This window comes from Cupressus sempervirens, chromosome 10 (genome assembly GCF_028749045.1).
Source record: "Cupressus sempervirens isolate cs-2001-9-10 chromosome 10, ASM2874904v1, whole genome shotgun sequence".
Taxonomy (NCBI): Eukaryota; Viridiplantae; Streptophyta; class Pinopsida; order Cupressales; family Cupressaceae; genus Cupressus; species Cupressus sempervirens.
The window spans coordinates 460,199,812-460,271,900 of record NC_143127.1 but is presented as its reverse complement, the minus strand read 5'-3'; positions in this window follow the sequence as shown (position 1 = coordinate 460,271,900).

The following is a 72,089-nucleotide window of genomic DNA, read 5'->3' as shown; positions in this document are numbered from 1 at the left end:
ACAAGGGAACAATCCCTCCCAGCACATCCACCATCATGGATCAAAATACACCAAGTGCTCCATCCTGGTACCCGCAAAAAAAATCAAAGTATCTAGCATCTCAAACATAAATGATCTCACCTCCTATTATGCCACTCCCACTGGACATACATAGAAGCCATCCAAAAAGAAAGCCACCTAACCTGTCGCATTAGAAGATCATAAAATCCTGTACCAACTGAAAATTCCAAGCACAAAAAACCTGATCCAAAGGTAATCATATGTATCCATAGTTGTCAAAATATCCATAGCTGAAATAGCACCCACAGAAAAGTGCCAAACCCATCCAACTATCCATACCTCAAAGGTATAACAAGTGAATCTCATATCACTGACATATCCAATCTGCAACCTGCAATCACAAGCCTCAAGAGCAATACCTGCCACATATATACCAAGAAGCTCCCACTGCAAAAGATAATGTCAAAACTATAACCAATCCACTCAACACATCTCAAAGAAGTGAATCCATGTAGTATCAAGGACATCCACAATACATAATCCAATATCCTGCAAGAACAATTCTCATAACAAGTCTCCAATAGTCTCCCAAATTCTCCACAACCAACAAAAGAAAGAGATAAAGAAATAACCATGTCATCTCTCACATGACATACATGAGCACAAACCAGTGATCACAATCTCCAACCAATCTCAAATCCAATGTAGGAAAAATTGAACATCTAGGAAGATAACCAAGACCAAGAGAAACCATGCAAATCATAACCTGTATCATGTCCTTCTACACACACCTCTAGATGTAAACTGTGCAAGTATGATCTCCTCCATAAAACCCCAACAAGAAGCGTCAACAACACCCAAACCATACCATATAACTAATCATGGATGTAAGCCTCTCATAAGAAGATCAAACTCAATAAAATCATTCCTAAACAAAGGAATAACCATTCCTAATCCAAGGAAAATGCCCAATATAAAACCATCTCCCAAATTCAACCAGCATAACAACATATGCACATGGAGATAACCAATGCTAAACCATCTCTCAAATGAACCCTCCAGAACTAACTCATGTACCATAGCTCAAGATCCATATCCATGAAAGACAAGCATAAATATAATGCAACTGAGAGAAAAAAAATGGGCTATACCTCTCAAGTAGCAAACCGCCGAGTAGACCAAGAGTGGGGAATGAGAATTCTCATCAAGATACCCAAGTCTCCAACCAAGACTCATCTAAGAACAATCTCCTCTCAAGTCCATATCAGGTGACTGCCCCTCGAACTTCCTGTTGAAAACATCAACTGTCCCAACAAATACTTCTCTAATCTAAGAGAAATCAGCATCACCACCGTCTCTAAGTATCCATGAGCACCTGTAACCAATCAATCCATGCCAACTCCAAAAGAAACATAGCAATATCATGAAGTATCCAGCTTATGATCAGTGTACTCAATACCAAGAAATTAAACCAAGATCAATGTCAAAGTTCCAACCATGGCCTCAAGAACATAAACATGACAACATGATCTAACCATCTCAACTAAAGAGATAACATGCTCCATATGAACACACCATAATATGTCACAACTCTAAACGCGTATCAAGAGTATACCATGACATAATAATGAAACCATCCTCATACCAAGGATAACATGCCAAATAAAAGCATAAACCACACCTTTGCCAAGAACCCTGTGAGTCCTTAAGATGCAACCATCTCCACACACCATGAAGAAAACCATCTCCACATACTAGGAAGAACCATCTCCACATACCATGAAGATAACCAAGAACTCCATGAGTCCTCAAGATCTAACCATCTTCAAACACCATGAAGATAACAAGTGCACCATGCAAATGTCAAAGATGCTTCTGCAGCAACAGGATCTAAGACAAACCTCCAACATCTGCAAACACTCAATAAATATATCAATGCCAACAACTCCCACTCAACTATGGTACCAAGTCACCTATGGCATCATAAAATCCATCCTCTCCAAACCAAGAAGATATAAACCAAACCAGGAACTAATCCTGCACTGTCACCCCATCACTATCACAAGCTCCCACTAAACTGTGTATCCAAGCTATCCATGACATAATGATGAAAAAACCATCTTCTAACCATGAGAATCAACCAAGGCATCAAACCATCAAAGAACTCAAAGTGCACATCATGAGCTCCTTAAAAGAAACCAAATAACCATGATCCTCAACCAAGAAGATATACCACCATAACTAAATCAGAAATCCAAGCTAATGAATATCAAGGATGTACCTGTATATCCAATCATGGCATGCCAAAATCCATGACACCATGATCACATCCATGAACCGAGCATCTGGCTCTCAAAGTGTCCAACCTGTTAGCATAAAATAGTCAACCACAATCCTCCACCATGACTGTACCTGGTAACAACATCTCATCCCTTCTACATGAAGAATAAAAAATTAGCAAATCATGTGACTTAGGGCATAGACAACCCAAATCCAAGCCACCAATCTGAATATGCATCAATAATGAAAGATCAATGGGCAAAGACAACCCATAACCAAGCTATAAATGCAACCTGTAAGTATAGACCGCTTACAACACTGCACAACTTGTAGACCCAACAAGTCATCATGCATATCCAAATCCAAACACTGATAACCATATCATCATGAGACCAATCTGAAATATGAACTGAGTATACAATGACATCAAAACTTAAATCTCCAATGCCATAAACTCACAATGTTACCATAGTCAAAATATAGTTATAAACTATTCAGATCAATATATCACCAAATAGATCATGTCAAACCTGCACCAAATCTGAACCAATGTGTAGAGCTCTCCAAGAGCTTTCCATTGACTACTCAAAGTCCAAAATCCGACTCTGTATGCCCAAGTTATGCCCTAATCCGTGCTCAAAATAAAAAACATCTGACTTTAGGGCTCTGAAAACCTGACAATATTTTAAAATCATAGAACCAAACCTATTCCATGTTGTAGTGCTCTGAATTAGCTTTCCAACGCCTGTAAGAACTCTAAAATCTGATATTCTGAGAGAAAGTTATGGCCGTTTTACTAAGACAGTCTTTTTACCATTTTCAGTACGATTTTTCATTTTTTAATTTTCTTCAGTGACGAAAAATTCCGACGGGATTAAATTTGACGGCCATCATGGGCTGAAACCAAAAAACTCTTTCATTTCCTCTGAACATGGCCAAACTAGGGCATATTATATATCAAATTTTATGAAAAATGTCGACCCGAATCCAATGGTGAGGTCTGTTTTTACCCAAGAGGTCATTTATGCAAGCTACCCCCAAAACCCTCATTTTAAATGAAACATCCGAAAAAATCTTTTTCTCCAACAATTTCACATGCCCAAATCTTTTAACATCCCATCATAACAGCAAATCCAAAACCCTCAGATCTGCAATAATTATTCATATATCTTGCCCCTTTTTTTTTTTATCCTCTCATGCATTCCCATGGATTCAATCTAGGGTTACAATAATAAAACCATAGCTCTGATACCACTTGTAAGGAAACTTGGCAATAAAGAATATAACCGTTTCCACATAACCCATAATAGATCTAAAATAAACACGGAATTAAAATCCACATACAAGAGAATAGACAACATACCCACAAAATGTGACACAAGATATACCCTGGGAAACCCTCATTGAGGGAAAAAACCCAGCCTCCAAAAGCATCCATCATCATGTATTATTCAGCAAAAAATACCATTGCCATACAACTATGGAAGCCTTCATTTCCATAGCCACAACCGAGCAAACTATGTGAACAAGCATGAATCCACACATCCCATGCCATGCTTCCAACCTTCACAAATGCTCCCTTGGCTAACCTGTCAAGCCTTGTCCTGCTCAACTCTTGCCTTTTGTCTTCTCCTTGTCACTCTTTATCACTCTATACAACAACTACCCTTGTGGCTGCTTATATAGTAGCAAGTCCCACAAAACCACCAAGTGGTATTACATAAACCATGTGCTACCTAACCCATTGACCCCACATTTAATATTGGGCATTTAATTCTTTTCCCCAATATTAAATAATTACATAAAATATTTTCACAATGTTACAATACAACTCATCAAGAATATTCCATGGGAATCTTTACATGTTGCACGTCCACCTAGGCACAACATTACATAATAAAATAAAATCATAAAATAACAATATTATGCAATGTGTGCAACACCCATTATCTCAACAGGGGCGATGGTGTGAAAACCTTACAAGACAACCATGTGTTTTAGGATGACAGTTTTTTTAACTTCATTTTAGATTCCAAGTAAGTTTTATTGGGAATGAGCTATGCTAAAGTGATAGATCATGCTAGTTAGAATGTGAAATCTCCAATTTTCAGGAACAAAGGAGAGGCTCAACTCGAACTTTGATTCTTAGCCACATTTTGCAAAATCACTCACTTTGACACATGCAAATTTTTCAACTCTCAAGCTAGACACAACCTCTTATAGCTAGATTGTTGCCAACTTTATTCCAACACCAAAGGCCGCCAACAAAAAGAGGGGTCGCCATTTGCAATGGGGCGATGGTGTGAAAACCTTATAAGACAACCATGTGTTTTAGGATGACAATTTTTTAAACTTCATTCTAGATTCTAAGTAAGTCTTATTGGAAATGGGCTATTGCTAAAGTGATAGATCATGCTAGTTAGAATGTGAGATCTTCAAATTTCATACTGCTATAGTTGCACAAAAATGCGTTTTAGGAGACATTTTTAAAACTTCATGATTCCAAGTGGACTTCATGGAGAAGAGTTTATACTAAAGTGAGAGGTCATGTTAGTTAAAAAATTGTAATTATGATTCTTCCCATCTAATTTTGAATATTTATATTTCTAAAATTTTGTACCTCTCTCTAAAGTATGCTCCCAAATACTACTAATAAAAATTGAAATGAAAATACTAATAAATAAGGTCATGTTAGTGTAATGATACAAAATTAATTTTTTTTTATCATTGTGCATATACTTGAAAATAAAAGAGTGTGAATGAGACTAAAGAACACATAGAGTTTAATCACTTAGGTAGATAATAAAAGGGCGTGAATGATGATAACTCAACAATTCATATATTTGAGCAAGAAAGATTTGAAAAACAAAAAAAATCGTATCAACATAAGAAAGATAAAAGGCAAGACTATTTGAAACGAGATTTTTCATTTTTGTTGATCACCTAAAATATTATTCTCTAAAATGAAGTATATTCTAGATCATCTCTCTTCAAGTACATAAATTCAGTTAAAATATGACCCCACCAAAAGTTCCTTCAAAACTCTTTTATAAGAATTTATAAGAATTAATTTCATTTATTTTTATAGAATTTAAAATAAAAATAAAAATATTATAATACAACAAAACCATGGTATTCAAATAGATGTGTTAAGTTAAAGATGATCTAAAATTCTTGAGAAGTTCTTAAGTCAATAATTTTTTCCTAATTCATTGATTGAAATTTTAAGTGTCTTTTTATGAATTTTCAAGTAAAACATTTATAGTCTTACTTTCAAAGACCATAACATATAATGAACCAGTCACATTATACTTTGAACATAAGAACCATGTAAAGAATTTTTTACATGTAAACAAGAGTGAACAAAAACAACCCAAGAACATGAGCAAAACAATCATGAAACAACATCAAAGATCTTATTATCTTAATGGGTTTTTAAAATTGATAACATATTCCTAAAAAGGAAAAAATTGAGGTACAAGGAGCCAAAAATCAAGTTCGCAATATCACAGATATTGTCTCAGAATACTTAAGCAAAAGGCTAAAAGATTTACAAAGCTAACTTAAAAATTGTACTACTAATACAACTGTAGCAATTTCTTGTCAAACTGCCAAATAAAAGTCTGAAACAACCTCCTCCAAGATGATTTCTCACTGGATATATCAAGATAAAGTGAAAAAACATAATAAAATAGCAGCAAACAAGACCTGTAGATGCTCATGCTGTCAACAATGGCAGGGGCAATACCAAAATATTTTAGCACCCAAAAAAAATACTAAAGGATCTCAATTGAAAGAATTAGTCAAAAGAAGTTATAAGCTTTGCCAAGACTTTTTGATTCAACTCATAATAATATAAAAAATGCACCGACTCTTACTTAGAATTTAAGCATTCAACAAATCATAGACAGTCAATTTTAAACATTACATACCAAGGAAAAAATTAAGGTTGAAAAAATAAGACAATTTTGATTATCTAACACTTTTAGTCTAGGAATCAAACCCTAGTGTATGATATTTATGTCATTCAATCACAGACAAGAAGATAGACCAGACTTTTTTTTGTCTGACTCTCTGAGACTTAGATTCCAGCAAGCATCAAGGTCTCAGTTTTGAGGTCACTTTACAAAGTAGAGAACCATCACACCACCTAGAATTTTACAAGAAAATCCGATAACATGCAAAGAAATGTACATGATCAAATTCTATGAGTTAATCCAATCTAATTGAAAGTGCAACATGTTAAAAATGTATTTTCCTTTCTTCAGAATTAAAAGTCATTAGATTGATTACATGATTGTCACAAATATAACACATTCCACATTTTCAATAATGATATGAAAGCCATATAATGAACCAGTCAAATTATACTCCTTCTCTGTGTCAGAAGAAGGATGTTACTAATAATTTGACCAGCTCATTAACAGACCAATAATAGATTATCAAAGATTTTTTTCATTGCTCTTGGCCAATAGAGCATCATATGAAATTGATATCATACAAAATTACTTACATACAGACACACATATCCTATTCTATGTACTTATCAGATTATATGATTACATTAAACTGACCACATTACCTGGGCATCACCATTTCAGAAAACCAATTGGCGAGCCCATACCAGTTTTCCTAACCTAACATTGAGATTTACTGCATGGTCATTTGACTTAGATGCTATGAAAAACTTTTCATTCATAAACATAATATAAAATATATTTGTGCCATCTTATGAAACAATCTGATAAAAAAGCAGCTGGAATGAATAGCTCAATATGTATCAAATGAATCACCAAAACTTATCAAACTCTCTGTAATCTTCCTACTTCGACTACATGATACGATCATAACATTTTGAAAGAGTACTTTTGAGGCATTTCATCAATGATCAAATTATTTATTCAAATAGTTATCGTAGATTGATTGCCTCTACCCTTCATTTCCTTGAGGCAAAGTAACAAATGGTTTACATACATTGTCTATGCTTTACCATTTTATATTACTCTGTTGGAAACTCTCATTGACAAAGATTGCATAGTCATCAACAGCATTTACATAAAATCTCTTAAATCCTTTCAATATACCCTTTATGTCATACTCATGCTCTCTATCGATACTTTCACTTTCTACATTTAATAAATCACTTCCAACGCTGTTTAAAAAGTTGTAAAAACAGGGCTATTTGGATTTATAGAGCCTGGCATTTTGTCAAACGCTTTCCAGTCTTAATACTTTCACATTCTACATACAAATTCTCAGAACTCGATACATTCCGCAACAAAAACTAAGCCGATTCAATCAGTCCAAAAAAGAAATTTCCAATACAACCACCAATTTTAATATGTAGAACCCTATGTTGATGGAGCATCCTAAAAAAAGTAAAACCCTTTATTGATGGAGCAGCAGATATAAGGAATCAATGCAAACAAGAAACCCTGGATGGACAGAAAATCTTCGAGCATGGGCAAAAGCTCAGTAGAACGGCAAAAAAATCTATGAGGATGGAGAAAAGCTCAGTGGCATGGATAGACATTTTCTGACATTGACCATAAATGGGTAAACTTCCGGCCATATTTTCAGCTCCCCAGAGTCTAAATCTATGCAAATTAAATGGGAGACATAGCCCTCGGTTTGCTGAATTACCCAAATACAATCACCCCCAACAAAATCATCTCCAGGAGACAATTTTTTGGGCGATATAATTTCTTTAAATGTAGAACTCCAGGCCCCGTTAAGCTCATCAAACTCATAAAAAATGAAAGAATGTGTATATGGTGGGAGTTCCAGTGGCTTACCTTTACAAACCATTATCATTCTTCCCTTGTACATAACAATTCCCAGAGTCTGGTGCATTGTACTCAGGATTATCGCTGGAATATAAAGAAACCCAATATTGGAATCTCCATGCAAATCACACACACGCACATCTGCAGCATATTGACAAATCCAGTACATTTTCTGGTTGTGCATCAAAATGTTTGGGAAAAAGCTAGTTCTCTCATGTAAATACACTTTGTGGCTTAAGTAAGCGTCTCTCATTTCCCACTTCTGTTCTGCAGATCTATAAATTAAAAAAACAAAGTTCTTTCGTCTTGGAAGTCTAAGCTTTCCAAATATAACGGTTACCTCGTAAGTTTTTCCCTTGGAATAGAACTTGAGCTGCACAGCCACATCATCATGATACTTTCTCATGTAGAACGAAAGGGAGCTTATTCTGTTCAGCTTCATATCTTCGAGACAATGGGAGTGCATAGTTAATGGATTGATGACTCGGAGGATCCCATTTTTCTGAAAACTATAAATCAAGAGGCCACCATCTCCATCTCTGAGAAACCATTGTGAGTTACTGCATTGCCACTCTTCATTGAACACCTTCATGTACTTTAACCTTCTATTGACATCATAGAATGCAAGTCCAGTTGAAGACTTAGTCGTTTCATCATAAATTTCCATTACCAACCATCTTTGCGCATTACTCTGCTCCCACAGATTGTGAAAGAAAATAGACTTGAAAATAAATTTTTGCCATGAAGTACTTACCATTTGTACTTGGATCAGAGTGTCGAGAGGAAGTTTACAAAATATTACGCTCAAGATCTCCTCTGGAATATGACCTAAAATTGATTCTCCTATGTTTACTAATCTTTTGTCCGAGGTATCCTTTCTACTTGAAGAGCTTTCTCCATTCTTCTCTGCTTCCTTGGCTTCATCCATGACATCTATGTGCTCGTTGGATCCATCCTCAATGCATGAGCCAACTTGAAGGGTAAGCCAATTAGTATAAAGTCTACTCGATCTAGAATCACCTTCCTTCGGTGCAGCTATTTTTCTACCCTTGCTGAATCTATCTTTGCTCGAGTCTGAGCCATCCTCTCTGCATGGCCCAATATCAAGTGTAAGCTACTTGTTATAAGACTGTTTACTTGAAATACTTTGAAAAACATTTCCTTTACTCTCTTCACTGAGAATGTTATTCCAGTGGATTTTCATCCTCTTGATATTATGACTGAACTCTGAATTGTCAAATTCTCTCATGGAAGCCAGCATCTCTGTGAAGTACCTCTAACAAGTCCTTTAGTTAAATAGAAATAAAACTTGTATAACAAGAAATCTTTGACCTATTTTCAAAAATTCGGTTCTAGGAAAAATTTGAACCAACTCAACCATTTTATTGTCTTGGAATTCGTCTTTGAGTTGAGAATTTTGCTTTGGACGATCCCAAATCTCTTTTGTATCACATGACAGAGCAATTATTTTCATCCATTTGATATCCGGAGTATTTAGTCTGCCATGGTAAGCTGCTCATGCCAATCTGGTTTCTTGACAAGGCTCTTTTTAAATTCTTATTGTTGAGAGGGAAGTATTTGAGACTTCAGGTAGGTTTTATGAAGAAGAGGTTATGTTGAAATGATACGTATTCTGTTAATATTCAATGTTTGTATCATTTTTTAGTAATTCGAGATCGTAGGTAGGTTTTATGGAAACAAGGTTATGTTAAAGTGACACGTTACATAAATTAAAATTATGAAATTTCTAAGGTTCATTTAGATTTTTCTGTCATTAAAGATCGTAGGTAGGTTTTATGGAAAAGAGGTAGGTAGGTTTTATGGAAAAGAGGTTTTAAGTAAATTAAAATTATGAAATTTCTAAAGTTCATTTAGATTTTTCTGTCATTAAGGATCCTAGATGGGTTTATGAAAAAGAGGTTTTGTTTAGGTGTATGAAATTTCCAAAATTCATATCCATTGTCATTCCACATCACAAGTGAGTTTTATGGAAAAGAGGTAATGTTAAAGTGACATATCATATTAGTTAAATTGTGAAAATTTTAATATTAATATAAGTTTTCATTCAATATTTCTTGATTTTCATTTGGAACCTAAACATCCCTCATAAAACCTACTGCACTGTTGAAAAAATGACAAGTATTAAATTTATCATTTAATTGTATTTTAAATATTATATAAAACATAAAATTTGATATGGTAATTTAGATACTTTAATTTTAATTTTTTTAAATTGTTAAATACAAAAAAATTGCTATTGTTGTACAACCATGTGTTAAGGAAGGTACTTTTAATTTTTTATTGTTAGGATGGAGAAGTTTACAAATTTTGTTTTTTTGTGAAAATGAAAGAAGATTACAAGTGAACTTTATCACAATGAATTTATACTGAAGTGACACATTTGATAGTTCCACACTTGTATGATTTTGAAGTTTAATTGTGTAGACTTCATAGTGAAATATTGGCTTTAGAAAAAGATAGTATAATGGTACTAAATTTAGCATTTAATTGTACTCTTTGTTTTATATTTAAATTTAAACATTTATATTATAGTTTATTGACTTTACTCTTAAATATTTGTAATGTTCAAATATATAAATAATACTACTTGTGCAAAATCATGTTTTGTGGGAATGTTTTTTTGTGAATTTTATTTGAAATTTCAAATGTACATTGTGGGAAGAGGTTGTATTAAAGTGACATATCATGTTAGTTAATTAAAATTATTTAAAAAATCATAATTCAAATGAATTGTATCCAACTATTTATTTTGGAAAGGTCTTCATCAAACTTTATTTGAGATTCTAAGTAAACTTTAAGAGAATAGTTCTTGACAGTGATAGATCATGTTAGTTAAAATTGTGAATTTCATCGTTCATATTATTTTTTAGCCAATAAGTTTTGGAATTAATAATGTGAATTTGTCTTTCGGTGTATTAGATCAAACCCTTCACTTTTCTAACTTTCATACTGATGATGGATGGTGGAGTTTGATTCAATGTTGATAATAACTAGAACTTGCACCTTGATGTGTAAGTATTTGCCACTACATGCAGGTTTTATGGAAAAGAGGTTATGTTGAAGTAATACATTAGGTAAATTAAAAGTAGGAAATTTCTAAAGTTTATGAAAATGAGGTTATGTTCACATAATATTAGTTAAAGATATGAAATTTCCAAAGTTCATACAAGTGAATTTTAGGGAAAAGAGGTTATGTTAAAGTGACAATAGTTAATTTGTGAAATCTTCAATATTAATATCAATTCTCATTCAATATTTCTTCAATAATATATTTTCATTTGGGACATTTTGTATCAAAATATAGTTTGTGACCTAAACATCCCTCATAAAACCTACCAGTAATATTGATATAGGAAAAATGGCATGGGAGGGTGTTGGTACAAAATTTATCATTTAATTGTATTATATGTATTATATTAAAAACTTTAAATTTTGATATGGTAATTTAGATACATTTTTATTATTTTTAATTTATTAAAGCAGTTAAAAACCACCTTGGCCCATCAAAGAAGATTACAAGAGAACTTTATCACAATGAAATTGAATTAAAGTGACCCCTTTGATATTTCCACACTTTATATTGATTTTCAATCAACATTTCTTTGGAGCTTGATTATGCACACTTCTTTAATGAAAAATAGAGAAATATTGACTTTAAAAAATAAAATTGTACAATGGTACTAATTTTAGCATTAAATTGTGCTTTTATGATATTCAAATTTAAACATTTATTATGTTATTTATTAAATTTACTCTTAAACATTCTTAATATTTAAATATACAAATATTACTATTTATGCAAAAATCATATGTTGTGTGAATAATATTTTTTGAATTTTATTTGAAATTTCAAATGAACTTTTCGGGGAAGATGTTATATTAATGTGACATATCATGTTACTTAAAATGGAAAAAAATTCATTATTTTGGGAAGGTCTTCATCAAACTTCATTTGAGATTCCAAGTGGACTTTATGAGAAGAGTTTTGTAAAAGTGATAGTGATAGATCATGTTAGTTAAAATTGTGAATTTCCATAGTTCATATTATGTTTTAGCCAATATATGTTGGAATTAACCACATAAATTTGCATTTCAACACAAATTGGATTAAACTCTTCACTTTTCTAACTCTCATATTTGATGGTGGAGCTTGATTTCAAATGTTCATATAACTAGAACTTGCACCTTGATGTGTAAAGGGAGTGCTAAACAAGTTTGGAATGTCAATATTAAATTAAATGATCTATTTTTTTGCATATATCTATGTAGTTAATGAGGTTGATTAACATTACATTTAGTCAATGATTTTGTTTATGAAACAAAAGTATTGTGACGGAAGTGATAGCTTCAAATCAACAACCCAATTACTTGCATAAGTCAAAACACAAATTTTAAAAATTGTAATTGGGAAGATAATCTTATTCTATTACTAATAGACTCATTGTATGTTTTTACTAGGTGGGGGGAGAAAGAGAAATAAGGATAGAAAGAGGGAGAGTTAAAAAGTGAGGTAAGTGTACATAGGTACACGCACATATGTGCGTGCACATGCATCCATGCACGTACACACACACACACACACACACACACACACACACACACACACAGAGAGAGAGAGAGAGAGAGAGAGAGAGAGAGAGAGAGAGAGAGAGAGAGAGAGAGAGAGAGAGGATATATAGATATAGAAGTCTAGGAAAAGAAAGACAAAGAAAGATGGACAAATAGAGATAATGAGACATGTCCATAGAAACACGTTAGAGAGATAGAGAAAGATACGAAGATAAAGAAAAAAAAGAAATTTAGATGATGTGAATAGGGACATAAAATAAAAACATATATACCTATATGTACATATACATGTACATACATATTTGCCTCTTTATATATTGAACTCTCTATCTGTGTGTGTGTGTGTGTGTGTGTGTGTGTGTGTGTGTGTTGTTAGCATAATTGATGCAAATTATTTAAGAGATGTATAATACATGTTTGATGGCTAGTGGATTAGTTATTGTGTTGTTGCTAATGCCAACTTGAACATTATCTAATAACCATTTATCGAGGAACAAAATTCTAGTAGCTACAAAATATAAAACAAGTGTGTAGTTGATTTATGTGTTGTGTTAGAGTAAGGGGTTACTATGGGAGACTTGTAGATGTCTTAAAATCATGTATATATGCAATTTCATGTATTGCACATCATAAGTATGGAGAAAGTTACGATTGATTGAAGTGTGACAATTTTACCAAGATTAATAGTTTGTGATACATAATGAATGATTTGATTGGTTTATCAAATATGTGATGACTTATATATTTATATTCAATATTTATGATCTATACTCATATATGTGATTATTGTTATAGTTGTGCATGATTTGGTTTTCAAGAAGACATGTATTGGACCAATTGAAGTTTGTCACGACAAAATGCAAGAAAACTTAGAACAATTTATGTTTGATCCTCAACAGACACAGTCTAGGCTAAATCTAGTAGATCTTTGAGATGTAAAGTTAAGTGTTGATGTGGCAATGATATACCACTAATGGGTTATGATTAATTTCTCATACATTGGTTGTTGTGATCTAATTTCTTGTAGTGAGTCATGTTTATTGGAAAAACGCTTAAGGCTAAATGTGCTTTCTTGAATTAGCATGTAGTTCAAATTGGTGATTGGGTGGATCTAGTAAAGGATAGATTAAGATTTAGTAAGATGTTTTGGTGGCCCTAATGCTAAATTCAAGTGTAATGCATTTTGGTTTAGGCAGTGGCCACCGTAGAGATCAAGATGTGTATTTATATGACATAATATTGTATTTGCAAGTGTATAATCAAGCCAGTAGATAAATTCTTGCAATCAGATATAGATGATGTGTTGAATTGGCTTTGTAAAAGAAATTGAGAAGTTTTACTCCTAGATCACTTACCTTGTTTAATCCTAACAAGCTCTCATGTCTAAATCCATTACCTAAGTCATTCTTAACAGGGTGAGAAGGACCCTAACAGGTCTAAAGTGTATCCCTTAAACTAGGTGGCCCATTATCTTGATTTATAAATTCTCTAGTGAGGTTTAATTTAATAAGGCAAATCTCCTAATAGGGATAGAGGTAAACCCCTTAAATGGGTGAGTTCTAATAGGGTATTATTGTAAGCTCCTAACAGGGCTAAGCTCTTAACCAAGTGCATTTCAGAAGAGTGAAAAATACTTGAGTAATAATTCCTACCATGGTTTATCCCTTTGACCAAGGGTTTCCACATGAAAAATATTAGTGTTCTTTGTGGGGATATTTTATTTTTTGTCATATTGATAGTTCCACAACTTTACATTGTGTGTATGTGGTAAATGGTTCAATGGCTAAGATCATTTTTTATCAGTGTTTATTTGAGAAGTGGTTGAAGTTTTTGAATAATATAGGTTATTTATTCACCCACTCTCTTAGTAATCTTAAACCTTAAGTATATTAACAATTGGTATCACATCCTACATCCTCTTGGTGGAAATCCTACCAACTTGAGGTAAAGATTAGGATGATGAAGAAATATGGTCCAAAATTTTGTAAGGAAAACTTATCTATATGATGTGATGGGATAGAGATCTACATCAAAGTTATGGGGTCACAAAATTGGACACATGTCGAGCACCAATGTACTAGATCTAATGGGACACTTAGTGTAGATTAGTTGAAGATGAAGACAAAAAGCATATTAGCCTTGGATGCCATTGAAAGTTCTCTATCTAATGCTAACTTTTTTAATATTTATATTCTTAATTATGCACATGAAGTTTGGGAAAAACTTAAATCTATCTATGGTGGAGATGCACATGCTTAAAGAGATATGGTTAAAATTTTGTGAATATCGTAGAAGGTTAAAATATTGCTCAATATGGTTATAAGTTAAAATAAGTAGTTGATTCAATTGAAACTATTGGTGGAATAAGTGGTAAGTAAAATGATGAGAGATTTTTTTTTCTAACTATACCATTAGATTATTTATAATTCTTGAGTTGAGAACATTTGACAAAATTTCTATTAATGGACTAATTGGTAATCTTTCTTCATTTGAGTTGAACAATTATGACAATAGTATTCCCAAAGTTGAAGTAGCTTTGAAGACCTTCTTATCATTGTCATAAAATAAGTAAGAGATATTGGTACATTTCTTTATGAAAAAAGGAGACAAGATGAGTTGGAAGCACTATTTACAAGGAAGTTTCCTAGAGTTACTAGTGTACACAGGTAAATTACCTCTAAAAAAATTCATGCAAAATGATTGATCACATTGTTGTGAGATGTTATAATACTGATGAAAAGGATAAGGAAATGGGTTTAAATGAAAAACGAAATAATCAATTTTATGTTGCAATTGATGAAGGAGTAACTAATGATGTTAGAAGGTAATGACAAAGAATAAGTGTTTTTTGAAGGAAGAGAACATAGAAGATGAAGGTGAGAAATATTTAGTCTCACATATAAATCACAACAATGATTAGGTCATTAATAGTGTAGTTTCAAATCACATGATTGGTGAGAGAATCAATTTTATTGAGCTTGAAGATTTTCATGGTGGTGTAGTCAGATTTGGCAACAACACTATGTTTGGTAAAAGGTAAAGGATATATTTTATTAAATGGTAGAAATAATGTTGATGATGTATATCTTTTTAAAGGTTTGAAGCATCATTTTATTGGTGTTTATTAGATTAATGATAAAGATTATCATCTAGAGTTTAGGGGAGGTATATATGTATAGGTTTCTAGGAAGCTCAAGAGATTCAATTGCTATCAGGAGACAAAACAAAGGTAACTTATTCCATTTGAGTATTAATGTTAATAGGTGTTGGGTTGCTAAAGTTAAACATAGTAGGTCATGGAATAAGAGATATTAATTCCATATGAACTTTGATATCTTGGTTGAGATAAGAAAGACTAATGTAGCTAGAGAATTTCCCCCACTAGGCAAACCAAACAATGTAATGTTTAAAGCATGTCAATTGGGTAAGTTGACTAGTACTAATTTTAGTAGAAAATCTCATTCATATGAACATGCCTTAGACCTAGTGCATGCTAATTTTTGTGATACTGTGAGGAAAATAAGTTATCATAATGATAAGTATGTTGATGATTTCTCTAGAATGATGTGGGTTGTCATGGTTATAAGTATTTCAATCTATTTGCCAATGTTTTCTTCTTGAAGGCCTAAAATGGCATTGCCAAGGTATGAGAAGTTGAATAATTTCATAGAAAAAATATTTGTAGACAAGGATGCAAGCATTCAAACAAAAAGAAAGCTTAGATCAAGAAGTTCTCTAATATCATAGTTAACCAATAACAATCAGTAAAGTATTGAAAAATTGTTATTGGGTTAAGGCTATGGAAGAGGGACCTAATAAAATTGAGAAGAATAATACTTGGACTATAGTTGAAAGACATGAAGACCATAATGTGATAGGCACAAAATGGGTGTTTAGGAAGAAGTTGAATGAAGATGGTGTAGTGATCATAAATAAGGTAAGACTAGTTTACAAAGGATATACATAAAATGAATGACTAGATTATGGATAAGCCTTTGAACTAGTGGTTAGACTTGAAGGTATTAGAATATTAATAGCTTGTACAACCTACAAGAAGTTTAAAGTCTTAAAGATAGATGTGAAATCTTGTTCCCTAAATGGTACATTAGAGGAAGGAGTTCATAATGAATGACAAGAATGGTTTGCATTATCAAAAGATCAAGAAATGATATGCAAGTTGAAAAAATAATTGTATGGGTGAAAACAAGCACCTAGAACATGGTATGAAAGGCTACATGCATAATTGATCAAGATTGGATTCAAGAACTAGTGAAGATAGTAATGTGTACTTGAAGATGGAAGGATAAAAATTGTTGATTGTTGAAGTCTTTGTTCATGGTATTATCTTTGGTGTTGATGATGATATGAGCTTGGAGTTTGCAAAAGAAGTGAATCAAATTTGAAATGTCCATGATAGATGAGATAAAAAAAATTATTGGCTTATAGGTGATGCAACTTAAGGATGGTATTTTCATTTGTCAATACAAGTACTTAAAGAAGTGTTTAAGATATTTAGGATGGAAGCTTCCAAACCTTTTGGATCCCTAATGGTCACTAGTTATAAATTGTCTAAGTATGGCGATTCAAGATTAGTGAATGAGACACTTTATAGGTCTATAACTGGAAAGCTACATTATATTGTTCATACAAGACCAAGTTTTAATCATGTAGTTGGTATTGTTGCAATATTTTAGTCTAATCCTAAGAAGACACGTATGGTAGAAGTGAAGAGGATAGTTAGATATATAAAAGACATAATTGATTATGGTATTGGGTATCATAATGGTGATTTATTGGTGAAAGAAAGAGTATAAAAGTGGTGGATAATTCTTTCTAGGTGGAAAACTTGTGTCATGGATTAGTCAAAACCATAATTGTATCTCACAATCCATAATATAACTAGAATATGTTGTAGCATATAGTAATTTCTCACAATATGTATTAATAAAATAAGTCTTCAAAGGGATCAATGAGAAGATTATACAACCAATGACTATATTTTGTCATCATACTAGTGAAATAAACATATATAAAGAATCTAGTGCAACACCTCAAGACAAAGAACATTGTAATAAATTATCATTTTATAATAGAAAAGTGTAGGAGAAATAGGTGAAGATGGACTATGTGAACTAAAGGGATCAAATTTGTAGATATCTTCACAAATTCATTACCTAAGGATGCTTTTGAGTATCTAAGAGATAGGGTAGGGGTCATTCCCCTACCTAACTAGAAGAAATATTCTATTGCTACAAAAATCCATAGGTTTCATTGTGCATCTTATAGTGGGTTGATGTAATGGGGCAAGGGATAGTATTTTGTTAGAAAGTTATTAGAGATTCATGTAGAGGTTACTCCTGTTGAGTGGCACCTTTAGCATTGTTGTCAAAGGAGGAGAATTACAAGAAGATCATAATGGGAAGAAGTATAGTAAAATCTAAGGATAAGAATTAAAATAATAAGAACTAAAGATGAGAGGATGAATCAACTCAGGGGAGAAACTTGATGCTTTGGTGTTGACATCAATAGTTGGCATTGCTAAGTTTGAGTCTTGGTAATCTTGGTGTTACCATCAATGCCAAAGAGGGTGATTATTGGCATAAATGATGTATATTGTATTATAAATATGTTATAATGTATTTTTATTGTCAATTGACTAGTTAATTTATTTTTATTGATGTGAACTTGAAGGAAATTGAAAGTTGTTTATAAATTATTTAATAGGGATAATTATTCTAGTATCTACAAAATACAAATCAAGTGTTGGTTGATTTATGTGTTTCATTAGAGTGTGAAGTTGATGTAGGAGACTCAAGTATGTCTCAAGAACATGTATGTCCAATTTCATGTATTGCACACAAGTATGAAGAATTTTATGATTGATTGAAATGTGACAGTTTACTTGGTTTAAGAGCGCACATGTGTGGAAATTGTACATGTATTTGTAAATACAAAACCTGAATAAGTCATTAGATCCATGGTTAGTTAAATTAGATAATCAAATGAAATGCAAAAAACTAGGATAAAGCGACCTTTCACCTTCTAGTCAATAGGAGTATGATGCCCTTAGATTTTTAAGCATTTTCAATAATTGTATATGCTATTAAAAAAAGGATTTAATATGAATTCAATCTTATTTATCTTTTTTTATTTTTGTATGCAATAGTATGAATGAATCTAGCTGATTGAAATAACAATGCAATTAAACTATATGAAACTTAGTAATAGCAATTATCTTAATAATAGTGATTGACAATATCTCTAGAGAAAATTCAACATTATAACTATACTCTTCAATTGCACATAAAAACTAGAGGTTAGGAAACCTCCTTTTATAGGACCTAAGGATGGGTTCAAGTTGATTTTAATGCATTCACCTCCTATTATCATATACCTTTGGAGATGGAAGCACAACTCACTTCCCATGCTTGGGAGTGATAGGAGAGTTGACTGGTCTATCTTAGTTAGATTTCTTAGTTAACTGGCTCTCATTTTATAGAAATAATGTAACAATTACCCTGACTTTCCTCTTTGATTAATGCATGGTCAAGCTAACTCTTTTACTTGCTTTTTGGTTTCATGTTATAGAATTGAACTCAACTTTTCACTCAAACTTTGTTTTTGTATTGTTTTCATCAATTTAAGAATTTTGGAGAAGACAACTAAATATTTATCTCATTTATAGAATTTTATCAATTAATGAATATTTAATTCAATAATTGATATTTTTAGAGATTTAATTCAGTTTAATCAATTTTAATTCCCTTTTCATGTGTAACTAGAAAATGGGTTCAATTTAATTAATGTGTTAGGACACTGGATTAAATTAATTGAATTAGGATGTTTTAACGCCAATTTATGTCAATAGTTAGGAATTAATTAATTTTTGAGGATTATTACAAGTAGAGGATTTTATTCAATTTGATATTTGGATCAAATTATGTGGTAGAAATAGATTGTCTTTTTATTAGGACTTTTGATGATTTTTCGATCAATAATTGAGATTAGGGGTATTTGTTTTATTAGAACATTTTTAGGTGATTACAATTGCCCCTCTTTGAATTGATGTGAGAGAAACACATATGTTCAAAGAATTTTTTTGATTTAGAAATACACGAAAATTTGATAGGGATCTGATAAAGCTATTATGAAAAAGATGGTACAAAATGAAATTGACTTTGACCTTGAGTAGATGAAGATTAATTGATTGATAAAGAAATTGATTGCTAACTTGATTGAGCAAATATTAGTTTGAAATAAACTAACTTTGAGCTTGATTGAACAAAGATTGATTAGACATTGACATTGACTTAGAATGGTGAAAGGTTATTTAAGCATTGACTTTGACTTAGAATGGTCAAAGGTTAATTGAGAATTGACTTTGATTTAGAATGGTCAAAGGTTAAATTGAGATAAATAGGTAAATCAACTTTGAACTTGATCAGACTAAAGTTGATTAAGCATCAACTTTGACATAGAATGGTCAAAGGTTCACTGAGATTGACTTAGACTTAGAATGGTCAAAGATTTTTTAATTCCAAAATTAACTGAACAAATAATTTGATTTGAGATAAAGAGTTGACTCCAAGTATTGATCGAACAAAGATTAATTGAGATAAACAACTTTGAACTTGATTGGACTAAAGTTGATTAGGCATCAACTTTGACTTAGAATGGTCAAAGGTTCAGTGATTCCAAAATTGATTGAATGAAAACCAATTAAAGATACACATTAGGACATTCAATTTGATATGGATTTTAATGCAAGTAATAGATCCCTAGTGATAAGATTGCCCCTCGCAATCAAGACTTTCAATTTTGAGAACTAAATGATACATTGATATAGTGATGCATTCATCCTACCCCCTTGGGAGAAAAATTAAAAGTTGGTGAATAGATTGATGATTTGATCCAACTTGATAGAAGAATTAGATTATGTGTTGATTATAAATGATATGGGTTTGATTAACAGAAGATTTGAAAGATTTTTTGCATCAATTGGAGGTCTTGTTGAAAAAGTTTGACCTTTGTTGACCAAAATTGAAAAATTATGATGATGTTTGAAAGTTTAAAAAAAAGCTACTGATGTAATTCTTGGGTCATTATTGTGTCATTATGATGTTTGCACAAGCAATGGATCATGTCAGTCCCAAATATTTTAAATTGCATATTTAGCTGTTTAATGACATCAAATTTTAGTTTTGACCCTAAAAATGGATTTAGGACCATCAAATTAGGTAGGGGGTTATTTTCACACCAATCAGAGCACTTTGAAAAATAGGTTAGAATCTATGCGAGCCCTCAAAAAGGTTTTTTTTCTCATTTTATTTGTATCCTTTGACTTTTCATATTCTCCCCTGAGTCAAAATGGTGGTCCTACTACATTCTCACTGATTCAAGCTTCAGAGGTGCCATAATCACCCCAAAGGCTACCTGCCTCCACTAAGTACTCAATTTTGATCTCACATATGTAAAATTTATTGAATTTCATTGAAATAAAATTATGTTCTATTTGCATTTTATAGCTTAAACAATTCTTTCCTCATCTTGCATAGTGAGAAATCATGTGCAAAACTTCCCCAATATACTATTTTCTTGCCTCAAAACCCCCTCAGTGTCGCCCAAAGCATACCCCTTCTTGTACAAAAAGCCCTAGAATGGGTTTTTTCTTTCTCTCACCTAGTAAAGAATCTTGCATGATGGAGTTTACTCACTTGGCCCCTCCTTAACTTTTGTGCAAGTTTTGGAAACAATTTTTAAAACTTTGTTTACACGCATTAAACAAAGAGCTAATATCATCAATTTAGAATCAAACTTTCTTTATTTTTGCATCATGGATGCCTTTGTCTACTTATTGAGGAATTTTGTACTTGATTGTAGCATAGTTTTAACTTTTTTTTATAGCTTTTTATGGATCAATTACTGATTCCTATTTTATTTTTCCTCTTGTAGGTTGATTTTCCTGACATTGCTTTCCATTCCACTTATCTGTGAATCCAATATATGATCAAAAAGTTTTCTATGGATGAGGTTTCTCATATTAACACCCTCATTTCCTTACATCTTTGTGATGTCCTTGACATTTGGGTGAATCATAGTCTTCTTACTACACTTGTTGAGTGTTTCCATAGTGAAACAAACATGTGTCACCTTCCCCTTAGTGAGATGATAGTGACTCTCAAGGATATCTATTGGATTCCCTTCCATGGTCTTCATATCAATTTTGACTCACAACCTTAGCCTAGTATGCATTTAGATAGATCTTTGATGATGACATCATACTAGACAAAGTCATTCTTTGGGACAATTTGGTGTAGAGCTACAAGCATTCTCATCATCTAGTTGTGGCACTTGGCAGATTATTGGGATTCTCTTTTATGTCTGACAGAGGGAAACATGGTCTTGCATGTGGATGGGGGAGGATGCTAGAGAGGATAATAGATCATCTAGATATCTTTGGATGGGGCCAGTGTATGCTGACACACATGTTTCATGAGATGTACGAGGTTGTGTAAGTCCAATCACCAGTGGAGATAACTTGATGGTCTAGTGTTTTTCACTTGGGGACCTTGGAGAGGCATAAAGTCATAGGATGATGCTTGCTCCTAACTAGGCTACATGTTGGTTTCTCAAACACTGATTGGATGTTCTTTGCATCAGATTGAGATATTTCTTTTAACTCATTTATGGATATAATTCAAATGTCAGCAAGACATCTCATAGGAGTATTGCACATATGCCTTCTTCATCGAGGAGGTGAAGAAGGGGCAACCACTAAGATTGGATCATGTGCAATACATGGATGATATAAGGAGACTGACTCTCTAGAGATGAGATTATTTCCTAGATGTTGTTTTTAATGCCCAGCCCTAGTTGAGTTTTCAAATTTGTTTTGCCAAATTCTTTTAGGCATATTCTTTGATTATGTTTTATAAATATTGGTACATGGTTACTAGATTGATTAGATGTTATTTCTTACTTAGTTGATTATTTGATTAATAGCTTAGTTATTTCACGTGTTCATGATTATTTCGATGATGATACATGTATGTTTATATTTTAGTTATCTCATGATGCTAGTTAGATGAATGATTGATATGCAGTTCTATGGTTACTTTCCCCATACTTGCATGTGCATGGTGTACGTGTATGTTTTACTTTATGATTGAAATTTCTAAAATGGTTGAGGGAGGGAGTCATAGTCACCTGCTAGTTGAGATCTACATGATGCACCACTTCCTACCATTGCCTGTTTAGTTTAGAACATATGAGTATGTACATGCATGGATTTTATGCAGATTGCACGTACCGGGTATCAACTTCCCTAAATTGCTAGGATGAGTGTACCTATTGCAGTATCTCAATGGTTTAAGTGGGGAGATAATTCTTGAGTCCAAATCCTAACCTAAGCCAATTGTCCTAGAAATTAGGACAAGTATCTGAGTTGTTTACCCGTCTAAATTTGTCAAGTGACGTGAATTTGTGATTTTGACCCTGAGTTTGATTATGTTCTATGTCTTTAGTTGAGTTGTCTTATTTAGTCTTGTGGGATTGTGATGATTTTCAATTATAATTAAATCAACTTAAAAGATAATTTAATGATTTAATTTAATAAAAAAATTATAAAGAAAATTCAATAATTAATTATATTTAATTAATTGAGAAATTAAATAAATAAAAGAATTAAATTTAAAAGATTTTGGTAAAGTTCTAATTTTGGCATATTTATATTTATTTAATTTAACAATAATTTATATAGGAGTTTTATTTTAAGTAATAAACTTTAACTATTATTATTAGTTAGATTAATAAATATTTTATGAAAAAGGTCTTGAGAATTAATTAAAGAGAGAAATAAATTGATTTAATAAAGATTATTTTAATTAAAGTCACAAAAAGGTTGCACATGAAAATTAAAATATAATAAAGTAATTAAGGAAAAGGGGTTTCCCGTGATTGCATGATCGAAGTCCTAATTTGGGGAAAAGCTCTTTGTTAGAAAATTAGAGTTGATTTCTCCATAGAGGTTTTTGAAAGAGAAACCAAAAATTCTACATGTTTTGTGCATTTGTTAGTTAGCATCAGATCTAGGTAGGATCTTGTGAGTTTTGCATAGCAGTTCTTTCATTGAAAATATTTGTCTTCTTCGTGTCTGTTGTGTTTTTGTTTTCAAAATTCCTCTAGGTTGAAACCCTTGTTTGAGAAACCTTGGTAAATGATTTAAGAATCTAAAACCCTTGTTTGTATCTTTATTGTTCTCTATTTTTGAAGACATCTGTAAATGAATGAAATTTATATTTTATGGGGGGCTATGATGGGTATTGGTTTTATTGTCACGCTGAACGAAGTCTTTATTAAAAAAATATAATTTAATGAGTGGATAGGGGACATGACCCCCCCACCCCCTTCTCCTCCATTCTGTTTTTCTTGTCAGTGTCTTGGCTGCTGCGTGTAGTACATAGACTGCAGGGAATAGGCCAAAGGGTTGCCATAGGCAAACTTGGTACTACCACAACAGGCCCAAGTCTACCATGGGCAGTATATTGTATGGCCACTAGGCCTTAAATGCTATTTTTTTAATGTAAGTTATTTTATTTTATTTTTAAAATTTTAATTTATTAAATTTTAAATTAATAAATATTTCAAATATAGTTTATTTAATTTATGTAATAAATGATATTATTGTTATTTTATTATATAATTATTATATTCAAATCTATCCTCCCTTAACATATAAAAATAATCAATTTCAACAAATAATAATAATAAATCTAGGCTTTAGCATTTTACCAAAAAATATATAATTATTATATTATGTAGTTTTAATATCTATTCTTATTAATAATCTAATATAATATAATTATATTATTATTAATATAATATAAACATAATATTTTATTAATAAGTTAATAAATATTCTAATTAATAATTAATAATAATTATTAATTTATGATTATAATATATTTATTTGCATGAATGTTTTAATACTATTTTAAATGCAATCTTTTATTAATTAATTTATTAATAATATTTTTTAATGAATTGGATTGATAATCATAATTCAAGTCGAGAAAAATTAATGGGTGTTATTAAGTTTGTATTTTTCACAATATGGTTTAGTTTAAATGAGACAATTTTTTATTGCTAGGGAAATTTTATTTCTTTTGTAATTCAAAAACCTTATCAGACTGTCATGCTTGAAAATGAAAATGTAAACTTGAAAACCCATAGAGAAAATTGACTTGATAATTTCAAGCCTAATGAGTTATGAAAGTTACATTGTTTTTTACTTTATGTGACATATAGTTTACTATTGTTGTGGGATTTGGGTTTGACTTAGTACTTTGACCAAATCAGGATGTTTACCAGAGGCTTGCAGTTTTTTTGTTTTGTGAAGATGTAATGGCTTGTTTTGGTTACAATCTTTTATACCCAACCATGTGATGTGTCATGTGTGTTCTATGATGAGTTTGATCAAATATTTTGTTGCGCTTTCTAGTTTCTTGTATAGAATTGAGGTAAATGGTATGACTTTTTTGGTATAACCTTTGAGTCTTCGATCAGTTATCTTTGGATTGCTTTCCAGTTGCTTGTTTAGAACTAAGGTGATTACTGCAATTTGTTTTTGGTGATGTCATGTGATGTCATAAGTTTGTATATGTGTACTTGATTTTGGATCAATCCTATTAGGATGATTGTATAGATGATATATGTGATTTTGATCAGTGATATTTCAGTGCCTTCCAGTTTCTTGTTTAAGAACTGATGTGTATTTTATGATCTTATGAGATCTTCTTCTTCTATTGAGCTTGGATTAGGTTATCTATATGTCATGTTGGGAAGTGGCTTGCAATGGAGGCTGGAGCCCTAAAGAGGTCTCCTAGGTAATCCATTGTAGGTTGTTTTAATAAGTGATAAAATTTCATTAAATGGGTTTAAAATGAATTAATAAGATACAATGCTTCATATAGTCACTAGGGGGCTAGAGTCTTGAGTGACTACCAAGGTAACCTTAGAGTTGACTTGTTAGTATGCCTTGTCTATACGAAAGGATACTGATGCTGCATAGAGACACTAGGGGGTCAAGGTCTAGAGAGGCTGTTAGGGTAACCTTAGAGTTGGCTCATGTGATGATACTTTCCCACTTACATAGTGGATTTACTATGTGTCTTTGTTGCCTCTGGGTTTAGATGATACTTGTATCTTGGCACCTTGAGTTAGTTTGCTTTCAGGTGTTTCCTTGACCTAGATGTTGGTTATGACTTATGTTTTGATAACCATATGGGACTTGAGTTTATGTCCTCAATGCAGTGGGATTGGGCCATTTAGGTTCCACAAGGTCGAGTGTTAGTGCATTTTTCTTATATCATTCATATCTAATAGTTGGATGTCATTACTGGATGTGTTTGTGCAGAAGTTCCATTCTATCTAATCTTATATTTATATTAGATGACTATACTTTGTTGTATTGTATTTTTTTATTAGAGATCTTATGAGATGATGTATTTATTTTATGATGTATATTCTTTTAGCCTTTCATACCCTGTGACTTGTATAGTGGATGATTGTGCATTCTAATTATTGTCAAGTGGAATATTTTGTAATTGTATATTATTTAATTAGATTCGTACTTGTGATTATTCCATGATGTGGATTTTGGTTATGTGTTAGATTTAATATTATTAAACTTAAGTGCGATTCTACATCATGGGACCCTTAGGAGATGTAATCTATTTATGACAGTTGTATGTATGTGAGTTATTGCTTCCACTATTTTATCTATTGTTATTATTTAAAAAAAAATGTTTGAAAAAGTTAGTGAAACTTTAGGTTTTTTTTTTTTCGGTTCCCTGGCAGGGCATTGCATTTGGTATCAGAGCTCGAGTTTCTACATTGGGAGCTTTGGTATATTGGAACACCACTAGTTGATAACTAGTTAAACTAAAATGAAACTTAAATAGTTATATGCATCTTTTGAAATTTGAACACTTGAAAAATTCAAACTTGATTTCTTGAAACTTAGAAATAGGGATTACTGAGAGGAGGGGGGGAGGGTGTGAATCAGTAATCTACAAACTTTAGTTGCCAACTGGATATTATTACTTACTTTAGACCATGCATAACAAAGAAATAAAGTAATGTTGAACAGTAACAGTAGCAATGCACAAAGATAACTCATAACATCATATTTTGTTAACTAGGGAAACCATGGCCAAGGGAAAACCCCAGTGGGGATGATATCCACTAGATAATATACTGATATATATGCTCCTTGTTAGAGATGGACCCTATTAGGAATCAACGAGAAAATTCAATATGAGAAATCCCTGTTAGGAGACTTTAAATCCCTATTAGGACATTCCAACCTTGTTAAGAGTTGTGGCAACTCTGTTATGAGTTGTAGTATAATATATGCAAGAAGAGCCCACTACCCAAACATGCAATTTCAATTGCAAGAAGAGCTCACTGCTCAAACTTGAGTAATCTACTATTATTTTCCTTCCTTTTCTAATCTCTGATCTTCAACTTGATCTTAGATCACCACATAAAACTTCACATATATCATTTTCACAAAAAATTTCTCACTTTGCAATCTTTCAATATAGCACTTCACTTATACAATACACCAAGATTGCACACACAAGCACACCTCTTGTCACAAGAAGTCATTTTCATAAATACCATGCCTTTACATAAATATTGCTAGGTTGGCTAAGAATACAATTCACTTTTTCAAGTTAGAGCAAACATCTAGGATGTCGGCCCTAATTGGACAAGTAATTGTTTTGTAAACAGAACAATTCTTTCCTTCAATTTTGTTGTTCTACATCATCAAAACATGATTATCTCTATTCTATACAGTTCATACAAACTTCTGAGGTTATACACATTGTCACCAACATGTATACTATCTCCATGTAACTTTTCCTATCATAATATGATGTTTGGAACATGTTATAACACAAAACAATATATTGCTATAAACCAAATTCTATACTTAGACAATTTTTCGATTACCAAACACTAAGTATCTTTATCTCTAAGGTTTCCTATCAACACGTACATCATGTGTTGCCATAAATGACAATAATTACATATCACAATTAGCCAATTGTTAGCAATCTCCCCCTTTGGCATTGATGGAAATAGAATAGGGAAATTTTATCTAAGTGACAAAAATAAAAGTAAATAACACCTTACATCTATTACAACTTATTCAACTTTACATATATGCTCCTCCTTACAATATACTTTACACTTTTATAACCTTCACATGCATCTCTCTCCTTTTGTATCTCTCCCAACATTCTCACGTATACAATTTTCACATGAATCTCTCACCCTTTGACATCAATGACAAAGGTCAAAATGTCAAGATTCTATCCAAAAATTGCCAAAACTGATGTCTTTCCTTATGTTGATATTAACTTCATACAATCATCAAAAATGGTCTTTAAACTATCCATATCTTTGTTCCATGTTTCTTTGGTAGACTCAGCTAATGTGAGGATTGCACATAATGCATATGATGCAATCTCAACTGTATTGATATTTGAAAACAAAAAGTTTGTATATGTGTCCTTGGCCTTGAAACATTCCTCTAGCTGCTTCTCAAAAAAAGATAGCTTCATAGCTATGGATTCTCTAAAATTAGATGTTCTCTTCAAAATATTCTCCTTCTGAAGTTTGAGTTTTCTGATCTCGCTATGAACACTGGCAACTTGACTCTCAAAATCATCAACTTTGCTAGATGGGTGCTGGATCTAGCTAGATAAAGCTTCTAGCTCATTCATCTTTGTCTCTATCTGACTATTAATCTATTTAGTCAGTTTGTATGATAAAGTAAACTTAACATACAAAGCTTTCCCTTCCTGCTGACATTTTCAAAGTTCTTTTATGCATGTATCAAGATTGACTAAGTCATTCTTGATATTTTGGCAGATGGTGCTAAACAAATTAGCATCATGGGAAATTTGAGCCTTCACCTCTACAACATTCAACAAGTTTGTGAACTCTTCATCGAATAACTTTAGCACTACTTGTGCTCTTTATTTGAGATCTAGTATGTTGAATTGCTAAAGTGTTGTGTAGTTTGTCAGTCACTTCTACCAATATTCTTTGTAAACTCTTAACTATCTTATTCTTCTGTATGAGTTTGGATAAAGATGAAATCAGATCAGTTTGATCATCATCATCAATATCCAAACTAGCAATAGAGAGTGGAGTAGATGAACTAGATGGTTTAGTCTCATCCTCCCTCTATTTCTTTGCTACTTCTTTTGCTTTCCTCTCTTCTCCTTCTTCTTTCCTTTCTCTAGTTTCCTCTCTTTCTTTCTTCTATTTTGATCTTTTCCTCTCTTCTTCCTCTATTTTCTTTTTCTTCACTTCTTCTACAATCCTTCTCTTATCTTCATATTCCTTTCTTTTCCTTTCTTCCTCAAGAAATTGCTGCTTGTCTTCTTCTATCTTCTTCTTTTCTTCTTCTAGCAGCCTCTTCTCTTCCTCAATTTGTTTCAACTTATCCTCAATACCTTCGGTATTAAGTACATTTGGTTTGAAACCACCAAATAGATTAGTATCATCAATGTTAAGAGTAACATTGGTTTGATCAATCTTCAAAGCATCATCACTTACTGATACTTCTGAGGTTCTAGGAGTTGGGGGATATGTTGCCTATGACTTTGAAAACATCTTACTAATAGCTACCACTGTCTCCTTTCTCAACTTATCTTTCTCACCAACTATGAATAAGAATGGCCTAAACTTATTCCTCAAGTATGGTGTGAGGTTATTTAGCAATCTCTTAATTTCATATTCATCATCAATCTTGAAAATGGCCCTTAGCATAGACTTCTGAAGTTTAAGATCTTCTTCTCTTGCTAGAGTCTTCTTCTCTATGAGTCTCTCAAAGACTTTCTGGTTCACTACTCCTTTCATATCCTTCATACTTAGATCATTTGAAATGATATGTCTCATAGTAGATATATCAATTTGATCCTTCTTGAAGTTATTATATAGATCATAAAACTTGTTCATCTGAACAAAGTTTCCCTCATTTGCAATAGTTGTGTTTATCTTCTCAATCTTTGGCTTTTAAGGTTGCTGAGCTTTACCTACTAGTTGCTGGGTGGGTCACCTTTTCTCCTTGTTTGTTTTCCTATTCTTCCTCTTCTTCGTCACTTGACTCAATTTTGAATAATGTTTTCTTCCTTTTACTAAGTCTTGTAGCCATCTATTTGACTCTCTTTGTCTTTGTAGACACTACTTCAACTAATCTTTTATATTTTCTCTTTTTTTCACTGGGTTGAACATTAGACACTCCTGCATATGGAATGATTTGACCTAAAGACATCTCAAAAATAGATACTATCAAGGGTTGTATGTTCAATACACCTTGCTTTCTTTTTTGTCTCACAACCTCAAATTCACTCTCTATCATTCCAACCTTAGATAGTGCCTTCTTCATGTTAGGATAAACCACAGACATAAATAAAAACTACATGCAAATATAACCAATAATAGAAAATAATAGAAAACACAAAAATGAACACAAGGCACCAAGATTTAACGTGGTTCACCCAATCCCTGGGGTACGTCCACCAAACAGCAAGTCCGATCTTATTACAATCTAGTGATTACAACTTGATTACAATCTGTAATCCCTTACAGCTCAATACTGCCGCAAGAACCAATTTCATATCACAACATTATGAAAAATACCCAACCCTAAGCCCTTTTATAAAAGTATTAAACCACTTTAGGGTTATAAAATGTCGGTCATATGTCAGCTACCATAATAGTACTTTCCTGATCAGTCACCACAATCTAACAATCTCCCACTTGGGGACTGATCAGGCTCCATACTAAACAACAATCTCCCACTTGGAGACTGATCTTGTAGAAATACCACTACCACATGGGGCTCCCACTGGATCAAACCATCCTGGACTCTACTATTCTTTTATTCATGTTCAGTCTAAAAGACCAATCGAAACTGAAGAGGAGTTCAGCTTCTCCCTTGTTACAACCTTTGTCAACATATCTGCTGGATTGTCATTGGTATGTATCTTCTCCAGCTTTAACTGTCCATCCTCCAAAACTGACCGAATGAAATGGTACCGCAACTGTATGTGTTTGGTCTTAGAATGCAGAGCTGAATTCTTAGCAAGATGAATGGCACTCTGACTATCTGTGAATAAATAATTATCCTTCTGAGGATGTCCCAATTCTTCCAAGAAGAACTGAAGCCATATCATCTCTTTGGATACCTATGTAGCAGCAACATACTCTGCCTCTGTAGTGGAGAGAGCATTAATCTTCTGTAACCTAGAAACCCAGCTCACGGCTGCCCCACCAACAGTAAAGACATAACCTATAGTACTCCGCCTGGTATCAATATCCCCAACCAAATCTGAGTCAACATAGCCTTGTAAATCAGTAGTAGAGCCCCCAAAATGTAAACACTTATTGGATGTTACTCTCAAATATCTGAGAATCCACTTGACAGCATTCCAATGCTCAAATCCTGGATGACTCATATACCTGCTAACGACTCCCACTGCATGTGCAATATCTAGCCTAGTGCATACCATATCATACATCAAACTTCCTAGAGCTAAAGCATAGGGTACCTTTGACATCTTATCCTCCTCTTCCTGTGTCTTGGGACACATCTCCTTAGTCAATTCAAATGACCAGGTAAAGGTGTGCTGACAGCTTTAGCATTCTCCATAGAGAAACGTTGCAACACCTTCTCAACATAATCAGCTTGAGATAGCGTCAATGTTCTGTTCTTCCTATCTCTGCAAATATTCATACCAAGGATTTTTTTTGTTGCCCCCAAATCCTTCATAGAAAATGCATGTGCTAATTGGTGTTTCAGCCTCTTAATATGATCCATGTTAGACCCAGCTACAAGCATATCATCAACATATAAACATAAAATAATGTAGCTATCATCATCCAACCTCTTAAAATAAACACAGTAATCTGAATGACACCTATTATATCCATGCTCATGCATAAAACTGTCAAATTTTAGATACCATTGCCGAGGTGCTTGCTTCAAGCCATATAAACTTTTCTTCAATTTGCACACTAAGTTCTCCTTACCTTTGACCTCAAAACCCTGTGGCTGAGCCATATATATTTCTTCACCCAAATCACCATGAAGAAAGGATATTTTAACATCCATCTGCTCTAAATGCAAATCTTCAGTAGCCACAAGACTTAAAACAATATGAATAGAAGTCATTTTAACAACAGGAGAAAATATCTCATCAAAATCAATTCCCTTTTTCTGTGCAAATCTTTTTACAACTAACCTGGCCTTAAATCTTTTCTTACCTCCTTCCTCTTCTTTCAACCTATAAATCCATTTATTCTGTAAAGCCTTTTTACCTATAGGCAACTTGCACAAATCCCATGTCTTATTTTTTAGCAAAGAGTCCATTTCATCTTCCATTGCAGACTCCCACTGAATCTTAGTATCCACCTACACAGCTTCATCATAACTTTCAGGTTCACCAGCATCAGTAAGTAAAATAGAATACAAAGAGGGAGAAAACCTTTGTGGAGGTCTAATTTTCCTTGTTGACCGTCTAACATTCACTGGTGTGTGTGGTATTTGTTGTTGCAGTTTTTGCACATCATGAGGAATGGCTGGAACATCAGCTTTTGGAGTATCATCCAGCACTACATAATCATCTTCTTTCTTCTCATGTTGCTGCAACAGATCTTTGTACAACACTTTCTCATTGAATATGACATCCCGACTTCTAATAATTTTAAGATTTTCAAAATCCCAAAGCCTATAACCAAATTCATTAATGCCATATCCAACAAAGACACATTTCTTTGATTTAGCTTCTATCTTGGTTCTATTTTCAGAGTCTATATGAGCAAAAGCTTCACAACCAAAGGTCTTGAGAAAAGAATAACTCACCTTCTTACCAGTCCATGCTTCCTCTGGAATACCACAGACCAAAGGAGTAGAGGGACCTCTATTAATCAAATATACTATAGTGTTGACAGCCTCCACCCACGTGTAAGGGCAACCCATCATGCAACCTCATGCTCCTTACGCACTCCATTATAGTCATGTTCATGCGTTCAGCCACTCCATTTTCCTGTGGAGTCCTTGGAATAGTTTTTTGTCTACAAATACCATTAGTGGAGCAATAATATTCAAATTCATGACTGTAATACTCACCACCATTATCAGATCTGAGACATTTTAATTTCTTACCAGTCTCATTTTCAACCAAGCATTTCCATTTCTTAAAAGTTTGAAATACATCAGATTTCTGTCTAAGGAAATAAACCCATACTTTTCTAGTTGCGTCATCAATAAATGTAACATAATAATGAGAGCCACCAAGGGAAGATACCTGGGCTGGTCCCCATACATCTGTATGCACAAACTCTAATTTCTCCTTTTTGTTTTCCTTCCCTGTCTTTACAAAACTCACTCTCTTTTGTTTTCCATACACACAACTTTCACAGAAATCCATATTCACACATTTTAGACCTGGTAAAACTTTCCTTGAATAAAGTACTTTCATACCTTTCTCACTCATGTGCCCAAGTCTATTGTGCCACAACGCTGTATCAGAATCTACAGCAGCTATTTGTTCTCCCTACTCAACTACAGTAATTGTTCCTGAATATTCATTTTTCTCTGAAACAATTAAAGTAGAAGGAACAATATGACCTGTACAAAGATATAAGGTGCCTACTTTCACACCTTTTGCTACTACAAGGGAACCTTTTGAAACCTTCCAATTTTTATCATTAAAAGTAACTACACAACCCTCATCACCGAGTTGCCCTGCTGAAATTAAATTTCTACTTAGTTTTGGAACATGTCTTACCTAATGTAGTAGCCAATGATTCCCATTCTGCAACTTAATCTTAATTTTTCCCTTTCCAACAATCTGACAGGGTTCATTATCCCCCAAATAAAAAAGCCCAAAATCCCCTTGGACATAATCAATGAAATAACCTCTATGAGGTGTAGCATGAAATGAAGCACCAGAATCTAAAACCCATGAATCATCAACACTCTCGAAAGATAGAAGCAAAGCATCCTCTTCGGATTTTTTAATTACCACATTTGCCTCCTTGTCTCCATCTGATTTATCTCCTTCATTTTTCTTTCGATTCTAGCAATCTTTCTTTTTGTGCCTTTGTTTCCCACAGTACCAGCAATCATTTGGTCCTCTCGATTGAGACCTCCTCCCCTTTGACTTTCCTCTTGATTTCCCATGATTTCCAAAGTTACTTCCTCTTTCAGTCGTTCTGCCCCTGCTTTGTGCATTTAAAGCACTTCCTGATGTAGATCCACTTGAGGATTTTCTACGAGTTTTCTCACTTAAAATAACACCGATCACATCATCATATTTTAGGGTACTAGATCCAGGAACATAATTACTCACCGCCATTACCAAGCCATTCCAGCTTTCAGGCAAAGAACACAAAATCAAGAGAGCCCTAATTTCTTCATCAAAATTGATATCCACAGAAGATAATTGACTAGTAATAGTATTAAACTCATATAAATGATCTGCAATAGATCCACCTTCTGCTATTTTCATATTAAATAAACGCTTCATGAGAAATACCTTATTTGAAGCGAAGGGCTTTTCATACAATGTCGCTAGGGTTTTCATCAAATCTTCTGTCATCTTTGCTTTTGTAATATTAAATGCCACCGATGGTGCCAAGCATAATCGAATGCTTCTGAGTGCCTTTGTGTCCAAAAGATCCCATTCAACCTCTGACATAGTTCCTTGATTCTTGGCTTTTCCTTCCAATGGCTTCCATAAATCCTTTTGATATAAATAGTCTTCCATTTGCATCTTCCATAACTGGAAGTTCTACCCATTAAACCTATCAACCCTCAACTTACCCTCATCTGCCATCGCTCCCACTCAACTGTGAGACTCCCACTTAACCGTGAGACTTTCCTGCAGAGGATAACTGAAAGACAACCTTGCTCTGATACCACTTGTTAGGATAAACCACGGATAGAAATAAAAACTACATGCAAATATAACCAATAATAGAAAATAATAGAACACACAAAAATGAACACAAGGCACCAAGATTTAACATGGTTCACCCAATCCCTGGGCTACGTCCACCAAACAGACCATCCAATCTTATTACAATTCAATGATTACAACCTAATTACAATCCGTAATCCCTTACAGCTCAATACCGCCGCAAGAACCAATTTCGTATCACAACATTATGAAAAATACCCAACCCTAAGCCCTTTTATACAAGTATTAAATTGCTTTAGGGTTATAACATGTCGGCCATAATATGTCGGCTACCATGTTGGCTACTGCCCAAATTTTTTTTTTGAACCCCACTATTTATGAAGTATGTACAGTACTTTCCTGATCAGTCACCACAATCTAACACTTCATGATTGACTCAACCTTCTTCTGAGATGCCTTCTCCAAGGTTGCTTGATGAACATGCTATATAATCTCATCATACGTGCCAAATCTATATTCAACTTTATCTTTCTCTAAATTTAATAAAAAATCAATGTAACCAACTACATCATCATCATTCAACTCGTAGCTCAAGGGATCCAAAAATGTCTCCCGAGGTTCCACTACTTCAATGTAGGTGTGATCTGTATCAACTAGAATATATATATCCTCCTTGAATCTATCCATAGTTATAGGTGAAATCCTAAATCTTTGTTTCATCTCATTTTGGAATATTTTCATAATCAGATTACCACTGTCCAATATCTTGTCTGCAGGGTGCCTTTTGCATACCTCTATAATATTCTCCATAATGCTTCTATCACTACTCATTATATTTGTTATTGATAAGTAGGGAAATCTCTTAAGCACATGTAAGAATATATAATTTATCAATGACTAGAATCTGAACACACCATTCTTTGTCCTCTTAATCTTTTCAAGGTTTTCCAAGAGTTGCATTCTTAGAATTTCACTCAAATTTACTTGTTCTTTCTCAACACATATCTTATATGCTATATATATAAATCCTATTGTTCATCTATCTTAGAACTTGCACAAACTGAATAAACAATAATTCTACTAAGAAATCTCACATCATCTTGCTTGATGGAGTTGATTACCACAACTTTCCCATTGTATACTCCCTTGGTGTAACTTTCCACTTTCTTCTTAACCATATTTTCACCTATAGGTACAGTACCTTTTTTTCTAAGACCAGTTACCTCATGAATAAGGTCAGCTGAAATGTCTACTACATTATCTTGCATCCATAATTTACCATCATGTATCCTACTCAATATGATTTGAGTCCATTCATCTATATCTAGCTCACGGTAGAAATGATACTTAAACAAGTCAAATTCCTTTAAATGTTCAAATCCAAGCTTCATAGTCATGTCATGGTTGAAGACTAGTTGCATATCTTTATTCATATATTCACTAGCAATTGACTCAAACTTGCAATTCAAATAATTTTCTATATCTTTAAGGTAAACTAAGTTGTTCTAAGTGATAGATAATGCAAAGTTATGGTTTCCATCACTAGGTTTTATAGAAACTATCTTAAACTTAGGTCTATCCTCATTCTCAACACTATGTACCATTGACATATCCATGATCTTTATCAATATGAATTTTTACTGAGGAAATTTGCAGAAAAAAATGATAAAATACCTCTTTTTGAAAATAGGGTTTACTTCAAATGTGTTCGTAATAAAGTAAAATCAATCTTGTACTCCATTTATCCATCAACTTGAAACTTGCATTAATTACATACATCGCAAATATGAAAAATTTGTCAATTACGTTCTATAATCAAATAACTGCTCAAAATCATCTATTTGATCTTCAAATGTCACTCGAGGTTTACTATAGCCTCCTTCCATCATGACAATCATCCTCAAGACTTTGCATCACAAAATTCTCTACAAAACTTACTTTTCATCTTTTTTTACAAAATTAGCTTTTACTGTAATACCAATAACTCTGAATTTCATCATAACTTTTTTAGATGAGCTCCAAATTACAAGAAAGCTTAGGTACCATCTAGACATAACTGAATACATCTTTTCCTAACTTTGTTACCTCTAGTTTGTTCTTTGAATGAAGTTCTCAAATTTTGATGTTGTAAACAAGATTAATTCAACTTAATAAACTCAATAACTAACTTCATTTATTCTATCTCATCATCATTCAACTTTTCTTTTGAGATATTTGTTCCTTTTATGAATGCTTCATTGAGTTCTTCTCAAAGTTCACTCAAGATGTTTCTTTGTTCTTCATTATCTCTACTAGTTCTAGAGTTCCTTTCTTGGTTCCTTTTATCATTTCTTCTATTCCCAAAGTTTCTTCCATTGTTTCTTCTATCTCCAAATTTTTTGACCATTCTGCAGTACTTCATTGTGTGTATGAAGTTTTTGTGTAACTGCCATACAAGTGCTTTGCTTCTAGGATTCTGCTGAACATTAGGTGCAAGACAATTCTGAGCAATGTGTCCTAAGTTGTTACACTTATAACACATGATCTTTCTTTTGTCTTCATAAGAAATTCTTTCTCTGGACATTCTTTCATTAGATCTTCTTCTATTTGTAGGGTTAATATATCTAGACATTCTACTATTTCTCCAATCATTATCATACTTAGGTTTCCTACAATCAATTGCATTATGACCCATACCATGACAATTATGACAATAAAATTCCTTAAAATGATTAAATGACCTATTAGTACAATCTCTTTTCATATGACCTATTTCATTACATAAAAAGAACTTATCTCTAAATTCATACGTGGTTGCCTTGGGAGTTTCCACTTGCTTTGGTTCATCCAACATTTCAACTTCCTTGTTTTGATCAACTTCTTTAGATTTCTTAGAAGATTGATTGGATTCAATCTTATCATCAAAATTTTCTTTTTCTTTCAGATCTAATCTAACCTTAGGTTTCTTTGCAAACATATTAATTAGATAACCTAGTCTAGTCTTATCATAAGAAGGCCTCTGTACTGACATTGAATCATCAAGCTTTTCTCTGCTAGAATTAAACTTTTCAAGCTGTTGTTTGCACTATGTCAATTCACCTTTCACAATGGTATTGTACTTAAGGAGTTCTTCATGGTCTTCTTTCAATGTTTCAAACTCAAATGTTTTATTTGCCATACTTTCTCTCAGATCTATATTTTTAGTCTTCAAATTAGATTCAACTTTGCTAGGATCATTTCTCAAAGTTAACTTCATATTTGTAATCTTCAACTCATGCTTCAAGATATTGTACTCTGTCTTCAACTTTGAATAATCATCATCACTAGTTACAAATTAAGTAGATTTAGGCTTAGACTTTAGATGTTCAATCTTTTCCATCAATTGATCAATGTATACTTTGGAGCTTCATTTCTATCATTCAGCTTATCTCTTTCTTTAGTAAGGAGATCAATTTGTTCAAGAGCTTCTTCAAGGTTCTTCATCAACTGTTCCATATCCATAGAGATATTACTCAAGCTATTAAGCCTTTTCAAAGTAATTGCGCTTTGATACCAATTGTTAGAAATAGGGATTATTGGGGTGGGGGTGGGGTTGAATTAGTAATCTACAAACTTTAGCTACTAACTAGATATTATCATTTACTTTAAACCATGCATAACAAAGTAATAAAGTAATGTTGAACAATAAAAATATCAATGCACAAAGATAACTCATAACACCATATTTTGTTAACTAGGGAAACCCTAGCCAAGTGAAAACCCTAGTAGGGATGATACCCACTAGATAATATACTGATATATATGTTCCTTATTAGAGGATGGACCCTATTAGGAGTCAATGAGAAAATCTAGTATAAGAAGTCCTTGTTAGGAGACTTTGAATCCTTATTAGGAGATTCCAAACCTGTTAGGAGTTGTAGTATATATAATGTATGCAAGAAGAGCCCACTACCCAAACATGCAATTTCAACTACAAGAAGAGCTCACTACCAAACAAGTACTCTACTATTATTTTCCTTCCTTTTCTAATCTTTGAGCTTCAACTCAATCTCAAATCACTAGATAAAACTTCTCATATATCTCTTTCACAAAAGTTTGCTCACTTTGCAATCTTACAAGATAGTACTTCACTTATACAATACACCAAGATTGCACACACAAGCACACCTCTTATCACAAGAATTATTTTACATAAATACCATGTCTTTAAATAAAATATTGTTGGGTTGGCTAAGACCACAATTCACTTTTCCAAGTTAGAGTAAACAACTAGGATGTTGGCCCTAATTGGACAAGTAATTGTTTTGCAAACAAAATAATTCTTTCCTTCAATTCTACTGTCCTACATCATCAAAACATGATTATCTCTATTCCATATAGCCCATACAAAATTCTAAAGTTATACACATCATCGCCAACATGTATATTATCCCCATGTAACTTTTCTTGTCGTAATATAACATTTACAACATGTTATAAACAAAACAATATACTACTGTAAACCAAATTCTATACTTAGCAATTTTTTTGATTACCAAACACTAAGTATCATTATTTTTGAGGTTTCCTATCAACATGTACATCACGTGTTTCCATAAATGACAACAATTACATATCACAATTAGCCATTTTTCAACAATTTCCACATTGGGAGCTTTGGGTATATTGGAATGACACTAGTTGATAACTAGTTAAACATAAATAAAACTTAAATAGTTATATGTATCTTTTAAAACTTGAACACTTGAAAACTTTAGACTTGATTTCTTGAAAGATAGAAAAAAGGTGAAATTTGTATAACTCTTGAGTTATATTTCAAACATATTTTCTTATGATTGTATTTTATGGTGGTATGCCCTTGTTGACCTTGTGAGCTTTTTTGTTGTTCGTGCATGGGTATTTTTAGTGGAGTCTTATCATCCTACAAGGGGAAAGGATCCAATGGGACCCACACAGTGGGTGCTTTAGTTTTATCTTTCTTGTAGGCTTCTATGAGTAAGCCTAAGTCTAGGGGGAGTGGATGTAATGCCCACCCCTAGTTTAGTTTCATCTTTCTTGTAAGCTTCCAAGAGTAAGCCTAAGTCTAGGGGGAGTGGATGTAATGCCTACCCCTAGTTGACTTTTCAGATTTGTTTTGTCAAATTCTTATAGGGCTATTCTATGATTATGTTTTATGATTATTAGTACATGGTTACTAGATTGGTTAGATGTTATTTTTTAATTAGTTGATTATTTGATAAATGAATTAGTTATTTCATGTGTCCAAGATTATTTCGATGATGATACATGTATGTTCATATAGTGATTTTAGTTATTTCATGATGTTAGTTAGATGAATAATTTATATGTATTTCTATGGTTACTTACCTCATACTTGCATGTATATGGTATATGTGTATGTTTTACTTTATGATTGGCATTTTTGATATGGTTGAGGGAGGGAGTTGTAGTCACCTACTAGTCAGGATCTACACAATGCACCACTTCCCACCATTGCCTATTTAAATTTTAGAATAAATGAGTATGTACATGCATGGATTTCATGCAGATTCTAGGTACCAGGTATTAACTTCCCTGAAATGCTAGGATGAGTGTACCCTATTGTAGTATCTCAGTGGTATAAGTAGGGAGATAATTCTTGGGTCCAAATCCTAACCTAAGCCAATTATCCTTGAAAGTGGGACAAGTATATGAGTTGTTTACCCATCTGAATTTGTTGAGTGATGTAAATTCATGATTTTGATCCTAAGTTTGATTATGTTCTTTGTCTTCAGTTGAGTTTTCGTATTTAGTCTTATGGGAGTGTGATGATTTTAAAAGATACTTTAATGAAATTTTATAAAGAAAATTGAATATTTAATTATATTTAATTAATTGATAAATTAATTAAATTTAAAATATTTTATTAAAGTTCTAATTTTGGTGTATTTATATTTATTTAATTTAATAGTAATTTATTTAGGAGTTTTATTTTAAGTAATAAACTCTAAATATTATTATTAGTTAGATTAATAAATATTTTATCAAAAACATCTTGAGAATTAATTAAAGAGAGAAAGAAATTGATTTAAGAAAGATCCATTTAATTAAAGTTGCAAACAGGTTGCACATGAACATTAAAATAAAATAAAATGATTAAGGAAAAGGGGTTGCACATGATTGCATGATCAAAGCCCTAATTTGGGGAAATCTCCTTTTTAGGAAATCAAAGCTCATTTCTCCATAGAGAGGTTTGGAGGAGCCCATTTCTAAAAAGAGGGTTATCAAAAGAGAAGGAAAATTCCATGTGTTTTGTGCGTTTGTTATTTAGCATCAGATCTAGGTAGGATCTCCTAAGTTTTGTGCAATAGTTCTTGCATTGAAAATATTTGTCTTCTCTGTGTCTGGTGTGTTTCTATTTTCAAAATTCCTCTGGGTTGAAACCTTTGTTTGAGAAACCTTAGTATATGAATTGAGAATCTGAAACCCTTGTTTGTATCTTTATTGTTCTCTATTTTTGAAGATATCTATAAATGAATTAAAAACTTTGAAACCCTTGTCTTTTAGATTTTAGAGATTCATGTTCTTGACTAATTACTAGTTGGGGAGGGTTTGGAAAAGAAATTGATTTATAAAATACAAATTCTGATTGTTTATTTAGGTTTTCCCTATCAAATCTAGTTGGGAGAATCACACACACACACACACACACACACACACACACACACACACACACATATATATATATATATATATATATGTATGTATGTATGTATGTATGTATGTATGTATGTATATACAATTATCATAGTAATTTGTAATTACTATAATAATTATTAATACATATATATTTATAAATGTACAAAATTTGTATTTTACAAGGGGTTGCGATGGGTACTAGTTTTATTGTCACCCTAAAGGAAATTTTTATTTAAAAAATATAATTTAATAAGTGGGTGGGGGCCACCACCCCCCACCCCCTTCTCCTCCTTTCTTCTTTTCCCATTGGCATCCTAGCTGCTATGTGCAATACAAAGATTGCTGTGAGTAGGCCAAAGGGCTATCACAATTAGACTTAATATTGTTACAATAGGCCTAAGGCTAGCGTGGGTAGTATATTGTATGACTGACAAGCCTTAAATGTTTTTTTTTTAATGTAAATTATTTTATTTTATTTAAAAAAATTAAATTTATTAAATTTTATATTAATACAAATTTTAAATATAGTTTATTTAATTTAAATAATAAATGATATTATTATTATTTTAATATTTAATAATAATAATAATATAATATAATATATTATTTTATTAATAAATTAATAAATATTTTAATTAATAATTAATAATCACTATTAATTTATGATGATAATATATTTATTTGCATGAATATTTTAATACTATTTTAAATGCAATATTTTATTAATTACTTTATTAATAATATTTTTTAATGAAGTAGATTGATAATCATAATTCAAGTTGGGAAAAATTGATGGGTGTTATTAAGCTCAGGTTTTTGATAATATGGTTAAGTTTAAATGAGATAATTTTTTATTGCTAGGGAAATTTTATTTCTTTTGTAATTCAAAAACCTTATCAAACTGTCATGCTCGAAAACAAAAATGTAAACTTGAAAACCCATAGTGAAAATTGACCTTAAGATTTCAAACCTAATGAGTTATGAAAGTTACATTATTTTGTACTTTACGTGACATGCAATTTACTGTTGTTGTGGGTTTTGGATTTAACTTAGTACTTTGATCGAATCAAGATGTTTACCAGAGGCTTGGGGGTTTTTGTTTTGTGATGATGTTATGGCTTATTTTGCTTATGATCTTTTATACCTGACTATGGTGGTGTGTCATGTGTGTTCTATGATGAGTTTGATCAAATGTTTTGTTTTTCTTTTCAATTTCTTGTGTAGAACTAAGGTGCATGGTATGACTTTTCTAGTATAACCTTTGAGTCTTTGATCAATTATCTTTGGATTGCTTCCCAGTTGCTTGTTTAGGACTAAGGTGATTATTGTGATTTATTTTTGGTTATGTCATGTGATGTCATGGGTTAATATATGTGTACTTGATTTTGGACCAGTCCTGTTAGGATGATTGTATTGATGAAATTTGTGATTTTGATTAGTGATATTTTAGTGATCTTATGAGATCTTTTTCTTTTACTAAGTTTAAGGTAGGTTATCTATATGTCATGTTGGGAAGTGGCTTTTAATGGAGGCCAAAGCCTTAAAGAGGTTGCTTTCCTGGGTAACCCACTGTAGATTTTTTTAATAAGTGATAACATTTCATTAAATGGGTTTGAAATAAATTAATAAGAAATGGTGCCACACAAAGTCACTCGAGGGACAAAATCTTGAGAGACTGCTAGGGTAACATTAGAGTTGACTTGTTAGTATGTATGGTCTATATGAAAGGATAATAATACCACATAGAGATACTAGGGGGTCAAAATCTAGAGAGGCTACTAGGGTAACCTTAAAGTTGGCTCATGTGATGACACTTGCACATCTGCATAGTAGATTTCCTACATGTCTTTGTTGCCCCTGGGTTTAGATGATACTTGTGTCTTGGTACCTTGAGTTAGTTTGGTTTCAGGTGTTTCCTTGACCTAGATTTTAGTTATGATTTGTGTTTTCATATTCATATGGGACTTGAGTTTTTCTCCTTAGCACTGTGGGAGTGGGTCATTTAGGTTCCACAAGGTTGGGTGGTAGTGCATTTTTCTTATACCATTGAGATCCAACAATTGGATGTCATTGCTAGATGTGTTTGTGTAGATGTTCCTTTCTATCTGATCTTGTATTTCTTTTAGATGATTATACTCTGTTCTATTGTATTTTTTTATTAGAGATCTTATGAGATGATGTATAATCTTTTAGCCTTTCCTGCCCTGTGACTTATACAGTGGATGATTATGCATTCTAATTATTGTCAAGTGGCATATTTTGTAATTGTATATTATTTAATTAGATTTGTACTTGTGATTATTCCATGATGTGGATTTTGGTTATGTGCTAGATTTAATATTATTAAACTTAGATGTGATTTTACAACATGGGACCCTTAGGAGATGTAATATATTTATGATGGTTGTATGTATGTGAGTTATTGCTTCCAATATTTATCTCTTATTATTATTGCTTCTGTTGTATTATCTGTTATTTTTTATTATCTTAAAAAAAACTATTTGAAAAACTTAGTGAAACTTTAGGTTAGTTTTTGCGGTTTCCTTGATGGAGCATTACGGGCATTACATTGTTGAAATTGTTGTCACTCCTCAATTCAGAGAGTACTTCACTACACATTTCCTCAATTCACTAATCATGTAGGGGTAGTTAGGATAGGAAAGAGAGACTAGTTCAATAGCATAGAGTAGTTTTTGTTGTTATTCCATCTTAAGAAATTAGATTAGATCTTGGTGCTAGATGAAATTCTCAGATAGAAAGACCTTCTTGGGTTAGGTCTTGTGGAGAGATGGGCACCTTGGGTGTAGTTAGAGGAGATATTCAATGGAAGAGAGTAGAGAAGTCATAGTATCAAGAAACCTAGGATGAGTAGGGTGGTGAGAAGTTGAGAGACAAAGCCTCTCCTATAAAGGCTATAGATGATTCCTTGGCTTAGGCATATGAGACTATCCCTAGGATGATGATGAGACTAAGAGAATCCCAGAGACAAGTAGTAGACCTACAACTAAAAGTAGCTATTCAAGATACTTAGATAGTCGAGAGATCCAACCATGTTATAGAGCTAAGAGAGAATCTATAGAGAGAGAGAGGGATGAGAGAACACATTTGACAACTTGGGAAAAATATTACTACACAACTTACATAGGGGTCATCCTTGTAGATAAGTAGGTGGTGAGATTCTCTTGATACTTGTAAGCTTGAAAAGGTGTTTCTCCTCTGAGTCACATTGATGTTCAAGATTCTATTCCTCATTGACCATATGATGAGGGAGAGGGTTGTAGCTAGAGCCTTCCTTTGATTTATGTATGTATTCTTTGTACAAATGTAGAGCCTTACTAAATATTTGATGTACCATTTTGAGATCGATTTTATGAACAGTACTCTGAGCACTCATTTTTAACATTTTGATTGTATACCCCTCTTGACATTCAATGATATATGAGTATTACAAATTTTGGTTAGATCTCATTGCATGTGTCACAATATTTTTTTAATGTTTACATGGGATGCTTCTTGTTGAGCTATCATTTTACATGATGTTGATCAATAGAAATCCTTTCAGATCTCTCTCTTGAAAAGTTGATCAACAACCAACTCCAAGGTTGTGGATGGTTGTTTTTCAACCCACTAGATAACTCAATTAAAGATAAATGTGTATGTTCACGAAGAGGCCTTTGCTAGTTCCAACCAATTTGCACACCTATTGCTAAAATATGACCACAAAGAGATATAATTTTGCATTTTTTGTTTTAAGATGAATGCAATTTTTCAATACAACTATATGATTTCTTATTTTAACCAAGTATTTTTGAAAAGAAAATAACAAAGATAGGGTAATAAGAGATTTTAAGAAATTTTTTGAAAGGGAACTTCCTAACGGACATAAGCTAAAGTAACAACATGTCAATGAATTAAATTATCAAAAGGATCCTGGTAGGAAACCAATACAATTAGGAGTAGAACTTCCTCAACTCCATTGATGTAATCGTCAATGAAAAATTCAATAACAACCAAAAGATGTTTCATGTTTCATCAAATCACAAGGCCACAGAAAGTGCACTCACATGAAAAAAAATTCAATGCAAGAACAAGTATGATCCTTTCTCCAATTCGTCACAATAATAGAATTCATTAACATAAGGAAAACACCAAATTAAAAAGATCACACAATCATAACAACACAATAAGACCATTGGATCCATTATTACTCATGAACATGCATTCACAAAAATAAAACACTCTGATAAGAATCACTATACTTAGAATGAGAGCACCACTAGCATATATTAATGCATCAAACTAATGAGAGCACCAATAGCATATATTAATAGCATAAACTAATGCATCAAAATGTGTTTCTGGTGCATGAAATGCTCTAATATAGAAATTGATGGTTAACTATTGGGACACCGCTTCTTCTTCAAAACTATTAGTGCTCTTTTGAGAAAAGTGCACCTATGCACCTACGCACCTTGGTGACAGGTTCTCAAAATTAAATTTCTAGCATCTGGGTTTTCCCCCCCTTTATACCAAAAAAATGTCTGGATGTTTCCCCCTAAAATTTATCTATTATTTTTTCATCTTCACTAGTCTCTAGTAAATCTAATGCATCATACTTATTCTTAACTACTTGTTAGTAGTTTCTTACTTCTATCTTGCTTTCTACAAAATCCTCAAGCTTGGTGTCTAGTTCCAATAATGCTTCTTCAATTTTGAATTTTTTTCATACATCATCTTGTGATGAAGAATTTTCAAATGTGTCTTTGAATTGTTGAACTATTGATTGCATTGAGGAAAGCTTGGTCTTCAACTCATCTCAAAAATCTCAAGGATAACGGCATTATAGTACCTTTCCACTTCAAAAATTATCTCTTCAGATTCAACCTTTATTTGTTGATTCCCTCATGTAATCCTTCCATAACCTTACTCCCAAACGATATCTTCTCTATCCAATCATCTAGTTTGTCTAGCTCCTTTCCTAAGTACACTTCTATTAGCATCCAATACCTTTGTCCCTTAATAGATCTGAATGCTTGAAAATTAGCCCAAGTACACACTTCATCCATTAGCCCAAAATCTTGGTTTATAATGGAAACCCAATTTTCAGCATTAGTCTAGATATGGTAGAATGGGTTCAAATTACCTTGTATTATCTACACTTCTCTCTTCTCAAAACTGTCGCAACACTAGTGAAAGCTTTCTTGAGGCCTATAGTGATCAACACTTTCACTGTATCCACTGTGGGCTTTCCCAATATCACCTTCTTCATTTGGTAATCCTTAGGATTCAGTTCTTTGGTGTTGGCATGAGGAGGAGGAATGATGATATGTGCAAGAAGGTCTTGATCTTGACTCTTCATGATGAAGGTAAGTGTTCTAGCATCACCCTTAGGTGGCTCAGGCCTCTTTATCACTTTTATAAACTCTATCATTCCCTCCTCTTCTATTAGTTCCATCTACTTCTTTTGTTGAAACATGATCTCCTTCTTCAGCCACAATGGTGTGGTCCCCATTAGTGACATGTATTTAACTGAAGAAGTTGGTTCTGAAGCTAGCTCCTTTCCCTTAGTGCTCCTCTTTGGAGTCTTCTTATTTCAAGGAAGATCTTCAAAAGGAGTTTATGCACTTTATTGGCCTAAGGATATGGCCTTTATATCTAGGGGAACTTGTGGAGTTTCTTCTACTATCTATCCTTCCTCAAATACTTCATTGACATGCAACTGTTGATACTCTCCTCCCTCGATATCTTGACTTTTTGCTTCTACTTGGGTTTTTAGAGGAGGTGGAGTCATTGACCCTTTATCCATTGCTACCATGTCTATGGGGGTGGTAGAGGAATGCTAAGAGGTCCTTGTGTACCATTTCCAGCCTCACTGGTGATTTAGTAGGGTAGGTCAGTATGGTGACATTCATACCTTTTCCTTTGGTGAGCTTGGCTATAGCCTAGAAAGATATATCCTAAGGAACTAATCCATTCAAAATGGTTTCTTGATCCATTCCCTTGTAAGCTCTACTACATGTCTACCCTGATGATCAATACCATCATTCTCCTCATGCCCTATTTCAGCATTCATGATGGGTCTATCATAGATTTTATCCTTGTTGTAGAAGGGATCCATTATCACTAGGACATCCATTTCTATGGCCTTTAAGGGTATCTTCATGTTTAACACCTTTTCTACTAGATGTAGACTCATCCTACAATAGTTCCTAATGTGGACATCATAGTCATCTATTACATTCATCCAATGACCTTCAAGGGCTTCATGTAGAGACTTCTTCCCCACTAGATATTGCACCATCCTAATATTATCAAAATATGGGCTTGGAGTCTGATAATCTTCCAAGGGATATTGATCCCACTCTAAGTTAAAGGTAGAAATGTCTTGTTTCTACTTTACCTTGAATGCTCCAATGGTGATTGGCCAAACCAAGTATTCTTGTGTTGTTTCCTTATTGTCATATGCAAAAGTGAGTTGAAGAGCTATCTCTAAAAGTATAAGTTGGTCTAAAGGATACCTTGGGAGCTTCTTGGAACATAAGAGAGTACCAAATATTGAGAGATAGGTAAATTTTATTCTTGTTGCTACCTCTACTAACATCTAATTGGCGTAATCTCCTTTGATGAATCTGATGATGGTGAATATGAATCTATCATTCACTATCTTGTATTCCACACTTTGCAATGGGAGCTTCTTCTTTACCAATTGTGGATGTACCACATGGGGCCAAGAATTTTCATCTTGCATGCTTCCCTTCATGTACAACCCTAAGTAGTCTATGGTTCTGGTTGTCAATAGATACACCATATAAGATGTCATCTAGAATCATGGGTCAGTCTTGACCATGACCATCTTCTCTTCTAAGTTCTCACTTAGGAGGGTGGCCCAATCAATAAACATCTAGTACAACACCTCAATCATTTAGGACTCCCCCTTAGGTCTAGTTCATCCCTCAATGCTTGATCAAGAAGTGTCGAGAAGATTACAAAGGAAAAAATCAAATTTTTACTACTTAAGTACATAAAGTGTGTATATGCACATGTGTGCTAAGTGTGCACATAAACACTTCACCTCTCCCTTAGGATGTATACATACATACTTGTACATGTGTTCACCCTTAGAGATACACACCTTCAAAGGTGCACATAAGGAGGTTGGGCCTATATAAGCCCACCCCCTTCTTCTCCTCACTTGGTCTAGCATCTAGTCTAGCTCCTTGATCATATAGGGCTACCCCTTGGATCTAGGTCATTCCCTAGTGCCCAATTAGGTAGTGTTGAAAATATTATAGAGGCAAAAAATCAAGTTTTTACTCCTTAAGTGCATTAAGTGCTCATATGCACACTTTCACACATGCGCACTTTACCTCTCCTTGAGAATGCACACATGTGCACACCCTCAGAGGTGCACACCTTTGGAGGTACACATAAGGAGGGTGAGCCTATATAAGACACACACTCCCCTTCTTTTCCTCACTTAATCTTCACTCACCCTCTGTTCCTACACCTAATTTGTACCTTGGAGAACTTTTCTGCTCTTCTAGTCCACACCTCCACCTCCACCAGCTACCAAGGTAAAACAAAACCTTTTGAAGGTGCACACATGCACACATGTACAACCTCATGAGGTGTGCACTTTTTCAATAGAAAAATAAACAAAGACCAACATCCTCCTTAAGCATGGCACAAGAAAATTGTGCATGTGTGCATATGTGTAATTGGAAATTGCACACTACTATTTGAAAGAGAAAAATTAAAGCACACTAGTACACCTATGCAAGTGCATAAGGTGTACTAGGTGTGCTAGTGCAAAAAATAGGCTTGGGAGGGGTTTTTAACATTTTTTACTAGTTTAGTTTAGTTTTTACTCACATTTTCCATAGTCTAGGTTGTAGTTGAGTCCTATTTTGGTCTTCAAACATCAGACTATTAATATTTTTCTCTTTTGTAAAGGTACATTGACATCATCATTATCATCCATGGAGGAAAAAATGGAACCTAAATTTGTAGTAGTCAAGTATCAAGAAGCTCCTAAAAATTCTAGATTCCAAGACAAGCATGAAAAGATCCAGGACATGGAACTTGATCACACTGACTTTAATGCTTTCTTGACACTCTACAATAAACCAAAGGAAAGATCAAAAATGGTATCAAAATTGATCTAGAGTGAGTTGGTGAATGTTGCTTCACACCCTACATTAGTTCAATCCTTTGAACTGGTCATGAAATTGGCTAAACACTACGTACTAGATGAGAAGGTTGTAAAGAGTGTCATAGGAGAGATAGTCCTCGACCTTAGACCACAAAACATAAAGAAAATTTTCCAACTCTCAAGGGTAGACAAATACCTTCAAATATCCTATAAAGGGGTAGACAAATGGTATAGAGAAAATGAGAAAGAGGCCAAGGAATTGGTGTAATCCACATTCTTGATTGACAGGACACCCTTGGGCTGAAGAGTAGGAAAGGTGGATATGACTTGGGGGGACATGAAAGATGACATTGGGTATTCAATTTTTCTCCTCAACATAGTCATGGACCACCCTATAGCAAGTTGCTTATAGAAAAGAATGGTTCACTTCATTGAGACCATCAAAACTACTAAGATGCCTATTGATCGGTCCACCCTCCTAAGTGACAACATGGAGGAGTAGCTAATCTTGAGCAAGACTGACCCATGATTCTACATGACATCTTATATGGTGTATCTATTGGAAGCTAGAACCATAGAATACCTAGGGTTGTACAAGAAAGAAAGCATGCAAGATGCAAATGCTTGGCCCTATGTAGTATATCCACAACTAGTAAAGAAGAAGCTCTCTCTAAAAAGTGTGGAATATAGGGTAATGAATGGTGGATTCATATTTGCTATCATCAAAATCATTGAAGGAGATTATGCCAAATAGACTGAAGTAGGGGCCTACTACGTCTAGTTTAAGACATTTACCTATCTCCAGGTAGCTGGTACTCTCCTGTGTCCCAAGAAGCTCCCAAGGTACCCTTTAGACCAACTTGTACCTTTTGAGATAACTCATCAAATCAATTCTACATATGATGGGTTGAATAAACAACACAAGAAGACCTGGGTTTGGCCAATCACCATTGGATCCTTCAAGGTAAAGCCAAAACAAGATATTCATACCTTCAACTTAGAGTGGGATCAATATCCCTTCAAAGATTATTAGACTCCAAGCCCATATTTTGATAATATCAGGATGATGCAACCTCTAGTGGGGAAGAAATTCATACATGAAGAAGCTCTACAAGATGATTCAATGAATGTGATAGATGACTATGATGTTTGCATTGGGGACTATTGTAGGGTGAGTCTACATCTAGAAAAAAATGTGGTAAACATGAAGATACCCTTAAAGGCCATAGAAAAGGATGTCCTAGAGATAATGGATCCCTTGTAGAACACGGATAAAATATATGATAGACCCATCATGAATGCTAAAATAGGGCATGAGGAGAATGATTACATTGATTGTCAAGGCAAACATGTAGTAGAGCTTACAAGAGAATAGATTAGAAAACCATTTTAGATGGATCTAGTTCCCCATGACATATATTTCTAGGCTACAACCAAGCCCACCTTTGGAAATGGTATGAAGGTAACCATATTGACGTACCCTTCTAAATGATCACCTTGTCTAGAAATAGTACACTAGCATGGGTGGGAGGTCAAGTATTTTGAGACTAAAAAGAGCAAGGGTAAAAGGAAAAAGGTAGCCCCTAGGGCAAGGAAGCAAGTGGCTGAGTCCCAAGCAGCTAAAGCTCAACAAGAGCCAAAGCCAAAACAACAAGCTCAACCAGAGCAACCACAAGATCAAAAACTAGAGAAACAAGAGGTAGAACCTCCAAAAGATTAATGGGTCCCATCATTAAGAACCTTAGAGGAAGAAGTCATCTCTTTGGTGTCTAAGAGAGCTTAAAAAAAAATAATGGTGGTAGTTGTCAAGAGGGGGAAATTTAAAGAAGAAGAGAACTCCCTCACACAAATTCCATAAACCATTCCTAAAGAAGAGGATGGGGAAGAAGGGAAACAAATTGATTTTTTCCCCTTGAATAAGTAAACTCATTTGGCTAAGGTAGTAGAGGAGGAGAGAAGGATAAGCTTGACTCAAACACCTCCATCTATCCCTAAGGAACCTATCCAGGTTGAAATTTTAGAAGATGGTCAAGAGAAGTGGATAGTTGAGATGGAAGGTGAAGGAGATAATATTTTTTACCTCTTGGATTTTGATTTCATGCTGATAGGCACCGAGATGGTAGGAGAAAAGATAAGGGATACTCCAACAAATGAGCCATTTGGAGAGGATTGGAGCCAATTTCCTTCTCTACCTCAAGGACCTCTCAAAATTCCTCTGCCATCCCTAAAGGACATGGTAGTGATGGATAAAGGGTCAATGACTCCACCTCTTCCTACAACCTAGTTAGAAGCAAAACATCAAGATACTAAGGGAGGAGATTATCAATAGTTGCATGTTGATGAAGTACCTAAGGATGGATAGATAACAAAAGAAACTCCACAAGTTCCCCCAGATATAGAGGTTAGATCCTTGGCCCAAAAAAGAACATAAATTCCTTCTAAAGATCTTCCTTGATATGAGAAGAATCCAAAGAGGAGTAATAAGGGAAAATAGTCTACTTGAAAACTAACTTATTCAACTAAATACATGTCATGAATGGGGACCACACCATCATGGTTGAAGAAGGAGGTCATGTTTTGAAAAACAAAGTGTTGAGATAATGAGTGTTGCACACATTGCATAATATTGTTATATTGTTATATTTTATTTTATTATGTAATGTTGCACCTAGATGGATGTGCAACATATAAAGATTCTCATGGGATATACTTGATAGGTTATGTTATAACACTATGATAATATTTCATGTAATTTTTTAATATTGGAGAAAATAATGAAATTTCTAATATTAAATGTGGGGTCAATAGGTTAGGTAGCACATGGTTTATGTAATACCACTTGGTGGTTTTGTGGGACTTGCTACTATATAATCAACCACAAGGGTAGTTGTAGAGATAAGGTAAAAAGAAAAAAGATAGAAGACAAAAAGGGAAAGAGTTGAGCAAGACAAGGCTTGATGGGTTAGCCAAGGGAGCATTTGTGAATGTTAGAAGCATGGCATGGGATGTGTGGATTCATGGATTGTTCACATGGATCACTTGGTTGTGGCTATAGATTTAAAGGCTTCCATGGTTGTATTGCAATGGCAATTTTGCTAAATAATACATGGTGATGGATGCTTTTAGAGGTTGGATTTTTTTCCCTCAATGAGGGTTTCCCAGGATATACCTTGTGTCAAATTTTTGTGGGTATGTTGTTTATTCTTTTGAATGTGGATTTTAATTACATATTTATTTTAGATCTATTATGAGTTATCTAGAAATGATTATATTCCTTGTTGCAAGTTTCCTTACATGAAGTATATGGAACTAATAGAAAAGGAGGGAATGATAGAGTTGATAAAAGTGATAAAGAGGTCTAAGCCACCTAAGTGTATGCAAGAACACTTTCCTCCATCACAAAGAATCAAGATTAGGACCTTCTCACATAGAGGTGAAAATTTAATTTTTTACTCCTTAAGTGCATAAAGTGTGCATATGTGCACTTGCACACATGTGCTTGTGTGCTAAATGCACACATGTGCACTTCACCTCTCGTCGAGGATGTGTACATGTGCATGTGCACACCCTCAGAGGTGTGGATAAGGAGACCAGGCCTATATAAGCCCCATGCCCCCTTCTTCTCCTCATTGAGTCTTCACTCACCCTTTACTCTTGCACATTTGCACCTTGGAGAACTCCATTTCTCTATTGGTCCACACCTCCAGCTCTACCAACCACCAAAGTAAAAGAAAAACTTTTGGAGGTGCACACATGCACACATTCATATATACACACCCTCAAGAGGTGCACACCTCTACAATAGAAAAACAAACAAAGACTAAGACCCCCCTCAAGCATGGCACAAAAAAACTATGCATGTGCGTAGTTGTGTGTGTACGCATGTGCATAGTGTGTAACTAGACACTACTATTTCAAAGATAAAAATTAAAGTGCACTAGCACACTTGTGTAGGTGTGCTAGTGTGGAAAATATGCTTAGCGAGTTCACAATTTTTACTACTTTTGTTTAGTTTTTACTCACTTTTTCCATTGTTCAAGTCGTAGTTGAGTCCTTCTTCTGACATCATATTAATAATATTTTCCTCTTTTATGTAGGTATATTTGCATCATCATCATATATGGTGGAAAAAATAGCACCTAAACCTATAGTATTCAAGTACAAAAGAGCTCCTAAAAAGTCTAGATTCTAATACGGGCATGCAGAGATTCGAGACACAAAACTCAGTCAAATTAACATGAAGGATTTCTTGATGCTCTCCAATAAACCAAAGATTTAGAGTGGGTTGGTGAATGCTACTTGACACCCTACATCAATTCAATCCTCTAAACTAATCATGACATTGACTGAACACTACGTACCAGATGAGAAGGTCGTTAAGAGTGTCACAAGAGACATAGTCCTCAACCTTAGACCACAAAACATAGAAAAAAAATTTCCACCTCTTGAGGGAAGACCAATACCTTCAAATATCCTATGAAGGGGCAAGCATATGGTATAGAGAAAATGAGAAAAAGGCCAAGGAATTGGAGCAATCTACATTCTTTATTGATAGGACACCCTTGGGCTGAAGAGTAGTAAAGGTGGACATGATCTTCAGGTACATGAAACATGACATTAGGTATTCAATTTTTCTACTTAGCAGAGTCATAGACCTTCTACAATAGATCACTTATAGACATGGATGGTGTGCTTCATTAAGCCCATCATAACTACTAAGATGTCGATTGATCAGGCCACACTCCTGAGTGACAACTTGGATGAGTAGCTAATCTTGATCAAGACTAGCCAAAAATTATACATGGCATCTTATATGTTGTATCTACTAGTAGCCATAACCATAGACTACCTAGGGTTGCGTAGGAAGAAAAGCATGCAAGATGCAAATACTTGGACCTATGTGGTATATCCACATATGGTAAAGAAACATATCTCACTGCAAAGTGTTAAATATGGGGTAGTGAATGATGGATTCATATTTTCCATCATTAGATTCATCGAAGGAGATTATGCCAAATGAATGTTAGTAGAGGTAGCAAAGAGAATAATTGAAGTAGGAACCTACTACATCTAGTTTAATACATTTACCTATCTCTAGGTATTTGGTACTCTCTTATGGCCCAAGAAGCTCCCAAGGTACCATTCAGAGCAACTTATACTTTTGGAGATGGCTCATCAACTCACTTCTGCATATGATAGTGAGAAAACAATGCAAGAGACCTAGGTTTGGCCACACCATTGGAGTGTTTGAGATAAAGAAAAAATAATACATTTCTACCTTTGACTTAGAGTGGGATCAATATCCCTTAGAAGATTATCAAACTCCATGACCATGTTTTGATAATATTAGGATGGTGCAGCATCTACTGGGGAAGAATTTCATACATGAAGAAGCCCTCAAAAACCATTAGATGAATGTGATAAATGACTATGATATCCATATTAAGGACCATTGTAGGATGAGTCTCTATCTGGCAAAAAGGGTGTTAAACATGAAGATGCCCTTAAAGGCCATAGAAAAGGATGTCCTTGAGATAATGGATCCCGTGTACAATAGGGATAAAATATATGATAGACCCATCATGAATGCTGAAATAGAGCATGAGGAGAATGATGACATCCCAAGCCATATCTTTCCAAGCTACAACAAGGCCCACAAAAGGAAAAAGTAAAAAGGTAACCATACTGACCTGCCCTACTAAATCACCAATAAGGCCAAAAATGGTACACCAACATGAGTGTGAGGTTGAGTATTGTTAGAGTAAAATGGAAAGGATAAAAGGGAAAGGAAATCCCCTAGGGAGAGGAATAAAGTGGTTGAGGCCCAAGAAACAAAAGCCTAACAAGAGCCAAAGCTAACTGAGAAAGCTCAACTAGAGAAACCACTAGAGAAGCCAAAAGAGAAACTACTGGAGAAATAAGAGGTAGAACCTCCATAAGAGAAAAAGTTCCCATAACTAATAAACTTAGAGGAAGAATCCTCCCATTTCTGCCTAAGAGATCTCAAAAAAAATAATGGTGGTAGGTGACAAGAGGAGGAAATTGAAGAAGAAGAGCACTCCCTCACCATAGGTACCAAAAACCATTCTCGAAGAAGAGGATGAGGAAGAAGGGGAACATATTTATTTTTTCCTCTTCAATAAGTGAACTCATTCAGCTAAGGAAGTAGAGAAGGAGAGAAGGAGATGCTTGACTCAAACACCTCCATCTACCCCTAGGGAACCTATCTAGGTTGAAACTTCAAAAGATGAAAAATGAAAGTGGATAGCTGAGATGGAAGGTGAAGGAGTTGATATTTTTGACCTCTTAGAGTTTGATTTCATACTAATAGGTACTGAGATTGTAGGAGAAAATATAAGGGATACTCCAATAAATGATCCATTAGGAGAGGATTGGAGTCAATTTCCTCCTCTACCTCAAGGAACTCTCAAACTTCCTCTGCCACCCCTATAGGATATGGAAATAATGGATAAAGTTTCAGTGACTCCACCTTCTCCAAAAACCTAGGTAAAAGTAGAAATTCAATATACTAAGGGAGGAGAGTATAAATAGTTTTATGTCAATGAAGTATCTGAGGAAGGATAGATAGTAGAAGAAACTACACAAGTTCCCCTAGATACAAAGGCTAGATCCTTAGCTTAACAAATCACAAAAAAATATTCTGAAGATCTTCCTCAACATGAGAAGACTTCAAAGATGATTAATAGGGGAAAGGAGCATACTTTAGAACCAATTTTTTTAGCTAAATACATGTCACCAATGTGGACCACACCATCATGGCTAAAAAAGGAGGTCATGTTTTGACAAAAGAAGTAGATGGAACTAACAAGAGATAAGGGAATGAAAGAGTTGATAAAAGTGATAAAGAGGCCTAAGCCACCTAAGGGTGATTATATAAAAATTGCATTCATCATGATGAATCAAGATCAAGACCTTATAACACATATCACCCCTCTTCTTGATGCTGACACTGAAGAGCTAACTGCTAAGGACTACCAAATGAAGTAGGTGATATTGGGAAAGCCCATGGTGGATACAACAAAATTGTTGATCACTATAGGCGTCAAGAAAGTGTTCAAAGATAGGTATCAGGAGGAATCATAGATGATAATGCTACAAAAGAAGAATGAGATATTAAGAGGCTACTTGAATTTAGTGGTGGGATCCATCAACCTAGATAATCTTGAGATCACTCTTGGAGCTGTACTTGGAAGGAAATGGATGGGGCCACAGATGGATTTATTTTTTGGAAGAAGCATTTCAGCAATGGTGTGATAGTTTTGAGGAGAGATGAGTGTAGATAATATAGGGTAATTTGAACCTATTGAAGCATCAAAACTAATGCCAACAAATTAGTTTCCATTACAAACCAATATTTTTGTCTGATGGATAAAGTGCATACCTAGGCTAACAATCTGCAAGCACTCATGTCTGTTAATGGGCAAAGGTATTGGATGTTGATGGAAGTATACTTAGTAGAGGAGCTAGAAAAATTAGATGATTGAATAGAGAAGAAATCCTCTAGGAATAAGGTTACAAAGGGATTACATGATGAAATCCAGCAGATAAAGGATACAACTCAAGAGTAATTTTTGAAAGTAGAAAGGTACTATAATGTTGCTAGCCTTGAGATTTTTTAAGATGAGTAAAAGATCAATCTTTCCTTGGTATAATAAATAGTTCAAACATTTAGATACACATTTGAAAATTCTTTGGTAGAAGATGATGTATGACAAACATTCAAAATTGAAGAAGCATTGTTGGAAGTAGACACCAAGCTTGAGGATTTTGTAGAAACTAGGATATAAGTAAGAAACTATCGGAAAGTAGTTAGGAATAAATATGATATATTAGGATTAATAGAGGCTAGTGAAGTTGTGGGAATAGTAGAAAAAATTCAAGGGGAAGAAAACCCAGATGCTAGAAATTTAGTTTTGACACTTAGAAGATTTTTTGGATTTTTGAAACCTATCACCAAGGTGCATAGTTGTGCTTTTCTCACTCCTAGCATAAAGGGAGGAGATGATTTTGTTTAAGCACATGGATGTAATATTTACTCTATAACATTATTTATATGTAATAATATATGCTATTGTTGCTCTCATTCTAAGTGTAATTATTCTTACCAGAGTGTATTCTTTTGTGAAAGAATGTTCCTGAATAATAATGGAGCCAATTATTTTATTTTATTTTTATGATTGTGTGATCTTTTAGTTCTAGTTTTTTCCTTATGATAAATTGTTTTGTTGTTGTGATGAATTGGAGAAAGGATCATTTTTGTTCTTGCATAGCATTTTGTCTAGTGTGAGCACACTTTTCGTGGTCTCACAATTTGATGAAACATGAAACATATTTTGGTTGTTATTGAAGTTACCATTGATGATTTCATTAGTAGATTTGAGGAAGAATTTCTCCTAATTTCATTGGTTTCCTACCAAGATCCTTTTGATAATTTAATTTTCGGACATGCTGTTCCTTTGTCTTATGTCAATTAGGAATTTCCCTTTTAGCAATTTTCTTAAAATCTCTTGTTACCCTATCTTTGTTATTTTATTTTCAAAAAAACTTATTTAAAATATGAATTCATATAGTTGCATTGATAAATTTCATTCATCATAAAAAAATAATATTAAAATATATCTCTTTGTGGTCATATATCAGCAATAGGTGTGCAAATTGGTTGGAACCAACAAAGGCCTCCTCATAAACATACACATTTATCTTCAATTGAGTTACCCTGCAGGTTCAAAAATAATCATTTGGAACCTTGGAGTTTGTCATTGATCATCTTTTTAAGAGAGAGATTCAAAAGGATTTCTTCCATTCAACATCATGCAAAATGATAACTCAATAGATCTAGCACTAGAAGGAAGGCCCAAAACCATTATGCCCAAAAAATCCAAGTTGTTGTTTGAAAATTCTGCAATTTTTAGATGTTGAAAAAATTCTCCAAATCTATCACTGTTAGAAGGTGTGCAGGTGCAATTTTTTTTGAAGAGGTGTGCTTTTCCAAAGGTGAGATTTTTTAGATTTAACACAAATTGGAAAATCATGATCCACTATCTTCATTTTAGTGAGCTTTAAGGTCTTCACCCAATGGACATGAGTTCCTAAAACTCAGTCACTTTTGCAAGCCTCATAGTGACAAGGGGATACCAATAATTCAACTACTTCCATTCCAAAAATCATCATCTTCCTAAGTTCCACATTGAAACTTACCTCCAGCTATTATTCCACTTAATCCACAACCAATAGCCTTCTTTTCAAATGTAGTAGATTCACAAATCATTTTATGAGGTGCACTCAATGACCTTCCCAAGAACCCTAGAAAATTTTCCCGAGGTTCTTTTATGAAGAAAAAAGGATAGCTAAAGATTGTCTCAAGATTTTCAAATAACTATGCAATCAAAAGTAGATTCAACAAGAGAATGTGGTCCTCCATTTATTCCCACACACATTGGGAGAGGTTTCCTTTAAGTGGTACATGAATTTTCCACTAGGATGTATCTAGAACTAGATGGCCTTTGAAAAATTATTCTTAGATAAATTCAAAACATTTATCAACTTGATTATGATACACCACTAGTTCATATCAATAAAAAGGGATCCAACAAAAACCATTTCATGTTTCAATCATCACTTTCACATGGCATACAACAAAACCCTACACTATACTAGTTGAAGTTGCAATTTAGATTTATCTTAATGCCATTAACTACCTCATCGCTATTTTCCTAAGGAGATTGCTTGCCATAGATATTGATACACTAGAAAAGGTCTTCAAAGAAGTAGTAACCTTTACTAAACATGTCGATCCTAGTGGGGGGGGGGGGTAATGGTTCTGATTCACGCTGATACAAAACTAGCAACATATCCTATCAAAGTGCAAGTGATGCTTAGTCAATTCATTCCATTAATGCCCATTCCACTATAATAGGCACTAGTTGTGTCATCTCCAACCATAACCTACCCAAGGTATGAAGCTCCAAAAGCTTCTTTCTTTGAGAAAAAAGTAACACCATTTGCTAAAGTAGAAAATAATGTCACAATCAAGTTAGGTGAAATGAAGAAGATCATATCTAAAATAAGCAATGAGCTAACCCATCTAAGATTATCACAAGGGAAGAATAATAACTTCCAAAGAATGAATGGAGGCCATTACAATAATAATTATGGTCAAAATTTCAATGGAAATAACAATGTAGGGAATATTTTCAACCCTCTAGATCACAAAAAAGGTTTCCAAAGATAGAATCAGCAATGGAATACCCATCCAAGAATTTGAAGTATCCCTGCATATAGCAATAATAATGTTCAATTTATCAACATCAATCAACTTGATACCAATCCAAATATACCCAATGATGGTGGCTCATATTTCAATGGAAACCAAGAATTAAACTAGAATTCACAATGCACTAATAATGAGCCCCCTATGTAGTTCAATGCTATGTTGTTAGAATCTAATGACTCTCCACAAAGTACTAAGATGATGGAACAAGTCAATGAAGAACTTCTCTTTCTATTGAATTAGGAATCAAACAACAAACCAATAGAGATGTTCACTTTTTAGAATGATAATCAAAATACTTACAACATATGAAATCGAAGGGAACCCATGATTGTTGGGATTCCTCTTGCATTGCAACCAATGCCTCTAGATCCAAGAGAAAATAAAAACCTAGTGCATACTAAAGCACCCTATGTTGGACAAAAAAATTAGAACCAAGGAAATATACCTACAATACTGAAGAATCCTACTTGATCAACTAAAAAGTATAGTGCAATTAAAGAGTTGAAAAGGATGAAAGAAACTATCTCTATGTTTGATATGCTACAAAGCTACCCTAATTAAAGGGAAACATTTCTAAAAACTCTTGATCATACAAAGGCAATGTTTGGGCTAGGTCCTTGGAAAAATATTGGCGTAAATAAGTATTTACAATTCACACTTACTTAAGTTTACTTAGGGTAATGCATTATTTTAATATTTATTTATTTAGTCACCTAGGAGTATGTGCATTCCTGTGAGTTTTCATGTTGACAACACAGGAGTTCGCACCTCTTTTATGCACATGGTGTCTACAACATCTCCACTTGAGATACACCTCATCATTCTTATCCTATCATCTAGAATGATGGATAAGACATGTGCTTAGTTTTCATGCTTATCTTATCTCCTGGCTCTTTCTAAAGACATTCTAGGTGCTTCCTAAGAGGCCTTTATATAAAAGCACTCCTAGTGTTTTTGGATATCACATAAAATATAGAGCAAAGTATGAGGACATACTCTAATAGATTGATCATACTCCTTTTTGGTCTACAGTTGTGCTTGTGTTTGAGTTCTATGATCTTGGGTGAATCTTTCCCTAAGAAAAATTCTTACATGGTATTAGAGCTCTTAGAGAATCTCTCTACACATAGCCCTTCAAGACCATCTTCTTGCTTCAACACCTCAGCCTGAATCTAGAGTATCACAGAAATTGGGAGTGTCTAGAACTAGATCTGACCTCATCACTGTGTCTGGAACACTGATTCAGTGAAAATCAGCTATAAAGTTGCCTACCCTAGGCCAAAGTCAATTGTGAGGCAACTTTTTTCCAAATCGGCACCTAAAGGACTGATTTGTACAATTGGTATGATCATTTCAGATCTGTACATTTAATTTTTGGATCTACATTTTTCATCTACATCTTTGGTTTTTTTTTCAAATTTGAATTATTTTTCAAAATTTTTTTGGCCATCGGGCCATATGAGAGATTTTTTTTAGGCGAAGGTTGAAGCTTGTTGGTGCAAATTAGATATTTGCATCACATTCAGAAGGTCAAAAAATCCTCAAATTTAATTTTGTTTCATCCAAATCAGTCATCTGAGGCAAAATCTAGAGCCATTTGATTTTTGGAGGTGAGACAACGACGATTCAAAAAAAACATAGTAGCAGTGATTTTCAAATAGCGATAGCTCCCTCATACGGACTCCTTTTTGCGAGCAATTTTTTTATTTTGGGATAGAATTCCATGATCTACACATTGGTGCAAGTGGTTTGAGATCTCTGTTCCTGAATTTTTTTGCAACTCATAAATTACAATTTTTGTCACTTAAAATGCTTAGTAAGGGCTCATTTGGACTCCAAATCAGGTTTCATTTTTTTTGAGAGTGCATATTTTTTGTCTACTTTGTAGATATGTAATCATATTATAGGTTTTGTGGACAAAAATATTTCTTTCAGAAATAGGCCCTAAATTGGCAAGTGGCTACCAAGTGCCTAAATCATTCATTGGGGGGGGGTGGTTCTTTGATTCTTTGGGAGTTCTTTGATTGATCTCATGGAGTCTCATCAGATTTGTTAGTTTGGTATTAGACCATAGTTGACAACAAGGAACTATCACAAATGGAGTTCTTTGATACTTGATCATCTAAGAGACCATCAAGAATTGCTTCCTTATCTCTATTCATTGCCACCACATTTTAATTGGACACATCTTGTGCACCTTAGTCGCTTTCTATATAATAGTATGAGTAAGGAATGTTTTGATCCTCTTATAATGACAAGTTTTCCTTATGATATTTGGATGTCTATTTGGGAAGCATGTGGAGATCCATGTGTTCCTCCATCTCTAGAGGACATTCTACATCCAGTCACTCTAGCTATGGTTTCTTCAACTCCAGATATGATCACACCTCCAGATGCTCCTATTGCTCCTACTAATCCTATTTCAGCCATAGATGCTTTAGATTTAGTGTAGTAAGACCCTTTATGTCTTCCTACTTTACCTTCATGTAACAATTTCCTTCTCGCCATTGCAGACCTATTCATGGAGTCTCACATTGAAGATGTGGGAGACATCCTTGATGATATTCATCTTCTCTTTGAGGAAAATTCTTCATCTATTGCCATAGTGACCGATTCATGTACTCCACCATAGTAGGGTAATCTTTGTCTTCCAATTCTTGCCTCAAGTGATGATTTCTTGGTAGACATTTCAGCTCTATCCATAGAGTCACACACAAAAAAATTGGGAGACTTCTTTGATTATATACCACTTCTCTTTGATGAGGATGATCCTTCTACAATTGTTGTGAGGAATCACTCTGACCCTTATGTCCATTCTCCACATGATTAGTCTTTACATCCTGATGTGATTGTGGATCCTTATGTATAGTAGTTGCAGGAGGTCTCTTTGTCATTTGAGAAGACTATTGGTTTCTTGGAACAAGTTCTACATCACTCCTTATTTGATTTGCACTTCTTCTTAGCATTTATGGAAGGAGCCACCATCAATACCAATACAGGGACACTTGACCAAGTTTTAGAGACATCTTTCATCATCGAGATTCTTTCCACACCTACGGGAAGCATCTCACTAGTACCTCTACCATTGTTTCTTCCAAAGTGGAGGAACATCATTCAACAGTCATGGATCAACTTCTACATCAAAGAATTTCTCACTGGTTGGCACCATACTTTTAGGGGGGGACTACCTCATCTCCTTCTTCTCTTTTATGGGGGGAACTTCTTCCTCTTAGGGATTTTTTTCCTTCTCCCATTTCTTCCATTTTTTTATAAGAATTTGGTATAGCTTTGATACCATGTAAGAATTTTCCTTAGGGCAAGATTCACCCAAGATTGTAGAACTCAAACACAAGCACAATTGTAGACCAAAAAGGAATATGATCAATATATCAAAATATGTCCTTATACATTGCTCTGTATTGTATGTGATATCCAAACACACTAGGAGTGCCTATGTATAAAGGCCTCTCAGGAAGTAGCTGGAATGTCTCTAGAAAGAGCCAGGAGATAAGATAAGCATGACAACTAAGCACATGTCTTATCCATCATTCTAGATGATAGGATAAGAATGATGAGGTGTATCTCAATTGGAGATGTTATAGAAACCATGTGCTTAATTAGTATGCTAAGTCCTATGTTGTAGACACCATGTGCATAAAAGAGGTGTGAACTCCTATTTTGTCAACATGACAACTCACAAGAGTGCACATACTCCTAGGTGACTAAATAAATAAATATTAAAATAATGCTTTAACCTAAGTAAACTTATGTAGGTGTACATAGTAAATACTTATTTACACCAAAAAAGACAATATTACAACAAGTTAACCTCTCTAAGGCTATTCCTACCATGCATAAAGACAAGGTCAAAGTGCCCTCTTTCTTTCTCAATCTTAGAATTTTTGGAAGAAACCTTCACAATTATTTGATAGATTCAGGAGCTTCATGCAATGTCATGTCACTTTCAATAGCTCATAATTTGGGACTCACTCCACAACCTACAAATATAATTGTGATTCAACTTGACAAAATGGAAGTAAAGGTTATTGGGGTATTGAAAGATGTTCCCATACGCTTGACTACAAACCCCTAGATTTAGGATATCATTGACATACATGTAGTGGAGAATTTGTAAACACATGGCCTATTGATAAGTAGAGAATGGATTTGATGCCTAAGAGGATGGTTCTCAACTAATTTCACTCAATTATGATTTCCTTGGAAGCGATTGAATAACTAGATCAAGATAGATGCTGAGCCAAAATTAAAGATAATGATCATAGAGTATAATGCTTCAAATGAAATAACATTTCTTCAATAGGACTTGGGCTCTTATAGGGTAATGACTCTTGATGTAACTTCAACTAAAAAATGAGACAATCTAAATAAAGAATCAATGAACCCTATTCTATAGGAAGAGATCGTGACTCAATTCATAGATATCATGATTTAAAATTTGCAATGCTTAGGGGAAGAAGTAGACCCAAACATTTTTCTCCTTCTAGGATTTTGTAGGTTGAACAAAGTAAGTCATTCAAAATTTGACTTCTCACATTGCCAAGAAGTGATTTCTCAAGTATTAACTCAGATCATACACTTGAAAAATGGTCAAACCTCAAGTAAAATACCAAAAATAAATTCAGGTCTGACATATATAGGCAAAGTCATGAATAATGATGAAGAGGAAAAATACTATCTAAATGTGTCATACAATGACACCTCTTCTAATGGAGGAGCTTATCTTCTCCCCCACCAAGGATGATTAAAGTTCTAAGAAGAAGACATTTTCTAAAAGGTCAAGGCTAGATCTTAGTAGTTGTTCAACCTAAATGACAAATGGATAAAATCATAGATTTGATTAGGGAAATTCAAGATAAAAAAAGAAATAAACAATCCTTATATCAAAGGTGAACAATAGTAACCCATCAAGTCCAACACATGATATAATGCAATGGGTCACTAAGAAATAGTCTTTCAAGGTACAAATGAAAGAAAAGCTTCGAACAAATAAACACAAGTCAAGGAAGCCAAAAGAACAACCAACATGGACACTCGAGTTTAATGGTTCTCAATGCAAGTTAGGAGATGGAACAAAAATTGAATTAATTAATACCAAGGTAGCTATTTTTATGCTACATATCATTGAAACTTTAGGTATACTAACAATGTTGTTGAATATGAAGCCTTGATCTATAGACTTCTCTTTGCATTAGAGAATGATGTCAAATCTCTCATAGTCGAAGGAGACTCTCAATTGGTGATTAGATAGGTTAAATCAATCTATTCTAATAATGATACAAGACTACTTGCTTACTAAAAAAGAGTTTGGGACTTGACAAAATATTTTCAAGCCCTAAACATAAGGTCTATTCCAAGAAGGAGGAATATGGTAGCCGATGCCCTTGCAATTTCAACCAGTGCATTACAAACCATTGAAAGAATGAAACTCAAAAGGTTTTTAGTCAAATTGGTGGCTACCCTATCTATTTCATATAATATTATTAACTTTTAGGTCTTCCAAGATGATCAACATACTCTAAATTTCATTATGTGCAACAGTCTATTCAAAGGACAAGAGATTGATGGTACACCCGATATAAAACCTTAGGACAATAACTAGAAGATGAAAATAGGATCATAAATTTGAAAAATAATATTATTCCTAAGGGGATGGTGAATTGGAGCATATCTTTGAATGATATGAATGAACACATAGTAAGAGAATTGTTGAAGAGAAAGGGATTGAAGAAAGTGATTCATATAAAATAGGTATGAAAGATGACCCTAAGTTGGTGAGAATTGGAAAGGCATGCAATTTCCAAGAATGAGAAAGTATGATTCAGCTAATAACATAATACAAAGATATCATTGTGTGGAGTTATGAAGAATTTAGGACATATGATCCTAACATCATCACTCATGATATTTTGTTAAAGCTTGATGCTAAACCTTTTTGTCAAAGACAAAGACTAGTGAACCCCATTCTTGAGCCATTAATACTGAAAGAAGTATAGAAGTTGCTTGATGCTAAGATTATTTTTTTAATTTGACAATCTACATGGGTTGCCTTGGAGAAATATTCCTTTGCATAGACTTTCACAATTTTAACCAAGCATCCCAAAAAGATAACTACCCTCTGCTTTCAGTTGATGAAGTATTGTAAATTGTGAATGGGTCTAACATGATGTCTTTTCTAGATGGATATTTAGGATATAACCAAGTGATGGTAGGTGAGGAAGATAGGTTAAAGACTGCATTCACAACAAAATGGGGAATATTTTCATACAAAAGAACGCCCTTTAGATTAATCAATGTAGGAGCTCCATTTTAAATAGAAAAGGATGAATCTTTCAAGGGATTGATAAATAAATGTATAGTTATCTATATGGATGACCTCACTATATTTTCAAAAGATCGTAGTACTCATATTTCTATTCTAAAAGAAGTTTTCAACTGATGTTGTAGATATGGTATATCTGATAATCCCAAGAATTTTTCATTTAGGGTTACCAAAGGAAAGATTTTGGGTCACATTATTTCTGAATTTGGGACATCCATTGTTCCTAATAGGATAAAGGCAATTATGAAGTTGTCACCTCCCCATAGTCACAAAGAGTTTAAATCATCATTTGGAAAGATTAATTTTGTATGAGAGTTCATTAGTGGGTTTTTTGAGATATTTCACCCCCTCAATGACTTACTAAAGAAGGGAGCAAAAACTAAATGTGTTCCTCAAATCAAGAAACCTTTCAAAGATATGAAAGTAGCTATCTCTATAGCTCCAATACTTGTAAGTCTAGGTTATGTGTTTCCTTTCAAAATCTATTATTTTTCTTCAAAACATTTCTGTGTAGGGATTCTCACACAAAAGAAAGATAAAGAAGATGATAGACCTATTACATTCATGATTTGTTCACTAAATAATGTCAAACTAAACTATTCCAATCTTGATAAGAACATTTTCCCTGATAAAGACAGTCAAGAAATTTTTCCATTACATACTCAGGAGTAAGGTATATGCTATTGTGTTGGATCCTACAATAAAATCATTATTGAAGTAGAATGAATTAGATGAAATAAGAGGAAAATGGATGGCTATACTACAAGAGTTTGGTTTGGAAATTCAACCAATGAAGCTAGTGAGAGGAAAAGGGCTAACTAGGATGATAGCTGACAATGAAATCAAAATTAAAAATGAAGCATAGATCATAGTATATTAAGTGGATATTGATGAAGGGATAATAGTAGATGTGTGCTATCAAAATATTGTGCATTACTTCTTTCAAAATCAATACTTTCAATGGATGAATAGTTCCCAATGTAGAAGACTCAAGATGAAATGTGAATCCTACATGCTTCAAGACAAGAAAATTTACAAAAATAACTATGAGGGAATTTATCTAAAATGTTTGGGATGTGAAGAAGAAAGAGAGGTATTGGAACATTATCACGACAAGTATGGCACTAGATATGGATTAGTAGAGGCTATGACCAATTAGATTTTGAGATCGGGTTATTTTTGACCTAGAATTTTCAAGGACACATTTGAACATGTGTGATGTTGCCACACATGTCAAACTAGTGCCAATAGGGAAAGAAACCCAACTATGCCACTACAACAGTATTTGAGGTACACCCTTTTTCCAAGTGGAGGTTGGACTTTATTTGACTAGTAAACCCATCGTCATCAATAGGATACATGTTTATCCTCATAGCTATAGGTTATTACACATACTAGATTGAAGCAAAAAATTTCCAAAATTGTACAACAAAAATGATTACTAATTTCTTGGAAGAGCCCATTATTACTGGGTTCATAATGCCATTCTTCCTAGTGTGCAATAATGTGACATCTTTTGTGTCAATTTTTGTTACTCAATGGGCATTGGAAAATCAAGTTATAATAAATTTTTCATCTAATCACTATTCCCAAGGGAATGGTGGGGCCACATCCACCAATAAGAACTTGATTACAGTGATAAAACACTTGCTCACTGAGAATCTAAAAGATTTGCACACTCAATTGAAATACGCATTGTGGAAAGATAGAGTTAAGATAAATAATGCTTTGGGAACATCCCCATATCTACTCATCTATGGACAAGAACCAATATTCCCACTCAATCTCAAGATATCGGTGTTGAAATTAATGAGAGTGTATGTTGAGGATGCTAACAGAGTCAAAATTAGATTGATGAATCTCTTGGAATTAGATGTGAAGAGGAAAACAACTTTAGAACACATGTCAAAACATCAAGCTATCATAAAATGTTGGTTCGTTAAGTGAGCCTTGGTCAAATCTTTCATAATCTTAGACCTTGTTATTTTGTGGGATAAGGCAAAAGAAAAAACTAGGCACCCATACCAAGTTTCAATGCTTGTGGATTGGTCATTATTAGATTGTAGAGATTTTGGGAGAAAATACTTTTAGGCTAAGTTCTTTACAAGGGGAATTTTTTCCATTGCCAGTAAATGACCAGTTTTTGAAACATTATTTTGAAGACTAACATAGAAAACATTTTTCAAAAAAATAAATTAAAATTTACTTTCTACATGTGTGCTTATTTTTTGCAAGTTTGTTTACTTTCAGTCGTGTTTACTTTTAAAAGTATTGTCTATCTTTTCTTGTCAGTCTAGGGGTTAGGTACAATCAAGATTTTTTTTGATGCATAATTAAGATCACCCCATTTGGTTTCTACTTTAAGGAAGAGGTATTTCTTTGTTAAAGAAATCAGATGATTTTTTTTCTTGTACCAACTAAAAAATAGGTCTTACCTATAGATCTAGAGGACTTATAGTCTTAAAGTCAAAATCATGGATTGATAGCTCTCAACACTTAACAAATTTAAAGAATTTATTATCTAGTTAATTTTTTAATCTAGGTTGATAGTAGTAAGGGATAATCTAATTATTTCCACTTTAGATAAAGGGTTTCTTCAAAGAACTTCTATGATCACTATTTGGCATGAGACTTTCCTAAAAGGTTAATTAAAAGAGGAATACAAGAGTTATCAAACTTAAGAATAGATCTAGAAAGGAACACCAATGCCTTGGCCATACAGTCAAAAATGTGGTCAAGGTAGAAAAAAAAAAGAAAAGAGAATAAAAAAGATGTTACATTTAAACATTCTAAATAATTTCAAAAGATAATCAAATATATAGATATGCAATAAAAATTGGCTTTCCTATTCTATACAAAGAATAAAAAGGGCTTCTAGGAAGAATTAAGTGGAAACATGCAAGCTCCACGAAGCAAGTTTAAAAAATTATCAGAAAACCCAAAACAAAGGAATTGATAACTCTCCAAGTTTGGTTAGAAAGTGATGCATATATAGGTTTATGAGGATTCCCAATGTCTAGAATTGTAGAGACAAGGAATTTCTCCAAGTTTCTAGATACCCATGATAAGATCCACCTTGAGAGGTCAATGAGAAATTGGAACACTAAGAACACATTGAGCTTGAAGATTCAAAATTTTGAAGCTTCAACTTCTAAAGGACTTGAAAGCTGCTTGAAATATTTAAAATCTAGTTGTCACTTGACACATGTTAGAAGGATGCATGCTAATGGAGAAATGCCTTTTTTGTTTCTTCCTTTTTTCAGGGCTGTTTTTTGTGGTCCCATAATACATGCCTCATTTTGAGTCATAAAATGGGGACCCCTTAGTTTCAAATTTCTCTATGAGGCATCTAGTCTAGTGCCTCATTCACTTAGGACCCCCCTTGGGTCTAGGTCATCCCTCAATGCCTAGTCGAGCAGTATTGAGAAGATTACCGAGGCAAAAAATCAAGTTATTACTCCTTAAATGCATAAAATGTGCATATGCACACTTGCACAAATGCACATGTGTGATCGATGCACACATACACACTTCACCTCTCCATGAGGATGCACACATGGGCACATGCACACTTGTGCATGTGCACACCCTTAGAGGTGCATACCTTAGGAGGTGTGGATAAGGAGGATGTGCCTATATAAGCCCCACCCCCTTCTTCTCCTCAGTTGGTCTTCACTCACTCTTTGCTCCCACACCTTTGCACCTAGGAGAACTTTTCTACTTTGCTAGTCTATACCTCTAGCTCTACTGACCACCAAGGTAAAAGAAAACCTTTTGGAGGTGTGTGCATTGTCAAGAGGTATGTACCTCTACTACAAAAAAACAAACAAAGACCAAGACCCCCCTCAAGCATGGCACAAGCACACTGTGCATGTACATAGTTGTGCATGTACTTAGTTGCACATATGTGCAACTTTCATAGGTGCCTAATGTGCAACTATACACTACTATTTCAAAGAGAAAAATTAGAGTGTGCTAGCATAGGTGCACAAGGTTTACTAGGTGCACTAGTGTGCAAAACATGCTTAAGGTGGGGTTCACAATTTTTACTTGTTTTGTTTAGTTTTTACTCACTTTTTCCATAGTTTGGGTCCTAGTTGAGTCCTATTTTAGTCTTCTGACAGTAGATTACTAATGTTTTCCTCTTTTTTGAAGGTATAATGACATCATCATCATATATGGAAGTAAAAAAGACACCTAAACCTGTAGCATTCAAGTACTAAGATGCTCCTAAAAAGTTTAGATTTCAAGAAGGGAATGTAGAGATCTGAGACACTAAACTCGATCACACTAACTAGAATGCTTTCTTGACACTCTGAAATAAACTAAAGAAAAGATTAGCAGTGGTATCAGCATTGATTCAGAGTGGGTTGGTGAATGCTACTTCACACCCTATATTAGTTCAATCCTCTAAAATAATCATGACACTAGATGAACACTATGTACCAAATGAGAAGGTCATAAAGAGTATCATAGGAGAGATAATCCTTGACCTCAGACCAAAGAACATAGAAAAAGTCTCCACCTCTTGAGTGAAGATCAATACCTTCAAATATCCTATGCATGGGTAGATATATGGTACTAAGAAAATGAGAAAGAGACCAAGGAATTGGTGCAATCTAGATTCCTAATTAACAAGAAACCCTTGGGCCAAAGAGTAGGAAAAGTGGACATGACCCGAGGGTACATGAAAGATAACATCAGGTATTCAATTATTCTCCTCAGTAGAGTCATAGACCTCCCTATAGTAGGTCACTTGTAGACATGGATGGTTCACTTCATTAAGACCATTAGAATTGCTAAGATGTATATTGATTGGGCCACCCTCCTGAGTGACAACTTGGAAAAGAAACTGATCTTGGTCAAGATTGACCTACAAATCTAAATGACATCTTATATGGTGTATCTATTGGCAACCAAAACCACATACTACCTAGGTTTGTATAGAAAGAGAAGCATGCAAGATGCAAATGCTTGGCCCTATGTGGTATATCTATAGCTAGTAAAGAATAATCTATCACTACAAACTATAGATTACAAGGTAGTGAATGATGGATTCATATTCACCATCATCAAATTTATCTAAGGAGATTATGCCAAATGAATTTCAATATAGGTAGCAACAAGAACAACTAAAGTAGGAGCCTACTACATCTAGTTCAAGAAATTTACCTATATATAGGTAGTTGGTACTCTCATGTGTCCAAAGAACCTCCCAATGTACCCTTGAAACTAACTTATACTTTTGGCAATAGCTATTCAACTCATTTATGCATATGATAGAGCGAGGAAAAAACACAAGAAGACTTGGGTTTGGCCAATCACCATTTGAGTGTTCAAGGTAAAGAAGAAACAAGACATTGCTACCTTCAACTCATAGTGGGATCTATATCCCTTAGAATATTACTAGAATCCACACCCGTATTTTGATAATATTGGGATGGTGCAACATCTAGTAGGGAAAGTTCGTACATGAAGAATCCCTCAAAGACCATTAGATGAATGCGATAGATGAATATGATGTCTACATTAGGGATTATTTTAGGATGAGTCTACATCTAGAAAAAGGGTGTTAAACATGAAGGTACCCTTAAAGGTCATAGAAAAGGATGTCCTTGAGATAATGGATCCCTTGTATAGTAAGGACAAGATCTATGATAGACCCATCATGAATGCTAAAATAGGCCATGAGGAGAATGATGACATTGATAATTACGGTAGACATGAGGTAGAGTTAGGAAACCATTTTAGATGGATTCAGTTTCCTAGGTCATATATTTTTAGGCTACAGCCAAGCCAACCAAAGGAAAAGGTATGAAGGTCACCATACCAACCTACTTTACTAAATCACCAGTGAGGCCATAAATGGTACACTAGCATGAGTGGAAGGTTGAGTATTTTGAGACTAACAAAGGAAAAGGTAAAATTAAAAGAGAAGCCCCTAGGGATAGGAAGAAAGTGGCCAAGGCTCAAGCAGTAGAAG